This window comes from Narcine bancroftii, chromosome 3 (assembly GCF_036971445.1).
Source record: "Narcine bancroftii isolate sNarBan1 chromosome 3, sNarBan1.hap1, whole genome shotgun sequence".
Taxonomy (NCBI): Eukaryota; Metazoa; Chordata; class Chondrichthyes; order Torpediniformes; family Narcinidae; genus Narcine; species Narcine bancroftii.
In genome coordinates, this window is record NC_091471.1 from 342,986,214 (window position 1) to 343,058,302 (window position 72,089).

Consider the following 72,089-nt stretch of genomic DNA (forward strand, 5'->3'; position numbering starts at 1 on the left):
TGGAACACCTCCTAGAGACACTGAACCCATTTCAATTTGTCTACAAATGGAACCTTTCCACCGACGATGCTATATATCCTTGTCCTTCAATTCTGTCTTGACCGTCTTGGAGAACACCTCCTATGCCAGCTTGGCATTTAATACAATCATTCCCCAGAAGCTAGTGGAGAAGCTATCTTCGTTGGGACTTAACACCCATCTCTGTAACTGGATTATGGACTTACTAACGGAAAGACTGCAGTCTGTCTGGGTTGGCAGCAGAATGTTAAGACCCATCACGCTGGGCAATGGCACACTTCAGTGCTGCGTGCTCAGCCCCCACCTGTGCACACTACAGATTCAGCTCCAACAGAGTCATCAAGTTTGCAGGTGACACAACCGCAGTTGGCCTCATCAGCAACAAGACTACAGAGAAGAGGTGGAAAAGCTTGTGAAATGGTGTGAGAATAACAATCTGAGTCTTAACATGTACAAGCTAAAGGAGATGATCATGGACCTCAGGAGGAGTGAAACCTTTTTGTAATAGAATTAAGGAACTTTTAGAAGTTTTATTTAAATTTAAAATTTCACTTGATCCTGTGGTATTTTTTATTAGGTCGTATTAAGAAATTGAGTTTGGAATAAATACATCAGTCTCAAATTTCCTTTTTGAGATTGGCATTACCTGTGGCTAGAAAATGTTTGGCAATTACTTTGAAAAATGAGACTGATTTGAGTATTCAATGGTGGCACTCGGAAATGAAATCTTGTATTCCATTGGAAAAAAATCATGTATAATTTACGAAATAACTACCCTTTCTTTGTTAAAGTTTGGAGCACGTATTTGAGATATATGGGTTTGAATTTGTAGTAGTTTTTTTCCCCCCCACAATTTTGGGGTTGAACTAAACCATGGCAATAGTTGACAATTGTTATTTAAGTTAATCTCCTCTTCTATCCTTTTTTCTTTCTCTTGGGTAGATTAGAGAGGGGGGCTGCGAGTTAGGGTTTGGGGGCCGGGGTATAATATGGTAAAAATATTATGTATTTTGATTAATAAATAAAATTTGAATAACAATTTAAAAAACAATGGAGAGAGTGGAGAGCATCAATTTTCTTGGAATTCACTTTAGAAGTGACCTATTTTGGACATATAACAGCTCCTCACTTGTCAGTAACTGCCCTTCCTTAGAAGGCTGAGGCGGGCAAGGTTACCAACCACCATTCTGTCAATTTGTACAGTTGCTGTAGAGCATCAGATTGGAAATCAATCCACACAACCATAAAAACAGCAGAGAGGATTGCTGGGGTCACCATCTTCCCACCTCCCCCCCCACCCCCTCCCCACCCCACCCCATGGATGAGATTTATCAGGATTGTTGTTTAAAGTGGGCTTGCAAAAAAAATCAGGGAGGACCCCACCATAGTATCTTCCAGCTACTCTCATCAGGAAAAAGATACAGAAGTATCAGAGCCAGAACTACCAGACTGAGGAACAGCTTCTTCCCACGAAGACTGAGATTGCTGAATGACTGCCAAAACAACTCCAAATCAGAATTTATTGTCATGAACAAGTCATGAAATTTGGTGCTTCCAGCAGTGTCTTAGAGCAAACATTCACATTGTAACCATCTGACAACATTACTATAAAAAATAAAATAATGTAGCGGGGTCACTTCGGTTATAGCACAAGGTTGAAAGAAGACTCTCACATCAAGTGAGTGTAATCGACACTGACTTTATTGGGCTGCAGCTGGCTGTGTCGCCACTGGAGCATGGATTGAGCGAGGCTGGCTGCTGATTGGCTGTCCTGGATGCGTAGGCCTGGATTGGACCCCCTGCGATCTGCTGGCGGTAATTGGTCAATTCAACCGCTATTCCTGTGGCCTATGGGTGCGGGCGTCTCATCCTGCATGCTGTTTGCCAGATTGTCATGTTTGCTGTGACGGCCCACGGAGCGGGCTGCAGACCACTACAATAAAATAATAATAACAATACTAGTGGACAAAAAGTAAGGCAGTGCCTTTGGTTCGTGATTATTCAGGAATCTGATGGCAGCGAGGAGAAGCTGTCCTTGTGCTCGTCTTTAGGCTCCTGTACCTTTTTACTGATGGTAGCAGAGTAAAGAGGGCATGGCCTGGGTGGTAGGGGTCTTTGAGGATAGAGGCTGCTTTTTTAAGACACCACCTCATGTAGGGGCCTTCGATAGAGTGAAGTCTGGTGCCTGTGATGTTGTATGCAGAGTTAAAAATCCTCTGAAATTTATTCTTGTCTTGAGAGTTAGAGATCCATACCAGGCAATGATGCAACCAGCCAGAATGCTCTCCACGGTACACTTGACGTTTTCGAGAGTATTCGGTGACATACTGAATTGCTCTTCACTACTGAGCCTTCGATGAGGACTGGCTCATGTTCCCCTGACTTCCTCCTGAAGTCCACAATCATCTCCTTGGTTATGCTGAAGTTGAGCGCAAGGTTGTTGTCGTTACACCATTCAATGAGCTGATCTATCTCCCTCCTGTACACTTCCTCATTGCCGTTTGTGATTCTGCCGACAACTGTGGTGCCATCAGCAAACTTGTAGATAGCATTGGAATTGTAGCCAGCCACAGTCATGGGTGCCTCATGAGTAGAGCATTTGAATTCTCTATGACTCTACTATTTATTAAAAATATTTATTTTAATACATGTTGTGTCATTTGACTGTATATATACATATATGTGTGTGTCTGTGTGTGATGTCTGTATGCATGTTTTGCACTGTTCTGTACTGTGGATCAGAGAATAATATTTAATCAGGTTGTAGTGGGACAATCGGATGACAAAAAAAACTTGAACTAGTCTAAGATTCCCATGGCAACAGGGAAGGGTTTTCATGTTTCTAAAGATCAAGATCTACATTGTTTATTACAAAGCAGCCAATTGTACTAGATTCATTTCAGTTAACCTCAGTATTTCTAATCATTTGCAATCTGGTTGCAGGACTGTGAAGATGGAGAGACTGATCGAGCTTGATACTTCGATTGGGTAGAACATTTGGTTCAACGTTTGAAGCAATAAAAACACAAAACATTGGAGAAACTCAACTGGTCAAACAGTTTCTTTTTATATAGCAAAGGTAAAAATACATAACCGATGTTTCAGGCTTGAGCCGACCGACATTCCTCCACACCTTGATGAAGGGCTCAAGCCTGAAACATCGGTTATGTATTTTTACCTTTGCTACATGAAAAGGAAACTGTTTGACCAGTTGAGTTTCTCCAGCATTATGTGATTTTTACTTCAGCCATGGTGTGTACAGATTTTCATGATTTACTTCCAGCATTTTAAGTGTGGTGTCTGGTGAGTATCAGAGGATTGACAAATGTTCCAAAAAAAGGTTTTCTTCATATGATGGAGGATTCAGGAATGGAGAAAATCAGAGTGAATGCTTGTAGGATTAATAAGCAGATTCTACTTGTCATCTTTAAATCTACACTCAAGTTTTCGAGATGTGCAGCATTTTTACATTGATGTGCAGCTCCCTCTTTTGGTAGTAGTGACCACCTTTTAAAATTATGTTGTATTTGCCTCAATTTAAATGTAAATATTCCTTCAGACATTGGAATAGTTTATCCACAAGTCTTGAATTTTTCAGAAATGTTGGGAAACAAAATATATTAGGTTAGGGTGGTACAGTTAGGCAAATGGTTAGCACAACTACCACTAGGCCAGCGGCTGGGGTTTGAATCCAGCACTGTTGGTAAGGATTTTTTTAAAATGTTCTCCCCATGGTTTGTATTGGTTTTCTCTGGGTCCTCTGGCTTCCCCTCACCCTCCAAAACATACAGGGTTGTTAAGTTAATTGGGTGTAATTGAGCAGCACGGGTTTCACAGGCTAGAAGGGCATTCTACCATGCTGTATCATTAAAAAATTAAGAATCAGTCCAGATGTAAATTGGTCTTGCTTTCAAACCCCATATGTTCTGGGATTTGGAAGTTGCCTTGTGGAAATAAAATTAAATGCACGCTCTTCCGTGCACGCTCTTCAAACACTAGATGAAAACGGAGGGTGGAGAAGCAGCCTTCTTTTTGCAATATTCCAGTTAAGATGAGGTAATGTTTATACAGGGTCTCATTTTGCCCATGAACAGTGGACTTCAGACTTGACATTACTCTGGGTGAAACTCCGATGTCAAATCTAAATGATGTGAAATGACCCTGTTTACCATTTCTCTATGACTTTTCAGAACCAGAGATAGAAATTGCAAATCTGGTGTCAGATTAAATGGTTTGCACTGAACATAAATGAGATATAACAGATTCTATCACCAATGTGTACAGATGGTAGTGTAGGATGACTGTGATTAGCTGAGAGTGTAACCACACCTACTGGCAGGTCTTAAAGGATTGCTCCTCGCCAGACCAGGTCATTCTGGACTGGTCGAACTACTTGCGATATGCTCCAGTTTTTTAGTTAATAGAAGCCTTGGTTTGGATCAACGTCTTTGGTTCTTTTGATGTGCTTTACATAACTACACTTTAATAAGGCATGTTAATATTCCCAATCTAAAACATTTCCATATGGAAATTCATTAATCCTCCTGATGCCAGGATGTTGCAAACAGCAATAGTGTCTCAGTAATATACACTACATGTGTAAATAATAATTTTTACAGTCATTAGGCTGACATTGCTTGGGTCATGTAAAGTGTTTGGGTTCTATTTTGCAGGGAGTTTTGTCTGCAAGAGTTACCTCATCCTCCGATAGTTGCTCTTGATGCACCGAATGCACGCATGCATGTCTGCAAACTGTTGCTGGAAACAAGGATCGTGACATATTTATGTCAAAAAGAGAAATGATTGTTTTTAAGAATGACAAAATGTTGAATCCATAGGAAAGAAATATGAAGAGATAATACCAGTATTTTAATGGTGTTGCCTTCTTCATACATGAGTGCTGTTTAGATATCACACAGCAACTATCTAATAATTAACTTATTGGACAGTGGATAGTGAGATCTTATTATAATTAACAAGCACAGTCTAATTACATTATATATTTGGCCTGCAGAGAAATGTAATAATCAGGTTTTTTTTTGCAGCTGTACTTCCTAAAGTATCCCATCTCTGAATTTGTGAATGGACATCGTACAAGTCAGGTCGAATGAGAATTGGAGACTTAATTATCTCCTGCTGAAGAATGGTGCGTGTACCTTCTCGGAAAGAAGGTTTCTCGGCTCTTCTGCATGGTTCACGTTGTTCAATAAAGAGGCTGGGTTGTTTGACAACTGCAACCAGATCACAAGCCGAGATTTGCCTCCCGGAGTTCGATGCACAAAGTACAGGATGCAACAACTTCATTCTTGGCTCTTGACAGTCAAGTGCTCAATAAACTGCCACAATTCATGTTTTATGTCTGTGTCTGGACTTTGTTTACTTGTTCAGCTGAATTAGGATCAAGGGAGCAAAAAATGTGCAAGGGCTATTAGGGCCATTGAACTTATTGTTTCAAACAGGCTGGAAATAAATTCCATTGTTATAAATCTTTTCTGACTTAATCCACTAGGAAATTGCTAAGTGTTCCCAGAAGGAAAAGAAAATGTGGAAACATTCAATAGCTCAGGCAGCATGTTTGGAAAGAGAGAGAGAGAGAGAGAGAGAGAGTTAATGTTTCTGGCTAAAGACCATCAGAAACATTTTCTATTTTTTTTTATTTTCAGGTTCCAACATGTGCAGTTTTTTTTTATATAAACACTTTTTGTCCCTTGTCTCAACTGACTAACTGAATCCTGGAATCACATTCACTGATCAACGAGATTCAGGGTGGATTTTGAAGGGTAGATTAATATTGGTCCTTTGCAGTTGCATTTTCTGATGAGGTCATTATTTATGGTGAATAGGGGAATAGCTATGAATTCCAATAAACACTTGATTCAAGTTTAGTGCAAGAATATTTTTCTCTGAAATGTGAGAACATGTAGTTTATCAGTCCTGTTGGTTGTAATTGCAGGAGACAGAATGAGGGTAAAGGGTTTATACTCTGACTGTCAAATAATGAAAAGGTACTATCTAGTACAGGTACACGATCATTTATCCGGAACCCTTGGGGGACAGTGCGTTCTGAATTTCGGATTTTTCCAGATTTTGATAAGCCAGATTTAAGCCCACCTGAATTATTCTCCCCCTCTCACCCACCCAACTCGCGCTGCCATTCTCTCCCCTTGCTTACTCCTCCCCCCAACTCGCACTGTCAGTCTTCCTCCCCCGCCCCCATAGGCAGCCCATCTCCCCCCCCCCCCCCCCCCATGGCAGCCCAATTCGTGCTGCCATCTCTCTCCCCACTTGCCGGATTTTGGAGCTTTCCAGATTTTAGATGACCTGTACTCTACACATGAAACTCTGCTTTCCAACCTTCAATGTGCACAAGTGTGGGTAACGCGAACGAATTAGGTTAGTTTCTTAATGGTGAGAAACCACAAGCTAGAAATAGCAAAAGGAATTTTTGTCCACCATCAAAAAAAGTCACTAAAAGCTACTGTGCTAACAAATAAATACAAGTTTAATGGAAGATTGTTTTTTAACAGAAGGAGGCTGGAATTCAAAAGTGTTGGGACCACTTCAGTTGCACAGAGCCTTAATTAAGTGATGGAAGAGAGCATTCCCTTCTGGGCAGCAAACTACAGGACTTGGGAGAATTAATGCAGATTAAAACCAAAAAAGGAATAGATGTGTCTTGTGTTTAAATTGTTCTTTCTTGAGATTAGGATGTGAGAGATGATAAAGCAAAGAGGTTTTTAATTGTCAAGTTCACCCTGGATCCATATTTTTCCCTTGAATCATCATCCTTGGTGTCTGCCTGGTCACTCAAGCTTATCAAATCCCAAAGAGAAACTGCCCCTCCAAATCTGTGGGCATCTGAGTAATGTAGGCTTCAGACAATGTTTGTCAGCTGTTAAAACCATTGAAACAAAAAAACATTAAAACTACCGCCCTGTCGCACTCTCGCCCATCGTCATGAAGAGCTTCGAGAGGCTTGGCATGGGGCACATCAAGCTTCGGCTGTCCCACTGGACCCCTGCAGTTTGCATGAAGACCCACCCGCTCTACAGATGATGCCATCGCCAATGCCCTCCATCTAGCCCTCACCCACCTGGAAAACAAGGACTTGTATGTTTGAATGCTGTTTATTTACTTCAGCTCAGCATTTCGCGCAAACAGAGGAACTACTGACATGGCCTTTGCCCTCAGACAGCTCCAAGAAAAGTGCAGAGAACAAAACAAAGGACTCTACATCACCTTTGTTGACCTCACCAAAGCCTTCGACACCGTGAGCAGGAAAGGGCTTTGGCAAATACTAGAGCGCATCGGATGCACCCTAAAGTTCCTCAACATGATTATCCAACTGCACGAAAACCAACAAGGTTGGGTCAGATACAGCAATGAGCTCTCTGAACCCTTCTCCATTAACAATGGCGTGAAGCAAGGCTGTGTTCTCGCACCAACCCTCTTTTCAATCTTCTTCAGCATGATGCTGAACCAAGCCATGAAAGACCTCAACAATGAAGACGCTGTTTACATCCGGTACCGCACGGATGGCAGTCTCTTCAATCTGAGGCGCCTGCAAGCTCACACCAAGACACAAGAGAAACTTGTCCGTGAACTACTCTTTGCAGACAATGCCGCTTTAGTTGCCCATTCAGAGCCAGCTCTTCAGCGCTTGACGTCCTGTTATGCGGAAACTGCCAAAATGTTTGGCCTGGAAGTCAGCCTGAAGAAAACGGAGGTCCTCCATCAGCCAGCTCCCCACCATGACTACCAGCCCCCCCACATCTCCATCGGGCACACAAAACTCAAAACGGTCAACCAGTTTACCTATCTCGGCTGCACCATTTCATCAGATGCAAGGATCGACAACGAGATAGACAACAGACTCGCCAAGGCAAATAGCGCCTTTGGAAGACTACACAAAAGAGTCTGGAAAAACAACCAACTGAAAAACCTCACAAAGATCAGCGTGTACAGAGCCGTTGCCATACCCACACTCCTGTTCGGCTCCGAATCATGGGTCCTCTACCGGCATCACCTACGACTCCTAGAACGCTTCCACCAGCGTTGTCTCCACTCCATCCTCAACATTCATTGGAGCGCCTTCATCCCTAACATCAAAGTACTCGAGATGGCAGAGGCCGACTGCATCGAGTCCACGCTGCTGAAGACCCAACTGCGCTGGGTGGGTCACGTCTCCAGAATGGAGATCGTGTTATATGGTGAGCTCTCCACTGGCCACCGTGACAGAGGTGCACCAAAGAAGAGGTAGAAGGACTGCCTAAAGAAATCTCTTGGTGCCTGCCACATTGACCACCGCCAGTGGGCTGATATCGCCTCAAACCGTACATCTTGGCGCCTCACAGTTCGGCGGGCAGCAACCTCCTTTGAAGAAGACCGCAGAGCCCACCTCACTGACTAAAGACAAAGGAGGAAAAACCCAACACCCAACCCCAACCAACCAATTTTCCCCTGCAACCACTGCAACCGTGTCTGCCTGTCCCGCATCGGACTTGTCAGCCACAAACGAGCCTGCAGCTGACATGGACATTTACCCCCTCCATAAATCTTCGTCAGCGAAGCCAAGCCAAAGAAAAGAAATTTACTTCAGCTCAGCATTCAACACAATCATACCACAGTACCCAATAAGGAAGTTGAGCCTGCTGGGTCTACACACTTCTCTCTGCAATTGGATTCTCGATTTCTTGTCGGGGAGACCTCAGGCAATCTGGATCGGTAAAAGCATCTCCAAAATCATCACACTGAACACAGGGGTCCCCCAGGGCTGTGTGCTGAGTCCACTGCTATTCACTCTGCTGACCTACAATGGTTCAGCTAAACACAGCTCAAAACATATCAAGTTCACTGACAACACAACCATGGTTGGCCTGATCAGTAAAAATGATGAGTCAGCGTGCAGAGATGAGGTGCAGTCGCTAATGAACTGGTGCAGAGCCAACAACCTGTTTCTGAACATTAAAAAAAAAACAAAAAGAGATGGTTGTCAACTTCAATAGAGCCTGGGGGGACCACAGTCCACTGACCATTGCTGGCACCACCGTTGAGGTTGTCAAGAGTATCAAGTTCCTTGGAGTGCCCTTGGCAGAGAACCTCACCTGGTCCCTTAGAACCAGTTCCATAACTCAGAAAGCCTAGAAGCACCTCTGCTTCCTGCAAAGGCTGAGGAAAGTTCATCCCCCACCCTCCATCCTCACAACATTCTACATAGGATGTATCAAGAGTATCCTGTGCAACTGCAACACCACTTGGTTTGGAAGCTGTACCACCTTGGACCCCAAAACCCTGCAGATAGTGAAATCAGTAGAAAAGATCATTGGGGGCTCTCATCCTACCACGAAAGACATTTACAACACCCGATGCAGGCAAAAGGCAATAAACATCGTGAGGGTCTCCACACACCCCTCATGTAAACGGTTCTCCCTTCTGCCATCTGATAGAAGGTACTGCAGCCCTCAGGCCCTTACATCCAGATTGGGCAACAGCTTTTCCCCCCAAGCAATCAGACTTATGAACTCCTAGAATATTTGGGGATGGGGTACCATGGACTGTTAATGTACTAGCCTTAATATTTTTAATGTGTTGAATTTCTATTCTAACCTATATGCAAATATGCTCCTGGAGAAACACTATCTCATCTTTACCATGTAAGCATGGTTTGAATGATAAATAAAGGACTTGTCTTTAAGTGTTTTCAAAGGTCTCTACAATTGAGGACATTGAATAACTACTAAAATAAATTGAAAATTAAAACAAATGTAACCATTTTACAATGCAATTAGAAACCACAATAAACAAATACATCAAAAATAAGCTGAGGTTTAAAAAAGACATCTTCTAAGTATTTGGGACAACATTCAGAAGCATGAGGTGAATCATACACTGGTCCTCCCCAGTGTAAAGCTAAGAAGCTCGCTTCAAGTGTACATCAGTACTCCACTGTTGAGCTCAATCGTGTCGAGCAGAGTGGTAGCTGACTTTCTGTCTGTCGAAAGCTATGCATCAATCCAAGTCTGCAGGGTAGTCTGAAGCCCAAATGGCGATAGGCCCATGGTCCCCCATGGAAGTGGTTAGTGGTTGAATAGGAACAAGAGGTTCAATCGTGTCTTGGGTAACCTTATACCTCTCATTTTGATCGTTTTAGATTGGTCACAGTGTTTGAGCTACCGAAAGAAAATAGACACACACACACACCGAGAGCAGTTCAGTTTATACGTCTTTATTACTAAATAGCTAGCTGAATTCACACTATTATATGCAAGCCCTTCCCAATTATACTTATCAACGCCTGGACTGGTCCCAACTGCTGAAGCGAGGCAACGACTGCACACTTGTAGTAGGTTGTCGGGGTACCAGCTTCTCAACCTCCCTCGATCGAGACGTTAGCTGGACTCTTGAAGTTCTTCTTCTTGCTGAGAGATGTTTCCACCTCTTGGGAGAGTCTCAAACTCTGTGGGACCATGGCTTATATTACCCAAAAGTTGCTTACTTCAGATCTTATCTCTTTGAACAAATGATTTAATTATCTTCAAGGTCTCTTGACAGTCTGCGACCAACAAAAGACAACTGCATCTCTGGGCCTCATGGTGGAAGTTGGATAATGTCTACTGATTCATATGCATCTCTGGGCCTCATGGTGGAAGTTGGATAATGTCTACTGATTCATATGCATCTCTGGGCCTCATGGTGGAAGTTGGATAATGTCTACTGATTCATATGCATCCCTGGGCCCCATAGTGTAAATTTAGATAATACCTAAATTCATATGCAACAAGCAGGTTCTCAGCCTTGCAGAAGGAAAGGCTGCAAAAGTAAGAAACACGGTTTAAATCTTCCATTACAAATGGTCAACTCCTACTTCCGTTTCCTGTGTTCTTAATAACTGCCAGTAGCCATTCTGCTTGATTTGTCCAGTGAAGTGATACAGTGAAGGTACAGACCACCAGGAACTGGCCTTCTGTTGCCTGCATCCACCACATGTCAAGATTCAGGACTACACATTGTATCCTGGCTAAGAAATTATGTTCCTTTGAAGTTACTTGCATTGTGGTAACTTGATTGATGTTACTCTAATCTAGTTACATTTTGCTCATTTTTCAGCATATGAAAAAGTGTAAAGGCACAGATTAATGGAACACAAATGTCTGCAGATGCTTTGAATTTTGCCAGCGACTATATTTCATTAGGAGTATGAGGGGATTTGGTATGTCACCAAAGATTCTTGTAGATTTCTACAGGTGTAGCAAGGAAGAGCATTCTGACTGGTTGTATCACAGTCTGGTATGGAGGTGTCAATGCACAGATCATGAAAAAGCTACAGAGGATTGTGAACCCACTATCATGTGCTATAATTTGTCTTCACTCAATTCAGGATATCTTTAAGAAGAAGTGTCTCAGGAAAGCAGCCTCTATCGGCAAGGACCCGCACCACCCAGGTCATGCCCTCTTCTCTTCAGGAAGGAAGTACAGGAGCCCGAAGACACCCTCCCAATGTTACAAAACTATCCGTTCCCCTCTGCCATTAGATTTCTAAACCTATAGATGAAACCTCCCCTTTTTTTTTTGCACTAATTATTTATTTTTAAATATTGTATTTTTGGAACTGTCATTTATTGAAATTTTGCACCTGCAATGTACTATAATGTTGCCACAAAGGTAACAAAATTTGTGATGCATGTTCATGACAATTAACCAGATTCTGATACTTATTCTGAATGTAGCAAAAACACAAAAATGCTGGAGGAACTTGTGACAGTATTACACCTTGAAGAAGGACTCAGATCATAAACATTGGTTACACACCTTTTCCTCCTATGGACGCTGTGTGACCTGCTGAGTTCCTACAGTATTTTTGTGCTTTTATTAAAGACACAAGTTTTTCAAGTTTCAAAGAATGTTTTTTACATGTTCTCACAGAGCGATAATGAGGCAGAGCATATTGTGGAAGAGAGATTCTATCATATACCTGATTACTTTCATGTGATAGTTTAGGAGTTAAGGGCGGACAATTGAAAGTGATTCAGGAACTACACTGTGCACATCTTTACTGCACCATCCAATCACACTCACACATTTCAGGAATTATATGTTGGGTTATTTTTGACCTTCATGAAAAGAGGACATAACTGGAGAGAGAAAAGAAAGTTTAAAGGAGAATTTAAATGGTTATCCTTACCTGTGTTTTTATTTTTGGTGGATCCATTACTGAGGCCAACAATGGAATCCTCCCAAATGATCCTGAGGTCTTACATGTCAGAGGTGAGAACTTCCTTGAGACAGCAACATGGTGTTTGTGCAACCAGCTGGAGGTGTCCATCTTGGATGGATTCAAAATGGAGGCCTCCACACGCGGAGGTTCTGTCTTGGGGCCGTTTGCGGAGTTAATAAATCTACTTGCTTAAAAAGAACCCAAGTTTCTTTATTGTAATAAAAGAAACATCACATGGTAACAGTGGTGGGGTATCCATCTTGAATGTTCTGCAGTGCTCACCTTGAAATGCATGATCAACCAAAATGTCAAGTGCAGCCCTCCATTTATAATTTGTCATGATGACAAATCTGCTCTAATCATCACTAGTACTTGAAATGATTATGATTGCTCCTTCCATGGTAGAAGATGGGAATCGAAAGATCATGCCTATTTTTTTTCTGATTTTGCTACTAAACCATAATTACTGTTTGTAATCATGAATAATGTCTAGAATTGAAAATACTTGTGTGTCAGGACATTACATATCATACACACGAGATAATCACTGAATTCACGTTCCCACATAAATCAGGTGTGAGCTCCCCATGTGGAGCAAAATAAGCTATGAGCTTTTAAGAAACAAGTAGCCATGTAGTTCTTGTTGTTTATGAGCACTTTGCTCATTCCTGCCACAATCAAGGTATTCATCTACCTGTATGACATTAAAAAATACAGGCAGAGATAATCATTTTTATAGGGTATGTAAACAAGCAGAAAATTAGAGGATGCATTTGATCGTTGCGCACAATCGGAGAAGAACCTCAATAAATTATATTCTTTATGAATCATTTTGGTGCTCTCTATTTTTGTGTTTCCATCTTTTTTCTCTGTACTTTATTTCACTTAGACCAGAATCCATCATGAGCCTTTATATTACAATTATCATACCTTAGTAACAAAAAAAGTAGGACGTTTTTCCATCAATCATTAGTTTCACTTCTAATGTCAAAATAGATCCCAAACCTGACAGTAGCCAACAGCTCAGTGATTGAATATTATGGCTATACGAGTCTGGACTGTGATCAATGACATGCTCTGAAAAATAGTTTAATTGTATTTAAAGTGCTGTAAACATTTCAATTCGATTGCTTTAAAACTGATTATCCCTTCACCTTGTTAACTTGGTTTGTATGGTATCAGGAGTAATGACTTCGGTAACACAAATGAAAATAAATCTAATTCTTCCCACACACTGGAATATATAACTGCAGTGTCAGATTAATCGAAATCTAATGTGAAGTCTCCCATCATTAGTTTGTGGTCGACTAAGAGTTAGTTATAAAGTAATCTGAGGAATTGCAGGTGATAAAATTGAAAACCTCAGCAGGGAGCATGTAGAGAAAAAAGTATCATTTAAAATCGATTGTTCAATCAGATGATTATGCATCACATCGTCACATCTCATATGGAACATTTACGCATTTGCTTGAAATTCTGTTATTAATTCAAACAAATCAGAACAAAAATTGTTCTGCCCAATGCAATTTTTGGCAAGAGCTTCAACAAAACCCTGCTCTTTCTCCACTTGTGTTTGCCGTTGGCGGTCAATTATAATTAATCAAAACAAACTGTTTTCTTACAAAGCAAAGAAAGAACTTGACATCGATCCATCTTGAGTCTTCAGCGATTAAATGATTTGGTTTGAAAAGTCATGGTTAGTGTTGTTGGGCTTTCATTGTCAGTTTTGGAATAACGAATTCTGTTGATACAATACATGATCTTGCCCCTGCCAGCATTTAGCCCCTCCACAGTGATCTCTGCAGTCAGCTGTTAAAGGGATATGCCACTGATGCAAACATCAATTTTCCAGATAGAGGAAACAATTTCTACTTACTGGGTGAATGCTGCTGTTCTGGGAGTGTGTGGGGAAGAGTTGATGAAGAAATTTGCTTACAGGAGACCCACACTTTGTGCATTTGGACTATGGAGAACCTATCAAGTTGGAGTCCGGTGCCTCTGCTGGAGATTGCCAGAGTAGTTTCTGCAGAAGTAAAATGCCACCTACTCCAGGAGTCTGCAGAACATACTGTTTATTTTTTTCGCTACTGCACACTGAGGGGGGAGAAAAAGAGATGCTAAGTTCTTTTGAGATTGTGTGGTTTCACCAGTTAACACCAAAATGACGTTAGGAAGCAGAAAATAATTCTGCCCCTCATCTCATCTTTCTGAGCAACTGACTTTGTCATGTTGAGGTTATACTAAAGGATGTGGAAGAGGAGGAGAGATCTCATTTCAGTGAGTTCAAAGATTGCAGTTTGATTGTCAACCTAATGGAACAATTTCAGGGAAAGTGGGGTGAAATACATGATTAGTCTATGAATAAAAATGATCCATCGTTTTTCAGATCAACGAGCTTGAAAAATGTACTGGGAGATGAATTTTGGGTGTTGCATTACAGCTTACTGTTGCTGTCGACAGGAAATGGTTTAGTTCAGAAACAGACATGCCAGGGCAAATGAAAATCCTACTGAAAAGTCAGCCATCTATCCAATAAAGGGCAGGAAGATGCTTAAAAAAAAGTGTAAAAATTAAATGGTTAACAAATTTGCAACAGTTTTACTTTTTTGTAAACTTTAAGAAGGAATTTTGATACTATTGATAATATCCACAAATTTCATTCTATGGATGTTGTTGGACTCTGGCTTTACCCTACCCTCAATTTGGTCTATGTATCTTCTGAGTCCAGCATGCTCGTTAAATGAAGTGATAGGAGAAGGTATTCGGTTTCACAATCAGTTTATTACATAGTACAAGAATAAAGCTTAACAGAGCTCTGGTTCAGTCATTAGTTCATAGATCACCTGCTCAGTGAGCTATTCCCCAAGACTGACTCCTACTGTCCAGTCTCTTCTGTTTATATAGATCAACATTGTTACATTAACCATGAGTTGGCTTTCTTTGATAAACTCCTTGCATAAAATTTATCTCAAGCAATTTCCTGCTCTCCACTTATCGATGATGTAGACCTCCTATCTTAATCCCCAAGGCCAGAACATCCTGTTGTTTTGATCAGAAGTCAATTCATACCCCAGATATTTCTAATTATTTCTTTGTTCTCATCTGGCCATAGTCTTCTGTTCAAATCAACACCTCCCGTGTATCCTTATGACTTAATTATTTCTTACTAAATTGATTTATCCATTTTGTTTGTCTCTGACATGCTCAGTCATGGTACTCTTATCACTTATCCTTGCAATACACTTATCTTCCTGTCATTGGCCTGTTTCAGACTAAATCACTATCTCGATGGTTCCTCCAACCTCATCCTGTCAAACTTCTCCTATCTGCTATCCTTTTTCTCCCATGTGTGCTTTACAATTAGCAGTGTAACCTTGGGGATGAAAGTATTGTATTTGGAGCCAGCAAATTCTACACATACTATAATCAGCCAACTTTTCTACATAGTGTGGCTGTTACTTAATTGCATTAATATTTCCTTTAAACAGTATAATTGAAGTAAATAGTAAATTGTTACATAGTAATGGATTAATGAATACATAATGAATAGTACATAGGCATATTTTCCATGATTACAGCCCCTTGGTTCCAACAATGTCAACTCCATTCACATCTCTGGCATCTGTTGAAACCTGAATAAGACTACATGGAATCTTGGTGTCCCATATGATTCCAAGGTGATCTTCATCCAACTTCTCCACTTCATTATTTTGTCTGCCTATTTCCACCTCTGTAAGATTACCCAGGCTGCCTGAAAGAACTGCAACTTAAACTCTAATCCATTGGTTCTCAACCTTTTTCTTTCCACTCACATACCACTTTAAGCATTCCCTATGCCAGTGGTGCTCTGTGATTGCCAAGTTGGTTTATTATTTTTACTCCTTTAAAATGGTGAAAAAATACATATTTTTCATAAATTTCATTGCATCCAGAAAATGATATCAACATGATACATAAATGTTCTCCTTTCATCCAGGAGAAAGATCAACCTCATGCCATCATTAAACCTTCCTTAATCTCTTAAGGGGAAACTGAATGATGGACTCCACTTTTACGACTGAACCCTTCCTTGAATTGCCAATACAATTCGTCTAAATCAGGGGTGTCAAACTCAAATTCACGGAGGGCCAAAATTAAAAACTTCGACTAAGTCGAGGGCCGAACTAAATATTTATTGAAAATTTTCAACAACATCTGCATGTTTTCTCTTCTTTCAACATATGTAATGTTAAACTTTAGGATATAACTTTAGGAGGATAATGTTACAGGTCAGGAGTAGGTAGCTCAAGTTCACCCTTTGCTTGACCTGAGGGAAACATATTTGGTCCCTGTGGAGATGTAGTCAGCATTCACAGGCTGTGTCCATTTTGGCCTGCATCAGGACTCAGCATTTCCTGCTCACTCCTCAGGCTCTAGGCCTCTATTCACCCTCGACCCACCTTCCCTCTACCTGACCAGTCCTTTACCCAACCTCTACTCACTCCTCACTCCACTCGCTCTGCCTCTACCCACCCCATCCTATACACGCCCCTCTACTGCCTCTCCCCTCAACCTGTTCCTCCCTCTACCCGTCTCTCACCCTCTAATCACCCCTCCCCTACTCACCCTGCCCCTCCCCTTTTACCTCTTCCCTATCCATCCCTCCTTCTACTCATCCCTCCCTCTAACTGCCCCTCGCACCACCATACACTGCCCATTACTCCTCACCTACACCCTCTGCCCACCCCTGCTTACCCACCCACTCAGGCCCAGTGCGCTGCCGATCAGCCTTTGCGGACAGCCACCATCTCTCTCTTCACGTGCAGGGCCGAACCAGCCATCCCTAGGGTCCGCGTGGGTGCAAGCGCTTGTGCGGGGAGCCTTCCAACTGGTTTGCCAGCTGACGACATCGACAGACTTCTCGTGTTACAATGGGGAAGGATGTGCAATGAAGGGGGAGGATGGTGGGGGTGACATTACCAAAAAACAGCATCGGCTCTCGCTGCAGGGCGGGCCACCTCTCATACATTTTTGAAATGATCTTGTGGGCCAAATATAATTATATCGCGGGCCAAATTTGGCCCGCGGGCCAGTGTTTGACATGTGTGGTCTAAATGTTCACAATAATATGTGTTGGAGTGGATACAATTATGACTGGGTTGCGAATTAAACACAAAGGCTCCAATTCTAATTCGGGTGTCTAACCTTTTATCCATCATTTCAAACACCAGTAACCTCCAAAAACCGGCATTTATTTTTCACTAGAATGAAATGACACATAAGTTACGTTATTGTCCCGTAAACTCTCTCTCTTTTCAGAAGTTCCCCTCCCCCATTCCCTCTCTCTCTTGCTTTCCGTGGAAAGGTGAGTCCCGGCCCCCAGCACCCGAAGGGAGGGAAGCAGGCGGTGGCTGACTCAACATGGGAGCCATGGTCGCCTTCCTTACCCATCATCCCCCACGCAGCTGGAACCGCCCTGATGTTGGCAGAATGGTTCCAGCTGCGTGGGGGTTGATGGGTAAGGAAGGCGACCATGGCTCCTGCTGTGGCGTCGGGAGTGAGGCGGGACGCTGCGCTGCGCTCCTCCTGCACCTCTTATCCGGCCGTCGGCCCTGCTTGGTCGGCGGCTCCGAGCAGCCGACGCTGGCGGGCCACCCCGTCGCCTCCGACCTCGCCCTGACCGGCGAGCTGATCCAGAGCCGACTGGACGGCACTGCTCAGCCCGGTCAGCAACCCACCCCTCCCCTCCCGTGTTCAGCCTGGCCGGCCGAGGACACACGGGGAAAGGGGATGGCGGCGGGGACGAGGAGCGCTTGAAATTATTCCGAAATCCGGAAGATTCCAAATAACGGCAGGTGTCTGGTTCCGACGATCCTGGATAAAAGGTTAGGCGCCTGAATATTTTTCTAAAAATATAATTTCAAGAAAACTTTGGGCTTTAATATTTGAAAACTATTTGGGAAAGAAAACAATTACAATGTTATAATGCAACAGCAGTCATCAGAATCTGAAGCTTGATTTGGACTTTCCAAACATTAAAGAAAATGGGTTCTTGTATGAAACAGGTTGGTACCCATCTGTGTTTCTTGCCTTTCCCAAAGGTAATGTCACTCATGTTTGCTTTTATTTGCAAAAGTTTTCATGTTTGCCTTTTAATGCAATATTGTGTCCTGTTGATTGGCAAAGCATTCTGAGAGTGGCACTGTTGGAAATTAAATCTGCAAAGTCTTCTTGGATGGTTTTTTGAGGGGGTTACATGGATTTTGGATGGAGTTCAGTAAGGCTTTTGACAAAGTCCCACACTGGTGGTTAGTTCAGAAGGTTCAGTCACTAGAGGTTGTAAACTGGATTGGAAATGTGGCTGAATGGGAGAAGACTGAGAGTGGTGGTGAATGATGGCTTCTCAGACTGGAGGTCTAGGATTAGTGATGTGCCTCAGGGATTGGTGCTGGGACCATTGTTGTTTGTTGCCTATATCAATGATCTGGATGATAACAATTGGATGAGAAGATTTACTGATGACAGAAAGATTGAAGGTGGTGTGGACAGCGAAGAAGGTTTTCAAAGCTTGCAGAGGAATCTGGACCAACAGGAAAAATGGGCCAGAAAGCAGAAGATGAAATTTAATGCAGAAAAGTACGAGGTGTTGCATTTTGGAAGGACAGACTATTACGAGCTCCCGTTTGAGTAAAATGGGAATGTCACTAGCAAGGGATAGTATAGACAGGAGGGACTGAATGGATGCAGTTAACATTTCACACAAACACTACACAAGTCACAGCACAATGATAATTCGGTACATTGGAAGTGAGGGAAGGTTGTCACAGTCTGTTTCAGAATTTGATACATTTGGAAATACATTGTGATTTTGCAAAGGGAGAACCATAGTGACTGCTGGAGAGAAAGCAGCTTTTTGAAGCAGCCATTTTTATGGAATTCCGAGCAAAACAGACTCAATGAGCCTTGTGGCCTTGCTTCTGATCCTTTATCTTGTGATCTTCTAAAACCTGCTCTGTGAATGATTGGGCCTTTTCAGTCGATTGACCTGTGCCAGGAGGGTCTTTTTGGGATTGTGAAGTTAATTGGAGAGACCGGTGCCAGGGTCTTGGAAGCTTCATGGAGGCTGCCCTGTTCGAGTCTTGCCTACAAAAGAGCCAGGAGTGTTATGACTACAGCTCGTGTGGATGGACATTACTTTAAAGGCAAAGCAAGAAGAATTCATGAGCAGCAACAACTCCAGTCGTCCCATCAGTTCAACTTTAAATCTGGTCATCAAATTTCAAATGCCTTCGCCTGAACTTTGAAGCAACTTTCTAGATTTTGGCTGGACTGTAATGGTTTGGGTGTCACAGACACAGACACACACACACAGCTGCACATAGCTAGGGATAGATTTAGTGTTAAGGATAGTTTTAAAGTTAAAACTATCTAAAACTAACTTAAAAGTTAGAAATAAAAGTAGTGGTTTAAAAATAAGCACTGTCTGGTTCATTGTCTATTGCTCCTCATTTTGCATGGTTCATAACAAAATACAGTAAATGGTCGGGCTCTGAGGAGTGTGGAGGAACAAAGTGATATGGTAGTATAGATACATAATTTCCTGAAAATGGCCTTACAGATGGACAGGGTTGTAAAGAAAGCTTTTAGCATCTTGGCCTTCATAAATCAATGTATTGAGTGCAATAGTTGTGATGTTATGGTTACATGTAGACGCCCAGGACTTGTGGCATAACAGGTGGTGTGACACGAAGGCACATTACTCTTCTGTTGGAATTTGCATGGGACCCTGTCTTTCAGGGAATTGCCTCCCCAATCCTAAGCAAGTCAGCTGGTGGAGGATCAGAGACCCCCTATTGATAAAGGTTGCATAAGACATTAGTGAAGCTAAATCTGGAGTGTTCTGTGCAGTTCTGGTCACCCAACTCCAAGAAGGAGATCCGTAAGATTAAAAGAATGCAGGGAAGATTTACTAGATGTTGCTGGGTCTTCAGAAGTTGAGATACAGGGAAAGATTAAACAGTTTAGAATTTTATTCCTTGGAGTGTAGAAGAATGAGGGGAGATTTGATAAAGGTTTACAAAATTATGAGGGGAATAGATAGAGTAAATGCAAGTAGGCTCTTTTCACTTAGATTAGGAGATTAAAAATACTGGAAGACGGCTTAAGGGTGAAAGGTTTAGGAGGAACATCAGGAAGATCTTCTTCACTCAGAGTGGTGAGAATGTTGAATGAGCTGCCACCTGACATGGTAAATGTGGGCTTACTCTTAAGTTTTAAGAATAAATTGGATAGATACATGGATGGGAGAGGTCTGGAGGGTTGTGGAATGGATGCAGGTCAGTAGAACGAGAGGATTGATGTTTTGGCACAGACTAGAAGGGCAAATAGCCTGTTTACTGCACTGTAATTTTCTATGGAGTACATTGAGTTCAATTTTAGCTGGTTCAGAAGGAATTATTGGAATCTCATTCACCTGCGCTTGTGCTGTCACATGTAGATGCCCAGGGCTTATGGCACAAGGCACATTGCTCTCCTGTTGGAGTTTGCATGGGACGCTGTCTTTCAGGGAATTGCCTCCCCAATCCTAAGCAAGTCAGCCTGGTGGAGGATCAGAGTCGCCCTATTGACTTCTTTGGAGAGATAGCAGGGTTATATTTTTTTAAATTTTACTTTAATTTGAATTATTTTAAAAATATCAGTCTTTTATTTTTTATTACAAAATATATTTTTTCAGTGAGTATTTTCAATTGCAATTTTTTTAAAAAATCATGGGATGCCTGAAAGAGTTTAAAACTGCTAAACTCAATGAAAATATAGTCAGAAAGCAAAGTTTCCCCCCCACCCCCACCTCCACACCCTAGGAGATGTGGATGGAGTCCATGAAGGGAAAGGAAGTATTTGTTATATTCTATAGCTTTCAATCTCAAGCAGAGAAGCTCCCATACCATAGTGTGATGCATCAGCTTGCATGCTCTCGATGGTGCGCATTGAAGGATGGGGAAATGCAAAGTCCATTCGAATGCATTGGATATGCATTGACCATGCCTTATCAGAAATGTAGATATACAAGTTCAATAGGCATGAGCAAGAATGAATGTGTGCAAACGGTGGGAGTATGGTTATCCATGGTCCAGAGCGAGATAGGGAATTTTCTGTAGGTGGTGTGGACCATTGGTGTGCAGCAAAAGCAAAAGTAGTAACTCTGTGTAACATGTCGGATCAAATGAGACCCAGTTCATTGCTAATGAGCCTCACTGGACCTAGCAGGCTACAGAAAGTTGCTGTTTGTAGTATTGACAACACATTAAAGATCGAAAGTAAGGAGCAAAAGGAAGCAATATCAGGAAAATGGTGGATTCAGCACAGTGGAATTATAAGAATCATTATGATGTCAAAGTTTAGGAATAACCCTCAATCTGTTGAAGTCATAACAGGATGGTGTACTCAGCCTCAGAGTTCAATCAATGAATTTCCATTGACGAAGTAACAGGATCTCATGATGTACTGATTGCGTTGTATGCCTTATGGGTAAATTCCTGCTTTTCGTGTTTCAATTTAAATCAAACATGTAAATTTTATTTCAGTACCTCATCCATCTTTAATGGCAATAAAAATGTCATTTTGCAATTCTTTAAGCAGTGTTTAATACATTATAATTGACTGTTTCTTTATTTTAAAAGCTGATAGAAGTAAAATTGTATGTTGAGGGAAGACTTCAACCTTGAGGTTCCTCTTTACAAAGAGGAATACTTCTGTTGATGTGTTCATACATAGTTCCCCTTTATTATAAATAAGAACATTTCAAAAATGGATCATAAACTGGGCAGTTCTTAAAGGGGGCATAGGCTCACTCAAAGAATCAGAGTTGGACAACACAGAAATAGGCTCCTATACCCAACTTGTCCATGCTACCCACTTGCCTGCAATCACCCCATACCCCTCTTGTCTATTCCTGTTTAAGTGTCTTTTAAATTTTACAATCATTACCTGCCTCTATCAAGTTCCACTTAACAACCACCCTCTGCGTGGAAGGGGTGACCCTCAGGTCTTGTTTAAATCTTTCTTCTGTTACTATTGATCTATACCCTTGAGTTTGAGTTCCCCTATTCTAGAAAAAAAAGCTGATGACGATTTAACTTATTTATTCCCTTCATAATTTTAGAAACCTCTAAGTTCCCCTCAGCCTCCAAGAGCCTATCTAGACATAATCCAAGTCTACCAGTCTTGATAACATTCTTGTGAATCTTTTTTCCTCTTCAGATTTAAAACATTTTTCATAGAGCAGGTGACCAGAACTACAAAAACCTCTGGCAATCTGCTGGAAATCAAAAAGGAAGGGCTCTAAATGGCGATGAAATGTTTCCAGGATGTTTAGGATCCAAATCTCTCAACTGAACATTAACAAGCAGTAACACGAGACATCTGTGCTATCACTGGGACTTTTCCACTCAAGTCTGCCTCTGCTGTAGCCACAGATGCAATCTTAGAGTTGGCAAGGATTGTACTGCCTGTGCTTTTCAATGTGAATGTAACCACAACGCTTAATTGTTTGGGAATTTTCCAAAGCTTTCATTAGAAATAGTTACAGTATCTTTCAGTTTCTTTTTGTTTGTCATGTAAGGGAGGACTAATAAAAGTTAAACGCAGAGGATGTAGTTTTTTTGGAAGGGCTGCAAACTGTCTTATGGTGCAGCATGGCGATGGCCACCGAAAAATTGTTCTCTGGGCACTGAATGTTTACTCTGTTTCGCACCAGAAGATCAGGAATTTTCGCATTCAACAGTGCGTGACCAGACCTAGAGACTTGTGTTGATTGGAGCCCATAATCCTGGCTGTAATCATGGAACTCAGTCTGAAAGTGCCATCTGCATCAGAACAAGATGAATACCGATTAATGGTTTCCAAACCATATACAGTATGCAATAAAAAGGATGTCACCACTGAATATCTCACTGACCATTTGTCCACAACATGAAAAATAAAATACAAAAGAAATAAATAAATCCAAGTCTGTTAGCGATGATCTCAGTGCCTCTAACAGGAATAATGGAGGTGTGGACTGGCCTCTAATTAATACAAGGAAACAATCTCATTGAGCCTGCTGCTGATGACTTGCTAAAGTGCAGCATGGTTAATTATTACTTCAAGTAGAAATATTTATAATGAGCCAAGAGAACAGAATGGAATTGCCCCCTTCACAGGCGTTAAAGGTAGGTTAATCTTGCATTCAAATAGACACGGCAAATTTTAAGAGAATCTGCACAGAATTATTTCTTTATTTGTTTCATCTGCAAGTTGTATCGTTATCATTGAGAATGGAACCATCTCTGCATGCTGCCAATCTGACTGCCATCAGATATCAGCACACATCTGTCTCAGCAAGCAGACTAATCATACTCATTGCAAACAGCAGGAATACTTTGAATAATGTTCCAATTATGCTGTAGAGTAAGTTTCAGTACAGACAATGCACTCCAACCTCTGAAAGTAAGAGATCTGTGCTGATTTGTTCTTCATTTAGACTTCTTAAAAGCAGCACTGTTAATTTTCAGACTCTTGACGTATGTAAAAATAAAAGTTGTATTAAAAATAATACAGTAGTAACAATACTTTTTTTCAGAAGAGTTTTATGACTCTCTTGCAGAGTCTGGATATTTTAAGGTAGAGAAAGATTCTTGATGACCAAAGGATGCAATTTTAATGGGGTAAACTGAAAGGCAGGGAAGAGGTCATCAAATGATGGGGAATGCAATGCAGCAAGAGGTGGGGGAGTAGTCTGTTCATCTCCTCGTTCATTGCTTGCAGGTGTAGCTGTGGCGTTCACTAATTAGAGTAATAAAACACAAGGCCTCAAGTTATTAAAAACAGCGCAAAACACTGAAAATCAGGTGGAATCAACCTTCAGTTTCGTCTTTCTGAACTCGAGACACAAAACCCTGCATCCTTCTGCATTTACTTTTATTAGACCTCCCTTACATGACAAACAATAATGAACTGAAAGTACTGTAGCTATTTCTAATGGAGGTTGATGGAAGGTGAGAGATAATCCAAGATCCTTGAATTCAGTTTGAGTGATGTGTATAATTTACCAGTACTTCAGTGGAAGTCACAAAACTGTTCACAGTCATTTAGCTGTTGACTACATCAAGACTTCCTTTTGAGTATTGGCATCCTGCTTAATGGCTTGTATTATCAAATCTGTCAGAAACATTTCAAACCTTCAAGTACAATGAACTGTTTCAAAGGGCAACAAGGTTCAATTATCAAGAAAACCAAAACGAAATAGTTTGTATAGTAGCAGCAGCATTTTGCACATTGCTTTCAAAATTCAAGTCTCATGAACAGAAAACAATCCTTTGCCACTAATACATCGTGCTGTTAGTGATACCAGCTAGTAATAAGTCAAATATTTTGATCAGAGCAACATCCTACTTGTATAAATGATTGAGAACAAATCGGATAAGGTGGCCATGAAATCTGGGGAGAGATTTTAGTCTTATCAAATGGCAGAAAAGCTTTGACAGCATATGTAGAGAGAGTGGGCACAGATGTCGGGAAGTTTATTCTTTGGACAAATCCACAACCTTCCTTTAAAGTTGGCAGATCTTTTAGTTCCCACAAAGGCTCATTATTTTAATCCAGTGGATCTCAACCTTTTTCTTTCCACTCACATATCACTTTAAGTAATCCCTACGCCATCGGTGCTCTGTGATTAATAAGGGATTGCTTAAGGTGGTATGTGACTGGGAAGGGAAGGTTGAGAATCACTGCTCGAGACCCAATTGTTACTGAAATATTTTGCTTGAGAAAAATTATCATTGGCCCATTTCCTTTGGAGTTATGAAACCGTGCACATAACGAGTCAATTAGGTACGATTAAAACAGTGGTTTTCAAACTTTTTCTTTCCACTCGCACACTACCTAAAGCAATCCCCTACTAATCACAGAGCACCTATGCCATAGGGATTACTTAAAGTGGTAAGTGGAAAGAAAAAGGTTGAGAACCATTGGTTTAATCTTTAATTGAAAGCCAGGGTATATTAAAGCAGAGCTCGGTGCGTACAACTCGAAGCCTTCACCTTAGCTTCATGTGTTTAAAACTGAACTTCAAATAAGATTATTTTTTAAATTCTAGCTTGCACCACTTGGACAGACATGCATGCTCTTCCCTAAACATCCTAATCATGGTTGCTAGAGCAAAGATATCAGACACTATGCCAAAGCATAGTGTAAGTGAGCTTCTCAATGAAATTAACTGATTTGGAGATCGAGTATTGTTGCACAGACTTTATTTCACATAATATTTCCACTGCTTACCAACCCTGAAATCTACTTCAACAAGTATGTACACTTATTCCGAGGGACTAACAAGCTGTTGCAGGAAATAGGATTACGTCATGGAATAAACCTGTCGAAAACTATAAAAAACCTTTTACTACAATTTTTGTATTAAAATCTTAGTTTTGCCTAATATGAAGGAGAGAGTATCCATTATCACTGTTGACATCAACAGCTGCTAGCACCCTGGACAAACTGTTAGGGCTTAACTTCTAAATAATATTTTGCTGAATATGTGCTGTATGAAAGTGGGCTGTTGGCCAACTATGTTAATGTTAAAGCTGCAACACAAACTTTCTTTCACAGAGTGACAGTGTCAATCTTCAGAAAACTTCTTCCACAGGGCTGGAGGAGCCAGCTCACTGGAGAGTGGCGCTGCGCACAAGTTTTACTTAGGACGATGCCTTTGGGACCGTTGTTGGGCAAGACTGCTGAGAAAGGCTGATGTATTTACTGTCAACACGTTTGGTGCATTTGGGAGCCTGCCAGGAGGACAATGTTCAATATCAAGGAATGTGTGGGATCCAGGTATTACTTGCCACAAAGCTTTCCATAGACCTTTGAACGTTCATTACCAGCACGGAAGTAGGAAAAAATGTCATCAACACACAAATATAGAATTATTTAAATTAACTCAGAGAAGCAAGACAGTTGGTCCAATCAGTTGTGTTCCACTTTATCTGTCTCCCATCTTTTTATGTCTAATTCTGCTTGCTTAAACTTTTTTTCATTTCTCAATGTTTATCTCTCCTCTCATCAATATTTTATCCACGCTGTTGAACTATTCAGAGCAGTGCAAAGTTTAAGATGAAAGGAGAAAGATTTAAGAGACCTAAGCAGCGAGTATTTCCACGCAGAGGGTAGTGAGCATATGGAATAAATTGCCAGAAGATATGGTAGAGCTAGGAACGATCACTATGTTTAAAATACAGTTAGACTACTACATTATAGATTTTAAAAAAAACATTAGGATGTGTGCAAATGCAGGCAAATGGGATTAGCTCAGGTTGGCACCTTAGTCAGAATGCACAAGAGGGGCAGAAGAGTCTCTTGTTGTGCTGAATAACCCTGTGATTTTATGACCAGATGACGTAAAAGTATATGAAAAAGGAGCAGGAGTCGACCATCCGGCCTGTGGAGCCTGCTCCACCATGGCTGATCTAATGATAGGCTCATCGCCACCTACCTAGAATTTCCCCATAATCCCCCTACTATGGAGGAATCCATCCAACCTTGTCTTACATATATTTACTGAGGTCACTTCCACTGCTTCAATGGGCAGTAATTTTCAGATTCACCACCCTCTGAGAAAAACAGTTCCTCCACATCTCTGTCTGAAATTTATTACCCTGGACCTTGAGGCTATGTCCCCTAATTCTGGTCTCCCCTACCAATGGAAACAATTTACCTACCTCAATCTTATCATAATTTTGTGTTTTTACAAGATCCCCTCTCATTCTTCTTAATTCCAGCGAATACATTTCTTTGATGACCTTTTAGCCCATGTTGTCATTATTGCTGCAATTCAAGTAGTAGTACTCCTACCTGAAGTGGGGAGATTCTCAGTCTCTTTGCCTCCAACAGAGAGACCTGCTACTTCCTTCTTATCCTTCTCATCTTTCAACAGCATTTCCTATTCTGTATAGCCTAGGTCACGTTTGATTCTGAATAGCCAAACAGTATATGCATACTTGAGGGCCACTCATTTAATTCTTGAGATCAATATAAATAACTTGTACATCTTTGATACTCATTCATGCAGACTTTTCCAATTTGATAGAATTGTAGAAGGGAGTAAAATATAAGAAGTTATTCTCCTCAGTCAGAGTGATACATTGCCCATCACACTGTTTAATACTGTGCTCAGTACGGAGGTTGACAGAAGTTATTGGCTGGAGATAGAAGCTCCACAGTGGATGTAATGGCATCAAATCAGCATGAGTGCTAATGGATATTGTGAACTGCCAGCTCTGCGTGCTTCTGGCAAGCCTTTGGTGCATGGATTCTAAGCCATTAAGGCATTCAAAATAAAATGAGCAGCACATAGGTGATTGACAATGAGTTCAGATTTTTTTTTTGGTTACTTCAATGTATTGTATACCAGAGTCCAACTGCATGCAGAGGCAGGTTAATCGTGGTTCATGCACTGTAAATGTGATCATGCCTCTTCCTTCAAATCCATTTTAGTTTTGCAGGTAGCTCCAGTGACATAGTTTTTGTTCATGACTTCTAGTGCTGCCTGCGTAGAGTTTATCCATGAACACGTGGATTTCCCCTAGGTCTCTGGCTTTTTCACACATCCCAATGGTGTGTCGGCTGATTGGCAAATGTTTTTAAAAAAAAACCATTGCTTGTTGAGGGGTAGTAGAATCGGGCATAAGCTGGAAAGTGTGGGGAGAGTAAAGTGGGATTCATTTTGGATTTGTGCACATCGAATACGTTGGTGATTGGTTTGGACTCATTAGGCCAAAGGGCCAGTCTTCTTAGTTGTATGACTCCATGCCTGCATTGACAATTTCATTCTCATTTGGGATTCATGTAAATTTCATTGGTTTAGACTCGCTTGGACTTTGTTACATTGCTTTCTTCTTTGGCTTGGCTTCGCGGACGAAGATTTATGGAGGGGGTAAAAAGTCCACATCAGCTGCAGGCTCGTTTGTGGCTGACAAGTCCGATGCGGGACAGGCAGACACGGTTGCAGCGGTTGCAGGGGAAAATTGGTTGGTTGGGGTTGGGTGTTGGGTTTTTCCTCCTTTGCCTTTTGTCAGTGAGGTGGGCTCTGCGGTCTTCTTCAAAGGAGGTTGCTGCCCGCCAAACTGTGAGGCGCCAAGATGCACGGTTTGAGGCGTTATCAGCCCACTGGCGGTGGTCATTGTGGCAGGCACCAAGAGATTTCTTTAGGCAGTCCTTGTACCTTTTCTTTGGTGCACCTCTGTCACGGTGGCCAGTGGAGAGCTCGCCATATAACACGATCTTGGGAAGGCGATGGTCCTCCATTCTGGAGACGTGACCCATCCAGCGCAGCTGGATCTTCAGCAGCGTGGACTCAATGCTGTCGACCTCTGCCATCTTGAGTACTTCGACGTTAGGGATGAAAGCGCTCCAATGGATGTTGAGGATGGAGCGGTCCAGGACATTGCTTTAGAGAATTAGTTAATATCAGTCTTTTTTCCTAATGAGCCACAGTCTATTTTCCTTACTTTTTAGCCTTGCTATGAGGATAACATGCCCAGAGTGTGTTGGAGATGGTCAATCTGATGCAGCTGAAGCCCTTTTCTTGGTCCTTTTGTATTAACGTGTGGCCATATTTGATCTGAAATATATTTTCCCGACAGAAAATCATGTTTTGTTTTAATTTTTAGTTTTCTATTCCTAACCATAAATTTTTTAAAAATTCATAGAAATAATTTAGAAAAGTATTTGTGGTTGTATCAATGTATTTATGAAAGATGTACTTGATTCAATAACAAGGATATAATTATATAAAATATGAGGCTGTTCGAACACCTGTACAATGCTAGAACCAATCATTCAAACAGTGCCAAGGTGTGCACAATATTAAGTGGAATTAGTTTGTCAAAATGCAGTGCTAATTGAGACATTGCTCTGTAGAATTACACTCAAACTATATCCAGACTCCCTCATCATTACGAATTAGAAAACTAAAGAATCAGAGACCATCATGATTTAAGGACAGGGCAAAACAATAATAGAAGTCTCCAAGATTATGAGTGGCATAGATAGGGTGGACAGCCAGCACCTTTTTACGGGGGTGAGATTAACATCGGTACTTAGGAAAGTTTAGGAAAGACATTAGGGTACTTTCTTTAAACAGAAATTAATGTATGCCTGGAATGCATTGCCAGAGGTGTTGGTGGAGTCTGGTACAATAGGACATTTAAAAGATCTTTAGATGGGTATGGATGTAATAAAAATAGAGATATGGGTGTGAGGTAGGGAATATTTAGTTTCTAGAGTAGGTTTGTATTGGTTAGCACAGCAAGGATCAAATGGCCTGCACTTTGCAGTGTTGTTCTATGGCCTCTGTTTAACCTCTCTTTCAACGATGTACCCCTGGTGCTGTAAAGTTCCAAATGTCCACCAAGCAGTCATTGCAGATGCACTCTACCTGAGACGTAACACTTTCAATTCCAGTAATTGATTTTACCTTGGTCAATATCAGATTATTAACATGATGAAAATGTAAATGATTGCTATATCCAGAGACCAGCCTGGCATTTTACTTTCACCTCCATTAACTTCATTAAATGTTAATGGCTACTTAAATCAAGTAGCAATTGGACAAAGTCAGATCCTGTACTTACCTGAAGTCAGCACACACCTTCCAATAAAAATGAGTGGTTAGCTATCAAAGAGAACGCCAGGTTATTTTGCCATTGATCTGTAGCCGACTGCTACAAAGAAACACACACACTCACAGTGTGGGAGGTTAAGCTCTGAGATTTATTGAGCCTGGAAGGGCTCCTTTTATAGAGTTGGAGTTCCCGCCGTTTGTTTGATCGGCTGACATCAGCCGCATGAAAAACAATAGTGGGTGCATGTAAATACCCTTCTTCCCCAGCCTGTTATTGATCTGTTAGCTGGGCAGTTTGTCCAGCATCATTTTAGGGCTGCTGGTCTTGTACTGCTCCAGCTTTCAACTGTGCCGGTTCACTGTGTTAAGGGACATGTTACACTGTGTTATGCTGTTGTTTACTACATGCGCCGTGTGATGTGCCGGCTCAATCTCTGCAGTGGCAGGCCGCCACAAATCATTATTTACATGATCAGTTTTTCATGGGCCAGTTCAGGGAAGGTTATTTGAGGCCACACACAATTGACATTCAGAATCTATCCAGTATTTATAGAGACCTTGCAAAGCAAGAAGTTCCAAGGTACTTCTCAGGAGTCTAGGTAACTGATAACAAACACCAAACCATATAGGGAAATTTGACCCGGAAGAAGGTTTAATGTACGACTTAAAGAAGAAAGAGAAATAGAGAGGTGGAAAGTTTTAGGAAGGGAATTCCAGAGCTTGAAATCCTGGCACCACAAATATGTGGTCAGAAGTCTGTGGACTACAGATATCTGAGAGAATCACTGGCCATGGTACACTTTAAATCAAAACTAGGAATTTTCCGGCATTCCTAACTGCATTCAATTAAAGACAGTAAGCATAGCAGTGATGTGTACATGGGAGTTGGTGCGAATTTTTTTTTTCAAAACAAGACTGAAAGCCAATGGCTATGAACTGTTACTTCACAAGAGGAAAATAGTGTCTATACAAATTTTTGCTTGAACTTTGTTGAAGAGAAATAATTTGATGTACATTGACCGATCATGTGAGTGTTATAGCAAAGGAAACATTGTTGACTGGCTTGACCCTAGGAAGGGAGATGAATGTTTATAGTTTACTTGACTATTTCTGCCAGACTTGAATATGTGAGTCAAACATGAAGGGCTGCAGACACTGTGACTGAGATAAAAACACACAAGTCAAACCGTGTACTTTATTGAGCAAAGGTAAAGATGCAAGCCGACTGTTTCAGGCTTGAGCCCTTCATCAGGGTATGAAAATCGTGGGTAGAGAGGGAAGGGAAGAGGAGGAGCACAGTCCCACAGGCAGGAGGTAATAGGTGGGTAAAGGACGGAGGGCATAACCCTCTGTTTTTCTCCGATCCATGAGCCTGTTTAAGAGTCTCTTAATTGATTAGAGAAACAAATTATTTGAGATTAATGCGAAAAAGTAATGCCACGCTTAGAAATGGAAGAGCAGAATGAATGGAAGAGCAGAAACGAGGGACCCAATTGCCTAATCTTACTTCTACTGCTTGTGTGCTTTCAGTCACCCTTCATGTAGCTCAAGAAAAATGAATGGTTGTTAAAGCCTGACCTGCAATCACACCCCACATTAACTCCCAAAGAAATAAGGTTTACAAACAACTGCACCAAGTTTAAAAAGTTTCTGGCAACAAACATTGGTTTAATTAGTTTACTCAGAGAAGAACAAGAATGAATTTTTTTTAAAAAGCTGACCCTGCAATAATCGTATGCTAATTCACTGCTCAATGAGATTAATTCAAGAAACATTAGAGGCCAGTCATTTCCTATTCTTTTCTTTCTTCTTTTTCTTCTTTTCTTTGGCTTGGCTTCGCGGACGAAGATTTATGGAGGGGTAAATGTCCACGTCAGCTGCAGGCTCGTTTGTAGCTGACAAGTCCAATGCGGGACAGGCAGACACGGTTGCAGGGGAAAATTGGTTGGTTGGGGTTGGGTGTTGGGTTTTTCCTCCTTTGTCTTTAGTCAGTGAGGTGGGCTCTGCGGTCTTCTTCAAAGGAGGTTGCTGGCCGCCGAACTGTGAGGCGCCAAGATGCACGGTTTGAGGCGATATCAGCCTACTGGCGGTGGTCAATGTGGCAGGCACCAAGAGATTTCTTTAGGCAGTCCTCGTACCTCTTCTTTGGTGCACCTCTGTCTCGGTGGCCAGTGGAGAGCTCGCCATATAACACGATCTTGGGAAGGCGATGGTCCTCCATTCTGGAGACGTGACCTACCCAGCGCAGTTGGATCTTCAGCAGCGTGGATTCGATGCTGTCGGCCTCTGCCATCTTGAGTACTTTGATGTTAGGGATGAAGTCGCTCCAATGAATGTTGAGGATGGAGCGGAGACAACGCTGGTGGAAGCGTTCTAGGAGCTGTAGGTGATAACCTCACACTAACAGACACTCACTTTGTAAAATAAAACCCACTGGCTGGTCATTGAATGGGCCAGCATCAAAATAGCCAATCTATGGCCAGTTTTTCATGAGCTGGAGTCAATTGGCATTCAAAATGTAGCCAGTAGTAAAATATTTGAGAATCCATTAAAATTTAAAAAAAAACACTCAATAATTCATGTGGTTTCTATGGAAAAAGAAACAATTAATGTTCCATCAGAACTGGAAAAGAAATTGGACATGAAGTGCTTTAAACTGTCATGAAAATGGAGAAAAGAGAGGGTGAAGGGAAAGAATACAATAAAATGAAATACAGGAGATATTAACTGACAAAAAGGATAATGGTGCAAGCCAAAGCGAATGATAATGCAACACATAAGAAAGTTAAAGATCAGTCTGGATGCACCATAAATGAGATTAAAGAATCATTATCTAAAATTGTTAAACACAACATGAAGTACTGAAGCCTCGATTGTATGTAAATTAAAGGCTCTGATTTGAAGTGAGGCACGCAAGCATTTGTGAACAAGTACTTTTTGAATTGGATTCAGTCTTAAGTACTCATTTCTGCAACCAGGGTGAAACTGGTTTTAACTTGTATTCAATCCACATTGTTTTAAACCAGTACAGTGATTCTCAATTTTTTTCTTCCCACTCACATACCACTTTAATGCTCTGTGATTAGTAAGGGATTGCTTAAGGTGTGAATGGGAAGGGAAGGTTGAGAACCACTGCTCTAGACCCAATTATTACTGAAATATTTTGCTTGAGAAAAATTGTAATTGGTCCATTTCCTATGGAGTTATGAAACCGTGCACAGAATGAGTCAATTAGATATGTTTAAAAGGGTGGTTTTCAAATTTTTTCTTTGGGCATAGTATTCCCTATGCCATAAATGCTCTGTGATTAGGAAGGGATTACTTAAGGTGGTATGTGGGTGAAAAGAAAAGCACTGTTTTCATCATACCTAATTGACTCGTGATGTGCCCCAGCTATCTCTTCTCTCACTTCCCACAGCACCCTAGGGTATATCGCATCTGACCCCAATCTTGATGTTTTTAAGATCCAACCCTTAGCCTTCTTTAATTAAGTCAGGATTCTGGTGCAACACTTTTGGAGCATGACACCAGAAAGTTCATAACAGCTCATTTGATAGAAAAACCAATCACTCACTCCACCTCTAATGCACTGTAACGGGAGCATCACATGACCTGCCTAGCAGGCGAGAGATCGGAAGTGACCTCATCAAGGGTTGATCGACCCACCTGTGAGGTTGATGTGCCAATCAATGGTTAGATCAGTCCGCATGTGAGGCTGACGCGTGATGGGCCTTGCATTGAAAAAGCCCACACATGGATCCTGCTGGCTACTTTTTTTGCTGCTGCCTCAAGACCATTACTGAACCCCAAGCTGCAGGCCACGGGGTGGCACCAGAGGATCGACTGCAATGTGCCTATTCTGAATCCAGAGACTTGGGCGAAGCTGGAGACCAGGATCATTTGATATACTTGTTAGTTATAATTAATTTATTCTTTAGTAGTGTGTGGTGACTGCGAGAGATAGGGTTGGTAGGTACTGTATGTTTAACCCTATCATTCCCAGTTGGGAGTTGAGAATGCTTAGCAATGATTTATTTATACCCGATGTGTAATTATTTTTGTGAATTCCATATGATTAAGCACACACAATCAAAGTTAGACTGAACTCTGGTTGTGAGACCACAGCTGCACCTCTGCGTGGTCATCTCGTTGAGCTAGAAGATAAATATTGGAGGTGATATTACCAATTGTTGAGCAGGGACTGTGTTAGGCAATTGATCAAGATAAGCCTCGAAGCAGAGTGCATCATTTTCCAGGCCACTTTAATCCAGAAGAAGATCGATGATGATATTACCTCCACTAGACCCTCTTCCAGGATAGCCTATCTGTTGTCCAGACAAAAAAGATCATGAAAATATCCGAAGATTCTGGTGACGAGGCATTCAATCGTCTATCCATAGACCGGTCCAATAGGGCAACAAGGCCATTCTGTGCAGACTACTGCATGAATGACCTGTGGTTAAAGGTCACTGCACATACTTTCTAAGAGAGACAGGTGGTACAGCATGGCCAAACTGATCAGAGCAGTGACAAACACACTCTTCAAGTTGGGCTGGAGGGCCTATTTCCATGCTGTATGAATCTACGACTCCAATACTGGGGATAGATAGAACCACAGAACATGGTGAAACTTGATGTTTACATACCCAAGGTACATTGATGGTTTGATGCAGGTGCATCCAATGACAACCATCAGCAAGAGGGCCATATTGGCTACATTTTCTGCCTGCCATCTCCTGGTATATTATGTTTCTCTGGACTTGAGACTGCTCTCGAAAAACAGTAACTTCTAAGCAAAGGAATCGAGTATGGGTGCATTTCACACAGCCCTCCATTATTGCTGCAACTGTTCTTTAAGCTGAAAATTTCCCTGCAATTGGACAAATGCCACTTGCAATATCATATGCCCCTTTAAGGTCTGGCTGCCGAGACACTGGAAGCTGCAAGATCAATAAAGACGCCTGCAGTTAAAATGGCTAAATATACAGATACACGAGAACACCCAACAATGCTAATCTGGGATCATCACAATTAAAACCCACAATGTTTTTGACCTAAAGTAGAGTGTGAGACCACACAAGACCAAGGAACAGAACCAGGCCACTCGGCCCATCGAGTTTGTTCCGTAAAACTACACTAACCAATTTCCGGTCTTTTCCCCATATCCCTTGATGCCCTCACTAATGAGATACTTATCCATTTCTTGTTTAAATACTCCCAGTGATCTCGCTTCCAATGCTGCATGTGGCAGCAAGTTCCACAGGTCCACGATCCTCTGGCTAAAGAAGTTCTTTCTAATCTCTGTTTTATACAGATAACCTCTAATTTTCAGACTATGACCCCTTGTCCTCAATTCACCCACCAAGGGAAACCTCTTAACCGCATCCACCCTATCTAATCTTTTCAAAATATGAAAAGCCTCTATGAGATCTCCTCTCCTATACTCCAATGAATACAACCCAAGAGCTGCCAAACACTCCTCGTACGTTACCCCCCCCCCCCCCCCCGCACCCTCTCCAACAACATCACATCCTTTCTAAGCTAGGGGGCCCAAAACTGCACACAATACTCCAAATGAGGCCTCACCAATGCCCCCATAGAGCCTCATCAACACCTCTTAACTCTTGTTCACTATTTCTCTTGAAATGAAGGCCAACATAGCATTCGCTTTCTTCACTACCAACGTCACCTGGTCATTAACTTTTAGGTTTCCCTGCACGAGGTCATCCACGTCCCTTTGCACATCCGAGGACTGAATTTTCACCCCATCCAAACAGTATTCTGCCTGTTTGTTACCACTGCCAAAGTGTACCACTGTACATTTCTCTTATGTTGAAACTCATCTGCCATAATTTGAGATATGACACTTCTTCAAAGTGAATTGAAGTCACTCTGAAACACAAGTGGTTTGGAAATTCATTCCCACAGAAAGATGTAGTCGCTTACCATTCGAATCTGTCGTTTACTCCCGCAAAAAAAAGTCTCTCCATTTGGGGGAATTCACTGGTAACTGATTTTTATTTTATTTTTTTTACATTAGGTCACTCGTCTGAGTGCTACTGGTACCATGTAACCCAGTACTACCCGTCAGGTGGTCGGCGACTAAACCGGCTCTCCCACCAGGCTTGCCTGGTGCGAAGAGTGGCTAGACACCCTGCAGGATGGAAAACAAGACCCGTTAAAGGGTGGACGAACCCTCTCATGGGGTCAGCGGCCATCTAGCAAACGAATGTGGAAAGAGCATCCCTTGCATTGAAGCTTGGTGTGCTCATTCACTACAACAGAACTTCTTCCCCGCCTGCCAGCTGTCTTGGACCTTATCGCGCCACTGGATACAGGAGGGGATGTCAAGAGGGTGGGTCTGGACTTGTGCAACCCTCTGCTCACCTAAAATCCATTCAAGGACATGCTGTTCCTTTCTGAGGAGTGGGGTATCCTCATATCAAACCCCACAAACTGACTGAAAGGAACCATCATCATCTTCTGGGATAGATGGCAGATTGTTTATTTCATATTAGAGTCTATGCTGTTTCTACATTAAGTCTCTGTGTTGCACCAGAATCCTGACTTAATTATTTAAGAAGGCTAAGGGTTGGATCTTCTTAAAAACATCAAGATTGGGGTCAGATGCGATATACCCTAGGATGCTGTGGGAAGTGAGAGAAGAGATAGCTGGGGCACATCACGAGTCAATTAGGTACGATGAAAACAGTGCTTTTCTTTTCACCCACATACCACCTTAAGTAATCCTTTACTAATCACAGATTTTGTAAGCTTTTAAATGTTCTTGGTCATTTCAACAGATGAACACTGAAATCAAGCAATCGTATTTTTTATATTTAACGTAATTTATTATAGTCTTGTTCTTTTATCAATGTCTTATAAACCATTAAACTAATCAATATTTCTTCCCTGTTCCTTGAGGTCGACATTATTAGTTGTTTGTCAATTGTTTGTCAAGCTTGTCACTACAAGCTTAACACACAGCACACGTTCCAGAAATGCATCAAAGTTGCCGATTTTTTTTTTTTTTCAAAGCAACTGAAAAGTTGCTCATACTCTCTCCTGACCTCTGATTGCGGGTTCCTAGAATTGCTGACCGTGTTAGGTGGAAGCGATTTTGGAATTTCTCCCTGACCTTGTTACATCCTTCAGACTTTGATCATCCTTCTGAGGTAAATTTGCTAACATCGTGTAAATTCAAACAGAATTTCTACGAACAGAATTGTCCTTTCATTTACAAGCTATCTCACCCTGTTTCATTAATGTTCATCTGTAAAGAAATATTTCCATCCTTTCAATGTATCAATTGGACGGAGAGCTCGCCTTATTGTAATAAATGCATCAATGGCCTGGCATCTTGTCCTGTCAACCACTGACAAATACTTGGTTTGTCTTTTATCTGCAGTGTTGCCATTTCTTCTTTCCATCTGCTTGAGTCTTCATGCTCACGAGTCTTCATGCTCACAAGCTGCACACATCATGCCACCAATAAAGTCGAATGATCAGTAGACATCCCTGATGACTTCATCAATTTAAGTAGCCGTAAATTTTCACCTTCTTCATCACTAATGTAAAGCATGAGTGCTCAGTGAGTTTTCAATTTGAATACTCCTGATTATAATTTATGCACAGACGGTGCAGCATTTTTCACAAAGTGAAATTGTAAAAAGCATCACAAATTGTATTACCATCAATATATTTAAAATATCAGTGAGAGTACATATGTTAAATTACCTGGGAAATTTGACCCATCCTTGTTTATTACTCTTTTTAATATTCATCTGTTGCTTCACTGGCAGGCCCGAAACAGTGGCAATATGTCTTTGAGTCCTGTGGGTGTGCTGTGCATGGGATCTGCTGAGTTTCTTTTGCGAATTAGCGACAATCACCGCATTTGCAGATTCCTTATTTCAAGCCAATCCACATTAATTTTCAGTCATTTTGACTTCAAGATTTATTAGTTGTAGCAAAAAAATGTATTGCATCAACCTGGAAATCAGAAGATAGCCTGAGAATACAGCAATGGTACATAGAAATGAATAAATGTATTCTATTGGAAAAAGTAACATATAATTTAAGAAATAACATCATAGTATTTGAACAAATTTGGGAACCGTACATGGAAAACAACAGAGAAGTCCTACCGCGGACTTCTACCCCCTAAAATGACAGAAGGAGAAGAAGACGAAATGAACTGACCCAGTGCGTAAAAGTAGATGACACAAATTTCTTGTTTATTTTCATTGTGTGATGACATTGTTTAATGGGTTTAATGTATCATATAGGTTGAACATTGAGTGGGTGGGGGGGGGGGGAAAGGGAGAAAATGACACTGTGTATATTCAAGAGGGAAATGTTTATGTGTATTTTGGTCAGTATAGTTCATAGTGTGAAAAATTGAAAAAAAAAAATTTAAAAGGTAACAAGGCACAAGAATAAGCAATAAAGCAAACCAGTGTATCCGGAGAATCTGTGCACATACAGAGGTTCTGAATCTAAAGCAACCAATAAATGAATGTCCATTGCCAATATTAATTTAACTAGCCAGTCTAGAATATTTTGTTTTAAAGCTACATAAGGGTCACTTCAAAGCTGTTTCTGAAAGTTGCACTAAAATGCAAGAATTGAATTCACCAACAGTTTACCCTATTGATGCCTTGCAACTTCTATCAGTTGTGAGCACATAGCCCTGCAACTTTGAAATTCCTTAAATAGACATTCCAATTTACAAATAAAACAATTCCAGGTAAAGTTGTGTGTTGCCAATAACACTCTTCGACAATTGCAGCTCAGCTTTCAACACCCTCCCATTCCTCAGTACTGGTCAACAAGCTCCAAAACCTGGGCCTCTGCACCACCCACCCGCAACTGGATCCTTGACTTCCACACTGGAAAATCGAGGTCAGTACGAATCATAAACGAAGTCTCCTCCTCACTGACGATCAACACAGGCTACATCAAGGAAGTGTGCTTCGCCCACTGCTCTACTTGCTGCACACCCATGATTGTGCGGCTAAGCACAATTCAAATGCTATCTACAAATTTTCTGATGACACCACAGTCGTCAACAGAATCACAGGCAGCAAGGAAGAAGCGTATCACGAGGATATAGATCATCTATTTGAGTAATGCCACAACAACAACTTTGCACTCAATGTTAGCAAATCCAAGGAGCTGATTGTGAACTTCAGGAAGGGGAAATCAGGAAAACATAAACCAGTCCTCATTGAGGGGTCACCATTAGAAATGGTTAAGATTATTAAGATCCTGGGTGTCAACATCTCTGAGGATCTCTCCTGGGGCCTCTATATCGATGCAATCACAAAGGCTCACCAACGGTAATACTTATTGAGGAATTTGAGGTTTGGTATGTCACCAAAGATGCAAATTTCCACAAGTGGAGAGCATTCTGAATGGTTGCATCACTGTCTTGGCCAATACCCAAGATGAGAGAAAGAAAAAAACTACAGAGCATTGCGAACTTGGTCAACGCCACCATCACAGGCATCAGTGTCCACTCCATCAAGGACGTCTACAAGAGGCGGTGTCTTTAAGAAAGCAGCCTCTATCCTCTGGGACCCCCACCACCCCAGGCCATGCCCTCTTCTCTCTGCTACCATTGGGAAGGAGGCACAGAAACCAGAAAACAAGCACACAGCAGCAGAAGGACAGTTTCTTCCCCTCTGCCATGAGACTTCTGAATGGATAATGAACCACAGGCACTACCTCACTTTCTCTTAATTTTTGCACTCATTTAATGATTTTAAATGTATTATTTGTACTGTGGAAGCTGCTGCAAAACAATATATTTCATTGCATACTCATGACAATAAATTCTCCTTCTAAAATGAATGGATGCTCTATTAATGGGAAGGACTATGGGAGTCAGGGAATCCAAGACAGGGTTGTGGTATGTTCTCTTGTGCAGGAGACTACAGCCAGGCCAGGATTATAGCCAAATGTTCTGGCTGTCGACGTACTGTACATCTGTGCCAGGGTTTTTCCTTTCCTAGACTGCTGGTCCTGTAGGCTTAAATAATAGGACATGAAACCTCTTCTTTTCTGTGGAGTTTGGGTGACCTTTAAATCAGCAAGAAGCACAACAGTTTAGGTTGAGGCACAGATCTGTATCTGAGGATGACCATGGTCCTGACTTCTGCAGCAAAAGGAAAACAGTTTGCAGGCTGGTCTTTTGAACCAAACAGTTAGTAAAACCTGGTCTATTATACAAGAACTGGTGTGTTTCAGATCACTGAGTATAAGAATCTCACTGCAGCTAAAATCTCACTGCTGACATCACCTGGAGCTGTTTAACATGAGAAAATGTAGTTTAGGGAGAATTAAAGAAAGTCTTGCTGCAAAAGAGGAGAGAAATTTCCCAATGGGTTTTAAACAATCCAGAGAAGCATCCAAGATTAGTTTATGCTGAAATATTCAACTGGATGGCAGCATTTTGCTTTTATTGTGTGAACAAATTTCCAGTCAGTTACTTTGAAAGAATAATGCTGGCCGTTGTCAGAACAAAGTCTGCATTTCTTTGAATGGTGCCAGGAGTAAAAAGATAGACCACAGTGCTGTAAGTTCAATATCTGAGTCAATGCATAACAGACAATTTGAGCTCGACTGGATTGGAAAATTAATTTATATCATGCACATTTATCAGGTATCTGATCTAAATTCAAGAAAGACCTCCAACTTAAGAGCTCAGATTCTTCCAACTAAATCCATTTGATACTCCAAATGTAATTCACTTCTAAAGTAATGTTCTCTCCTGTCCCAAACTCCTAAGTATCAATGTTAACACTTCATCAAATAGAGTGAACATACAAAATTAATTCTTAGAATCTTCTGAAATTAATAGGAAAAGGAAACACTGCAGCTTTGACCTTGAAATGCGCATTCATATATTTACAGTTTCCCCACAGACTTTTCTTGCAAGTTGTATGGAGGAAGATTAAGGCACATTGGTAGATTCAAATTTGTCTTCGTCATAGAACAGAGGATAGCAGTGAAGAAGTATGCTGAATTGAGATCTGTGACCAGAGTAGGGAAGTGATCTGAATGAAAATATAGTCGGACTGCTGAGTATGTTTGCAGACAACTTGATAATTGACAGAATTGTGGATAGTGAGGAAATGTGTCAAAGGATATGGACCAGGTTGAAATAAGGTGGGAGGAATGGCTAATGAGGAATTCAAGGATCCATTTGCAGAGGGATGAACAGAACCCAGATCCATCAGTTTGTTTGTGTTTTGCTGGTATAGATGATATTGAAGGCTGAGCTGAACTCTAGCCTGGCATAGGTGTTACTGTGATCCAGGGGATTTAATGCAGAGTGGAGGGCCAGCGAGATGGCATCTGCTGTTTTGACGATAAGCAAATTGAAATGGCTTCAAATCGTCCCTGAGATAGGAGTTAATTCGCTCAATAACATGGCACAGTTCGCATAGCAGTTAGCCCAACACTATTACAGCGTCAATGACCCGGATGCTAATCCAGCACTGTCTGTAAGTAGCTTGTACTTTCTCCCCATATCCGTGTGGGTTTCCCGTGGGTGCGTCAGTTGCTTCCCACTCTTCAAAACTTGTAGGTGGTGTAGGTTAATCAGGGTATTTGATTAGCGTGGGCTCGTGGACCAGCAGGGCCTGTTAATGTGTTGCATGTCTAAATTTAAAAATAACCAATTTCTTAAAAGCATTTAATCGTGGTAGAATAAGTACCACTGGCAATGGTCATCTTTTGCTTCTTGGGTGCTAGATTAATGGATGTCCTTTGGAAGCAGGACCTCTGAATAGGAATGGATTTATTGATTTGTGCTTTATGGGACTCTTTTTAATGAGTCTGAGACCTAAATGGACTAGGCAAATAATTATAGGACCCCACAATGTCAGAATGAGAATTAATTCCGAAAAAACCCAGATAAAATCTGGAAAGTGGAAAAATAGATTCAATGGCAAATTTTATGTTAAGGGCAAAATTTTAAAAAAGAAGCAACAAAAAAAAAATTAAGGGGGATAAAAGTCAAAATGGTGAATAAAATACTTTATTTCAATTTTTACAAATAAAATCAGAAGAAATGAGACTCCGCACTATTGAAAGTACATTTTCAATGTGGGGGCCATTGCTTTGCAGCAGTGAAATCTTAATGCATTGTTAAAAATTATTTAGATTTGAATCGGAGGGAATATGTCCTTACCTTTACGGCCATTTATATTGAGGTTAAGTCTCTTAACCCCACGGCTGAATACTAACTCACTTAGTGCAGTACTAGTGTGCTGGAGAAGGGGGGCAAATGAGACAGTAACTTGCTCATTTTATTTATTTTTAATTTAGACGTACAGCACGGTCACAGCCACTTTCCAGCCCACAGGCCCTGTGCTGCCCACAAATGCCCAAATTATCCTACAACACAAATACGTTTTGAAGAAACTGGAGCACCCGGAGGAAACCCCCGCACACCCAGGGAGAACATACAAACTCCTTACAGACAGCGCAAGATTCGAACCTGGGTCGCTGGTGCTGTAATACCGTTGCGCTAACTGCTGTAAGTTGCTTTCTGACATACTCCTTAATACCATAAATACTGGTGGCCTCTTCGTTTGCCCTGCTGCAAAATCCAGCTCAATGCCATTTTTGTCATTGACTTGTCCATCCTCGTGAACACAAATTATTGTGAATTAACAATGTTTGTAGAGCAACCTGCTTCAACAACTTCCCCAGGAAACCATCTCCAGCATATCCTTCACCTCGGACAAAGCTTTGTTCTCTGAGCACTTTCAGAAGGAGCTGCTACCCCTCTACCATCGGATTCCTCAAAACAAACTCAGTCAGAGACCCATTTAAGGACTCTTTTGCACTTTTAATTATTGATTTTTTTTTCTCTCTGCATTGCACAGTAAATTTGTTTACATTTCTTTATTTGATTACATGTTTACATTGAGTACAGTTTTTACCTCGCCCACAGGAAAAATAACCTCAAGGATATATGTGATTTTATGGATGTACACTGACAAGAAATCTGAAATCATCAGGTCCAAAATGCCCATGAATAAATGATATTGTGGTGGTTGCAGGATGGAAAATAGAATCAGAATTTATTGTCTTGAAATTCGATGTTTTGTGGCAGCATCATATAAACCACTTCTACAACAATAAATAAAATATAACAAAATAGTGCCCGAAAAGTAAGGACGTATCTTTGGTTCATTGATTTTTCATGAATATGGTGGCAGCGGGGAAGAGCAGAGTGAAGAGGGCATGGCCTGGGTGGTTGGGGTCCTTTATGCATAGGGGCTGCTTTATTAAGACACCGCCTCTTGTAGATGTGCTCGATGGAGTTAAGTCTGGTGCTTCCGATGCCACAGGCTGAGTTCACAACCCTCTGGAGTTTTTTCTTGTCCTGAGAGTTGGTGCCTCCATTCCAGACAGCAATGCAACCCACAATGCTCTCCACAGTACACCTGCAGACGGTTTCGCGAGCCTTCAGTGACATACAGAATCTCCTCAAACACCTCACAAAGTATAGCAGCTGGTGAGCCGCCTTCGTGATTGCATCAACACGGAGGCTCTAGGACAGATCCTCGGAGATGTTAACACCCAGGTATGTGAAGTTCTTGACCCTCTCCACTACTGAGCCCTCAATTAGCACTGGGTCGTGATCCCCTGACTTCCTCCTGAAATCTATATCATCTCCTTGTTTTGCTTTCATTGAGCTCAAGCTTCAACAAGCTGATCTATCTTCCCCACCTCCCCCCCCCCCCCCCGTACGCTTTCTCATTGTCATTTGTGAATCTGTCGACAAGTGTGGTGTCAGCGAAAATATTATAGATAGCATTGAAATTCTGCCTGGCCACACAGTCATAGGTGTATAATGAGAAGAGCAGTGGGCTAAACATGCATCCTTGAGGTGCACTGTATTGATCCTCATTGAGGAGGAGATGTTGTTTCCAATTCGTACTAACTATGGTCTTCCGATGAGGAAGTTAAGGATCCATTCGCAGAGTGGGGTGCAGAGGCCTAGAGTTTGAAGCTTCTCAACCAACACTGAGGGAATAATGGAGTTGAAGGTTGTGATGTCATCGATGAAGAACAGCCATATATATGCTTTGCGGTTTTCGAGGTGATCCAGAGCTGAGTGGAGAGCCAGCGATGTTGCATCTGCTGTGGAGCAATTGTGACAATAGGTGAAATGAGGTGGGTCCAGCCCTTTGCTTAGGTACGTGTTAATTCTGTCCATGACTAGCCTCTCAAAGCATTTCATCATAGTTGAAGTTGGTGCTACTGGGCAATAGTTGTTGAGGTAGTTCACTCTACTCTTCTTGAGGACCAGGATGATGGATGCCATTTTGAAGCTGGTGGGAACCATTGACTGCTGTAGCGAGAGGTTGAAAATGTTGTGAACACTCCAGCTAGTTAGTTGGTGCAAAATTTCAGTACCCTGCCAGGTACGCTGTCAGGACCTGATGCCTTGCAAGGGTCCACCCTCTTGAATGATGTTCTAGTCATCCTCAAAGACAGATATTACAGGGTCCTCATCCTTTGCAGATTCTAGTAGGCACTGTTTCGTTCTCTTTCTCAAAGATGTTCAGCTCATTGGGTAATGAAGCATCACGGCCATTTATGGTGTTCGCCTCTTTCTTTTAGACTTTAATGGCCTGCACTCTCTGCCATAGCTGGCTTGAATCTGTCTCTGACATGAGCTTCCTCCAGAATTGCCACTTTGCTTCAGAGATGGCCTTCCGCAAGTCATACCTGGTCTACTTGTAGAGATCTAGATCCCCGGCCTTAAACTCCCTTGATCTCACCTCCAGCAGGTTGCGAATCTCTGATTCATCCAGGGCTTGTGATTGGGAAACACCTGGTATGTGCACACGGGCACACACTCATCCATGCATGTCTCGATGAAGTCAGTGACACCCATTGCATATTCAATCAAGTCCATGGATGAGTTCTTGTATATGGTCCAGTCCACTAATTCTAAGCAATCCTGCCTCCCTCGACCATACTTTTGTCATCTTCACCACTGGTGCTGTGGTCCTCAGTCTCTGCTTGTACGCCAGGAGTAGAAGTACAGCCTGGTGATCAGACTTGCCAAAGTGCAGTCATGTTCTCTGTTTAAATGAATCACTGCTTTTAATTTTGGATGGCATCTTCGTTCTTTTTTATCCACTGTAATGTCACCTTTTATATTTTTTGCTAAAATGTTTTGTTCTCTTTGATCAGCTTTTCTAAACCAATGGCAATGTTCAGACACTTTTAGAGAAGCCCTCTTTTTATCAACTGTTGATTATCTATTCTTATGAGTTGAATATGGAGTAAAATATTCAATTCATTCTGTTTGGATGTGGATCTAAAAGGTACATTCCTTGCTTGCAAAATAACCTTTGCTCACTTTTTCTTATTTGGAGCCGCAATGAAAATCCTTTAATAGCATAGCAGTTGGCACCGTGCCGTTATAGCACCAGCGATTGGGATCCGTGTTCTAATCTCGCACAGTCTGTAAGGAGTTTGAACCTTCTCTTCATGGGTTTTCCCCGGGGCTCTGGTTTCCTCCCACTGTTCAAAACATAATGCGGTTGTAGGTTAATTAGGCATCACTGGCTCGTGGGCCAAAATGGCCTGTTACCATGTTGTATGTCTCATTTTTTAAAAAAATACTTAATTAGAGAAGTTGTTCTTAGACAACAAAAATGTGTGTCATTTTGAGGCTCAGTTGTTTTGACAATTCTGAGCTTTCTCTAGGAATTAAGCAATGGTAGATTGGCTTTGGAAATGTCGCTTACTTTCAAGTTATTTTTCTCTCTTTTTGTTCTGGTTTCTTATTGATTCTCGGTGCCTTGCTGACAGGTTTGTGTATTTGAATCGGAAAGCATTGCTGCTTTTTTTTCCTCCTGAATGTTTCATTTTTGAAACGCAGTTCATTATTTCACAAAATACCTCTGTGCCACTAGCTTTAGGAAACTGCTATTTGTATATTCATTTGAACTTGTAAGCATTGGTGAATACATTGTGACCCAATGAAAATCACCAAGGAAAGGTCACAGTTACATATTGATTTGAATTCAATTCTATAAATCCCAGCTTTCTTTCACATTTTGCTCAGAATGTTGCCTGGTTTCACTAGCTCATCCTGTACGTTTATCATTCTGTGAGGCCAGCGCATGATTATCACTTGCTGACCTTTTGGGGTTTTCAATTGTTTGCTGGCGCTTTGACACACCTGAACCAATTTAACTTCACAGATCAGCAGGCACTAGAATCATGCAGTTTTTGATGATGTCATTCTTCAATAGTTCGTTCAGCTCAGAAAACACCAGATTATACAGAATGCCAACAAATCCTTGAGAGCAAAGGAGCGATAACTTATCTTTTTCTGCTTCTGTTACTTTCTCACTTATGACATTGGAAGATGGGATCACACAAACACATTTGATTGATTGCCTCTGTCATCCATGCCATCAGCTTCAGCTGAGTGGTTTTGAACAAATAAACTGATAACACGCAGATCTCTCCCCTTCTTATCGTTCAGATGTCTGCCATAATTCAGTAGCAAGGTGGGAGACACATGACAGACTGCAGATGCTAGAACTGGGAGCAAAAAAAATCTGCTGGAGGAAACCAGAGGGTTGAGCAACATCAGTGGGTGAAAAAAATTGTTCTATGATGGAAAAAGTCGAACCTTCTTTTTCTCCCAATAACGTCGTTCAACTGCTAAGTTCCTCCAAGAGATTCGGTTCTTGTTTCATATTTGGAATTTTTGATCTTTTTTCATTTTAACAACTCTCGTCGTCACTTTCAGTTTAAGAAATTTACAAATTCATTTTTTTATTCATTTTCAGCCATTGTGTTTCATGACGACTTTTCCTTCACTGCCCATGAGAAATTGCCTCAGTCCTAGTAAAAAAAAAACACAAAATGTTGGATAAACTCCGCAGGTCAAATAGTGTCCTTTATATAGCAAAGGTAAAGATACATCACCAACGTTTCAGGCTTGAACCCTTCATCAAAGTATGAGAAAATGCTGGCAGGTATCTTAACAAAAGAGTAGGGGGGAAGGGGTTGGCAAAGGCAGGAGATGATAGGTGGAGAAAGGAGGGAAGGGACGGCACAATGAGGGGGTGGAGGGATGGCTGGATGGGTAGAACTGGAAAGACAGGAAAAGGATGGGGTGGGGGGAAAGCAAGCAGATTTAGTGGAAAGCAGTAAGGTCAATGTTAATGCCATCTGGCTGGAGAGTGCCCAGATGGAAAATAAGGAGTGATTCCTCCAATCTGCAGGTGGTCAGGATAGTACACAAGGCCATGAACAGACATAAGTACAGGAGTGTGACTCCTACAGTGGTGTCGGGCAGCAAGTTCCAATGATGCTAAAAATTGGCAATAGATTTCCAAATCAGGATGGCTTTTGATGTGGAGAGTTGGAAGTGGCTCCGTCAGCCTGATGCCCATTTTTTGCTGATAGTGATCACTGGTTTGATGAGTGCTTCCACATTAACCTGGTAAGTAATTGCAGTGCATTTTGTAGAGCATGTATACTGTAGCCACACTGACCTATGGTGGAGGGTCTATTTAAGGTGGTTTATGGAGTGCCAAACAAATGACCCGCTTGGTTCTGGATGGTCATAGAGTCATGCAGTGTGGAAGCAGGCTGTTTGGCCCAACTTGCCCATGCCAACTAAAATGTCACATGCAGACTAATCCCATCTGCCTGCATTTGACCATGTTTCTCTAAACCCATCCTATTCAGGTATTCATCCCAAATGTTTCTTAAGCATTGCAAAAGTGCCTGCCTTGACCATCTCCTTCAGCAGCTGTTTTATACACTCACCACCTTCTGTGTATTAAAAAAAAACAAAACAAAACCACCTTATTCTTTACCCTTCCCCCCCCTCACCTAAAACCTCTTTCCTCTGGCTACTGAATGCCCTTTACTCTGGGCAAAAAACTCTGCATTCACCCAATCTATTCCTCTCATGATTTTGTATATCTTTATTCCTTTCGTGATTTTTGGATACCTCATCCTCCTGCACTCTCAGGAATAAAGCCCTAGCTTGCTCAACTTCTCCCAATAGCTCAGGATCCAGTCCTGGCAATGTCCTTGTAAATCTTCTTCTCTGCACCCTCTCCATCTTTCCTGTAGAACAGTGACCAGAACTGAACATAATACTCCAAATGGAGTCTCACCAACTTCTGAGACAGCTGCAATCTGACCTCCAACATTTTAGCTCAATTGTCAGAGTACATACATCACATACAACCCTGAGATTCCTTTTTCCTGCGGGGGAGACATAATTACCACTCATTGGTAGAGCAAAAAAATAAACTGTACACAGCGTATACCTGTAAACAAATAAGAATGTAAACAAACTGCTATACAGAGAGAACAAAGAAAATCAATAAAATGCACAAGTGAAGAGTCCTTAAATGAATCCCTGATTGAGTTTGTTGTTGAGGAGTCTGGTGGTGGAGAGGTAGCAGCTCTTCCTGATCCTGGTGGTGCGAGTCTTGTGGCACCTCTACCTCTTTCCTGATGGCAGCAGTAAGAACAGAGTGTGTACTGGGTGGTGTGGATCCTTGATGATTATGTACATTAAAATCTCTTGAGATTATCCTTCATGTTATCTGCTAGAGCCATCTATTGTCCCCTTTTTGCCCTCCTGATTGACTCTTTAGCTTGCTCCTCAGTACTTGAAACTCCTTCAGGTATCGATTTGATCCCAGCAACTTATACCTGTCCCATGTCTCTGTTTCGCTCTTGACCAGACCTTGAATTTCTCTAATCATTCCAAGCTTCCCTATGCTTGCATATAAATCGCCTGGACTCTTCTCAACATACTTCCTTCAAACAACCTCTTCCAATCAACATGAGCCTCTTGATAGTTATCAGTGCTACCATTCAGGCCAAGTGAACAGTATTCCACAATGCTCCTTATTTGTACAAGATATTGTTGTGTCAGGGGCCTAGTCATTCACTGCGAGATACCTAGCCTATGGCTCACTTTTGAAAGTTGGGCATCATTGAGCAGGGTTACATGAGGGTAATTGCCACTTGATAGTCATGGCAAGAAGGACTTGTGTCACTTGGCTGATGATTGATTGAACACAAATGAAAGGGATTGGATTTGTCCTGTTCTTTTGTTCATGAGATGTAGCTAGGCAATTTTCCACTTTGTTAGTTGGATACCTGTGTTGTGACTACTCGACTGGGGCCACAGCTCCACACCACTGGATACACACAGGGCAAAACCTATAGTGTACCCCATCTTAGAAGACCTTCTGTTGTCTCATCAAAAGCAGTAAAGTTGCTGAGTAAGTAACTCTGAACTGATGATGAGCTATCACTCCAAACTGCATTCTTGCTTTCATCAGGAACCTATAATTTAAATAGGCCAATACAGTATGGAACTATTGGATTTTCAAATTTCTAGATTACTAATGGAATGATCAGGAGTTAAATAAACAAAATTCTAAAATAGTCCACGAAACTAACCAGGAGAAAATTAAAATCATAACGAGGATGTTTTCTATCCGCTTTGGGAACCTGGTTTATTAGAATTAACCAAATCTTGCTTCTGGGAAAGTGGGTTGTATGAACATTGACTGGAGGAAGCAAGTGATGAAATAAACATATCCGACCAGACTTAACACCCTTGAATTTATTCAGGCAATGAAAGGTATATTGTTCCCTGAATGATTATGATTAGAAAAGAGCCTTCGTTGAAGAACTTACCAACATATTTCAAACTCAAAGAAACTTGCAATTGCAGAATATATTACTCCAGGTGCCACAAAAGAAATGTTATAATGTTTATGTTTCAGGATCAAGGCCTTTCATCCCAAATGGGAAACTGATAAAATGTGTTTAAGTTGCTGAGAGGATGAGGAGAGGTGGACAGGACAAAAGGAATATGACGAATTGGATGAGTCCCTATTGATGCCTCTGCAATTTCAATGTGATGCTAAATTCAATTTTAATCAATAGATTAATGAGCGAGGTTACAAAGAGAGAAAAAAGAGAATGTTAAAGATGGTTAAAGACTTTCAAAACTTAAAATTACCTAATACAGAACCGAAATAGTAAAATATTACTACCCTTTCACATAAATCTTTAAAACTTATTATCACTCAATTCTCCTTCACAAACCAAATACTCTCTGTAAATAAGACAAATGTAGTTATAAAGCAAGAAAAAAAAAGTCAAGAACAATGGGATTAAGGTAAGATTCTTCATCCCATGAGATTTATCAATGAACTCGCTTTGTTTAATATTTAAATGCATTTATACTGTCTTTATGGGTAGATTATTTGAAACAATAATCATTCTGTTTCAAATTTGTTTTCACTGGCTGATTTTTTTTCTAAGATGTATCTTTGCTATAATATTTTATATTTCAAGATTTTTTTTAGAGATACAACACATTACAGGCCTTTCATTCCTCAACCGTGTGCCGCCCAAATACACAAATTAACCTACATACAAACCCCATGCATTTTTGGAGTGGGAGAGGAAACCTGAGCACCTAGAAGAACCCCCTCGACAGATACACAAGGAGAACATACAAACTCCTTGCAGACAGTTCCAGATCCAAACCGGGCTTGCTGGCACTATAACAGCATTGCCCTGACCGCTACACTAACCTTGTCTATGGCAAGTTGAATTAATGTCCACCTTTATCTTTAATTTGGAATAATTTCATGGCTTTTCTCTGCAACCTTCTAATATCCCTGTACTCTTTTTAAAAATGATAATCAGACATGTGTACATACTCCATGAAGTCTCAAACCAGTGCACTGTAAAATAAATGGATCCCACACAGCCCATATATTCTCAATTTTATTTGCTTTATTTACAATTAATATTTCAGTCCCGATGATCCCCAAGCCGTTTCAAAATGTTCTCCTCCTAATTTCACTGCCTCTATTTTATACTCTAGCAGTTCATTTTACTTTTTACTTAGTAGTGAGTAGAATGTAATTTACATCTGCCAGCATTCAAATTAACTTTCTATTCGTTTTTCAAATTGTATAAATAACCAATATTCTTCTACAGATGATTAACATTACTTTTTGACTCTGCTATGCTCTCCATTATAATACTGACTATAAATTTGAGAAATTTAAATTGATTTTGACTCATATTTTTGAAGGGGTAGAGAAACAAGAATAAAACATGAAAATCTTCAGACACTGTGGTGGAGGCATTCAGCCAGTCAAACAGTGTCCTTTATGGTAAAATGACATGTGACGTTTCAGGCTTGAGCCTTTTAGCAAGGTATGGAAAAATGTTGGCAGGCACCCGAATAAAATGCTCTCCTCTCCCCCCCTTCCCTCTCTATTCACCCAGCCATCCCTCCTCCCCTTGTTCTCTGCTGTCTCCTCCCTTCCATCTCCACCTCTATTACCTCCTGCCTTTGTGACCATGCCTCCCCCATTCTTTTATTCAGAAGCCTCCCGATATTTTCCATACCTTGATAAAGGGCTCAAGCCTGAAACGTCAGTTATGTATTTTTATACACCTTTGGTGTATAAAGGATACTCTTTGACTTTGAGTTTCTCCAGCATTGTGTTTATACGAGAAACAAGTACTGACTTAGCCCACTGCTCTATTCACAATACACCCATGACTGAGTGGCTAGACACGAGTCAAATGCCATCTACAAATTTGCCAAGAGCGCTATGGTCATTAGCAGAATTGTAGAAGCAATGAGGAAGCATACGGGGGGGAGATAGATCAGCTAGTTGAGTGGTGCCACAGCAACAACAACATTGCACTTAATGTTAGCAAAATTGTGGACTTCAGGAAAGAGAAATCAAGATGGCATGAACCAGTCCTCATCAAGGGGTTAGCAGTGGAAAGATTTAGGAGCTTCATGGGTGTCTTCATGTTGATGCAATCACGAAGAAGGCTTTCCAGCAGCTATATTTTGTATGGAGTTTGAGGAAATTTGGTATATCACCAAATATTCTTGAAAAGTTCTCCGTTTTTATATTACAGGGGCACCGTGGAGAGCATTCTGTCTGATTGCATCATTGCCAGGTATGGAGGTGCCGATGAACAGGACAAGAAAAGACCACAGCGCTGTGAATGCAGCCTGCACCACTCCACTCCACTCCCTTGAAGACATCTACAAGAGACAGTGTCTTAAGAGAGCACCCTCTATCCTCAAGGACCCTCACCACCCAGGCCATGCCCACTTCACACTGCTACCATCAGGAAGGAGATATAGGAGCCTGAAGATGAACGTCCAGCAGTAGCTTTTTAACCGCCTGCCATCAGATTTCTGAACAGACCCACAGGCTCTAAATGTAATCTTATAGCAATATTTACATTGTAAAGCTGCCACAAAACCACAAATGTTGTGACATGTTCATGACAATAATTTCTGATTCTGATAATTAGCATATACAGTAAAATCCCCAGAATTCAAACAACCGGCAACCCAACCAACCGGCAATAAAACAAAGTTGAGGAAATAAATAGACATGGGAATGCAGTGATTAGGTCTCCTGTGACTGGGAAGGGTTGCAATTACTGGTACTGCACGACTGAGTTCTTGATGGATAGCTTCTGTGTTCCTTCTCCATTGTGTGTATATACAGCATATATGAATGGTTTCCTTTAGACAAAGGCGTAATGATGTGGCAGCATTTGTGAAATGACAACTTATGTTTTAGAAAACCTTTTCAAATCTCCATTAACTAATCAATAAAAGTATTTTTATTGATGACATTTCAACTTTGTGCAGCTATATTATAAATTGCAGTGCTTTGGAGATTTAATATGAAATAATGTCTTCTGATTCCACAGTTTGGATATTGGTATATTTCATGTTTCCCACACTTTACACACCTCATGTGTGGTCCATCAGAGTTAATCGCAACAACTGAAAATCAGTAGCAGTGAGACAAGGGAACAAATGGTTCGATTTACTGGGTAAAACAATTTCACAAAAATAGCACGCCATAAATATAGAAAAGGCTCTTTTTCATTGCACTGATTGACATTTTCTATAATCAAAATCCTTTATTTTCTTTGGATTCTTATATTATTCCTCAGGTTTCCTCAGGGAATGGAGTGATTTTTTTTCATATGTGGTTCAGTTTCATCAAAAATAACACATAATTGAACAGTGCAGGAATTGATCCTCTGCCTCTATCCTTTCTTTACAGTCCTTACTCCTGTTTGATGGAATAACTAAATGCATTTTTTTGGAATCTTACAATTAATATATTTCATTAGGCAAACCCTTAAAAATTTGAAAAATCTTTTCATCCATCCAGAATATAAATGGCTGGATAACAATTTTTGAAAAGGTTTGTTTCCTGAAAAAAAAAGTTGGTGATTGTGATAGACATCTTCAAGCTGAACACAGAGATAATTTTCGATTTGCTGCATCATGTAGGAAGTTGGAGAAACATTAAATTAACTTTATTGAATTTTGCATGTTTAATGATGCTGACATATTGTGTTAGTTTAATTGACCTAAAATGCTAATTTTTAATTGTACTCAGCATCTGATGCCTTTTGTGTCAGTGACCAATAATAGTTGGCCAGCCTTAATGGATTCCAGTTGCTCTGCTACTGCTTTTCCATGATCGTAATGTCCTGGTGAAACCTTCCACCAGGTTCATTACTGACTGCACCAAGATCAGCAGGGAAGACGTCCAAGTATGAATGCGGAAAATTAATTTTCAGTGACATGTTGTACTTCATGGTCTTCTATGCTTTAAGTAGACTTAAAATATGACAGGAAGTCTCAAAAATAGGTTATATCTAAAATACGGTATGTGATAGGAACATTTTAAAGTGATTCTTGTGATCAGCCGTCCAACATCCACAAAATACACTGAAAAGTGTTCAGCAACCAAAATCTTTGTTGTCCAATGTTATCCATATTATTCTCTGCATTGACATCTTTACATGCTGTTCATGCAAGTGGAGCTCTACTCTACTTATGTTTCCTGTTTAGAGAATGTATGCTGGAAATGTTAGAATTCTCCCACCATTGAAGCCCAAGCTCAGCGAAATCCTGAACATCTTAAAAATGCATATTTAGAAAAAGACAAGAAAATAAGAACAGGAGTAGGCCCTGAAATCTGCCCCACCCTTCAATATTATCTCTCCTGGCCTCAACTCTTTTCTGTGCCAGATCCCTTAATTCCTTGATCTTTCAAATATTTACGGGGCCCTCCATAATGTTTGGGGCAAAGACTTTTTTTTCCTGCATTTTCCCCTGTGCTCCACAGTTTCAAATATGTAATCAAACAATTCACATGTGATTGAAGTGCACACTCCAGAATTTATTCAAGGTTATTTGTATATATTTTGGTTTGACCATGAATTAATCACAGCATTTTTAAATGTATTCCTGCCTCTCTCGCTTCTTGAATGGTGGGGTGACATTTACAATTTTCTTGTCCTCCGGGACCATGCCAGAATCTATTGATTCTTGAATGATTATTACCAATAGCTCCACAATCTCTACTGCTGTCCCTTCCAGGACCAGAGGGTACAATCCATCTCGACCGTGAGATATATCTTTCCTTAGACCATTCAACTTCCTGAGCATCTTCGCATTCACTTTCCTTCCCTGATACTCTTCGACATCTGGCATACTGCTAGTGACTTCCACAGTGAAGTTTCACAAGACTATGAGCAACCTATATAATCCATAGTATTTCTCCCCATGACACAAGTCCCTCTGACCTCATTTGTGCATGTCTCACTTTATAGCTGATTCCCTGGGGTGTGGGTGCAATGGGTTCTGTGCTCAACATTCCTTTTGTGTGTTCTCTTGCCATATTATGGAGAAACTGGGGAATTCTCCCCATATCCTGCAAAGACAAAACAGAAAAGAATTCAGCAATACACAAACATGAAGATATTAACTGTCAATCAATTTGCAGAGGATATAGTAATCAGAAAGAAAGAGAGAGAAGCAATTTTAACGGTGAGTAGCTCCTCTTTCAATATGCTCTTTCTAGGTGGAAACCCCACCAACACAGTTGCACACTTGTTTTTCCTTGCACTCATAAGATTTAGAGGAAGTCTTGAATTGGCACAACACAATGGTTTTTTCACACATCCAAAGCAGTTCCTATGTATTGAAACAGAATATTGATGCCATTGCCAGATTTTTATGCATTCTCTTCTCCATCAAGTTCGGTGATTGGGTGAATGTTTTCTCCAAATATACTGTTTACCGGGATATGAACATCTTCATTAATTGGGTTGACCATTGTAGTCACAAGGACACGGGAAAATGTACAAGCCATGTGATGTTTTCTCATTGGCTATGTTAAGTGATTTGTGAGAGGGTGTTGCAATTCTGAATGCAGAAGCCAGGTAATTAAACCATAAATAACCTCCTGTATTATATTTTTAACATTTAATATAATGGTTGATTGATGTGTTGAACCAAAAATAGCTGGAAATATTAGGTTTTGGGGTATTGCAGTTACTAAAATTCCATGAAATAAGATTATATTTATCAAGTATGCATTGATGAAAATAAACAATTTAGCATGGCAATCATACATCCAAAGGCTGATGATGTGGAGTTTTGATTTCTATTTGTCGAGGTGCAATGTGAAAATTTTCATTTTTTTTTAACGTCTATTTTGTGCATAGGTTAATGAATGTCAAGTTGCCAAGGATCAAACAGCATAGGTTGATAGATGCTATGCACATTTCACGTTGTGCTGTCTCAACAATGTTTCACCACATGATCTAATTAGTACCAAAAATGCTTCTCAGTTTTTTCATTACCTTTGAAGCAATGGGGGTAACTCAACTTTGCTCACAGGAAAATTAATTCATAATAAATTAATGATATTTATTAAAACTGCTTTAGGTTGTGTTAGTTAATGCAGGAATATTGGTTTGGAGAACAAAAGAATTTCACTACTTTGAGTGGTGTTGTGGGATATTTTGTAGCTGCTCAAAGTAAGTGAATCCTTGGTTTAATGTGTCTTACCGAAAAGAAACACCTATGGCAGGGTAGCACTCGATTGCATGTCAGTTTATATTTTTTGCAATGATAATATGGACATTTTTTATTTACAGCTGATAATGACATGTAGTCATAGATTCAAATTAACAATATATAGAAGCAATTGGATTCGATGCACATTAGTCCTTCCAGGCAGTGAGTTCTTGAGGAATAAAAAATAGGCTAGTGTCACGTTAGCAGACACCTGCAGCAAGTAGTTAAGAGGGCAACTCAAGTTTTTCCCTTTATGAAGTGTAGTGGAAGTTTTGTGATAACTGTACGGGATATTGGTGAGAAAGTACTACAAATAGTTATAGCACCCTTAGCTAAGAAAACATTACCATTAAAGTCAGTCCAAGCGAGATTCATCAGACTAGTACAAGGGATGAGGAAATTGTCCTGTCAGGACTTCCTTGGAGTTTAGAAGAACAAGGGGTGATATTGAAACATAAAAGATCTGAAGGGGGCATGACAAGGTAGAGGTTGAGGTGGTTTCACTCGATTGAGAATCTCCAATGAAAGAACCTAGATTCAAGGTAAGGGACAATTATATAAAACCAGAGCAAGTGGTAAATCCCTGCAATTCTCTGTCAAAATCAGGGGACATCTGGCACAGAGGAGGAGTTGAGTGGTGGGTTGGCTCGAAGAGCCAGGTGGCCTATTTCTACTCCCATTTTCTTGTGTTCTTGTTTACTCAGTACTTGTAATCACAAAATTTCAGGTTTGTCACCAAAACCGCTTCAGGGAATCCGATCTGGCATTTTCACCCAAGCTGGAGTGTTTGTATATTGATCTCCAAACTACTTTTTGCCATCGAATTTAATTTGTATAATTGTTCCTTTATTACAAAAGGAACAATTTCACATTTTCCAATATTTCAGACTCTCAATGTAGTTGGCTCCTAGATATCTCCTCAATTCTGGGTGGGGAATTAGGGGAAGAGAATAAATTCCATCGTTGTGAGAGCATATCCTATGAAGAAATGAAGAATACTGGTCTGAATATGTTGTCAGAATTGAAGAATGGGAAGGGCATAAATAATCAATTAGTTCCCTTCAAAGTACTTCATTCTGTGTGATGCAGCATTGAATACTTTTAAGAAATGTGATTGTTGCTTTATTATTCATAAATGGAGTGTCCATTGTGATATTGTCTTTAGTTGCCAATAAATTTATTGGTTGATTTCTAAGACTTTTCAATTATAGTTATTTCTCTATACAGGTTGTACCTCTTTAATTTGGTGACATTGAGATCTGGCCATTGCCGGACCACAGAAAATGCTGGAGAACAGAAATTAAATACACTGACCATATATTAAAGCAAGTTAAATTTACTGACCGTCAACTGGCAGCTTCTCTGCTCTTTGCATCACTCTGCTCCCTTGGGCCAATCCTCTGAGCTGGATGACAGGTCCGACATGTCCTATTAAAACTTGAGCCGTGCAATTTGCACAAAGTTCTCCCTGGTGTCACTCCGGGTGTCTGAGCTCTCTCAGTGATGTCACGTTCGCAGCTGGGTGAGTGGATGGGTCGGGCCGCAACTTTAAACTGTGCAACCAAGGGAGGAAAAAGAAAGGGCAATTCAAAAGCTGCAAAAGGGCTGTGTAGAACCGCCAGCAGCATTTTCAGATTTTGGCGAACAGTGCCGCCCTGGTGGCAGATCCACAAACTGATGGCAACAGATTCAAAACGTGGCGGATCACATAGTGTTGGATTAGAGAGTTAAAATCTGTATTTAAAAAATCCACCTTATTGCATTATTACCACTAAACATTATTTCTTGTTGTGCAAGACCATCAATGTTTAATTAAATATCCCTACATAGGCGACATCCATGCTTGCAATGAAAATCCTTATGTAAATATCATGTTCTAACTACACATCCCAGTCAAGTAAGAAGATATTTATATATAGAGAAGACCATAATTGTTCCTCAATTCCTCCACCCTAAAAGATCCAAACTAATAATTCCTTCTGGACATTCCTCGTTCCCCCATCATAGCATCCAGATGAGCTTTAAAAGGTACTTGGGTTTCTAACAACTTCTACCCCACCCCAAACTGTTCTTGCTCATTGTCCACTTCATGTATTGTTTCTGGACACAAAAATATTCCTCAGCATAATTTTACGTGGAATCCTTTGCCTTTCTCCTGCAGTTAAATTTATGGCCATGTCCAGAATCGAATCAACATTTTTGTTTAAACCTGAATCTTTTGATATCTCTATGATCAACGCTTCAGTTCTTTCAAAGTTTGGTAGATTATTTGACATCAGTCTTCACAATCTGGATTTCTAAAATCAGGGATCAAAACCTCAATTTTTCTCTCTCCTGATAACTTACTATTTAAAAAAACAATTATTAGACCAGATTGTAATTTCATTGGCGTACTCACCATCTTGGTTGATTTACATCCTATTTTTTGGGCTATTTAGTTTTGTTAATTGCTTGTTCTGGATTGTTTGGATATGTTCAAAAACAACAGCCTGTGTTCATTATTACATAATTAGTATCCCAAGGCATTTCATATCACAAAATTTGTACTGAGCCACTGATGGAGACATTTCGGTCAACCAGGTAGGTATATCAAAGTAGAAAAGTAATGCATTTCAGGGAGAGAGAGAGAATTCCAGAAATTAGGGCCTTGACTGTAGAATGCAGGAACAGTGATGTTGAAGCTATTTAAATCAAGTATGATGTGGAAGCCAAACGTGGAGGAACATAATTTTCTGATGAGTTACAGGAAGTGAGAATCAGAAGGGTTGTGACTTTTTCTTTGGCTTGGCTTCGCGGACGAAGATTTATGGAGGGGGTAAATGTCCACGTCAGCTGCAGGCTCGTTTGTGGCTGACAAGTCCGATGCGGGACAGGCAGACACGGTTGCAGCGGTTGCAGGGGAAAATTGGTTGGTTGGGGTTGGGTTTTGGGTTTTTCCTCCTTTGCCTTTTGTCAGTGAGGTGGGCTCTGCGGTCTTCTTCAAAGGAGGTTGCTGCCCGCCAAACTGTGAGGCGCCAAGATGTACGGTTTGAGGCGATATCAGCCCACTGGCGGTGGTCAATGTGGCAGGCACCAAGAGATTTCTTTAGGCAGTCCTTGTACCTTTTCTTTGGTGCACCTCTGTCACGGTGGCCAGTGGAGAGCTCGCCATATAACACGATCTTGGGAAGGCGATGGTCCTCCATTCTGGAGACGTGACCCACCCAGCGCAGCAAGGATGAGAATCCTTGTCTACACAGTTAGCGTACTGGTTAGCGCAATGCTGTAACAGCGCCAGCGACCGGGTTCGAATCGGGGTGCTGACTGTAAGGAGTTTTTGTACATTCTCCCCGTGTCTGCGAGGATTTCTTCCAGATGCTCCAGTTTCCTCCTGCCTTCCAAAAACATATGGGGGCCATAATTGGAGTATTTGGGTGACATGGGCTTGTGGGCTGGAAGGGTCTGTTACTGTGCTATGTGTCTAAATAAAAATTCACAGGGTGATGGGTGAAAGATAAGCTCTGTTTATTCTGAGGGGACTGAATGGTGGTGAATGCATTAGAACAGTCAAGCCTAATGTAACAGGGTTGTGGAAACTCATCTGCAGTGATCTGAGGCATGGATGAACTCGAATGATATAACGAAGGTGGGAATAAGTACAAGGCAGAAATGGTAAATGAAAACTGATTAGCAGCTGAACCATTCATTTGACTCTTACCTCAGTTTAAGCTTTCCAGAGAAAGAATCCCACTCAGCTTCAGAAACAGTCCTTCCTATCAAATACTTAAAATTCCTTTCAGCGTTTGCATTTCAGTAAGCAAATAGAACTGCAGATGTTGGAAGTGGGAATAAAAGCAGAAATACTGAAAACAGCCAATCAATGTCTGCGGAAAGAGAAGCATGCTAACATTTCAGATTGATGACCCTCGCAACTGATGGGGGAGAGGTGGGGGCAGCTTCCCAACTATTTTGGTGAACACTTGAAATGCCGTGGCACATGAAGCTATTAACTGACTGCTGTAAAAATGGCTGTCACAGCAATGAAGGACCAAAGGGCCAATTTCTAATTTTAATTAGCACAGCTTGCAATATTCTGCCAGACATCCATCCTGACGCCCACACAATTTCAACACTTTTGCTCAGCCCTTGCTGCCACACATTCCTTCCCCAGCAGAACAATTCAGCAAACCGCGGCCTTTATGCTTACATAGAGGAAACGTGGCAAGCTCGTGTTGTGATGAGCCTTGCACACAGATTGGAGCTGTAGATTTAAATATGTTTTATTCAATGCAGCAAGCAGACATCTGGAGAAAGCCTCTTCTTTTGGCGACGTGCTGCAGAAAAGCAGGAGAATTTCTCTCTCATCCAAAAAGTACAATGATTTATTCTCTTTGAGTGCAACCATTACTGCAAGTGAATAAACACAGCTTCAACAGCCACAAATGCAGCAAACTACATCCCGTTAACATATTGCAATGACTTTGCTTGGACAAAGAATTCTTATGCATAGTCTGACAGCTCCCGAAGGAGAGAGATGCCAGATGCTCTAAATTAGTGCTGAGGATGACGTTGGGTATTTATTTCTCCCAATCCCTTTGCCTCCATCTGTTCCCAGGTTGAGGCCATGTACCCCAGGCTATCTGAAAAGGTCTCTTTCTTTAATGAACATGGATTCCCCCTTGTTATCAATGAAACCCATACCCATAATCACCCTCATTTCTCACACTTCTACCCTCATCCCACCTCCTTCACTCCCCACCCCCAGCAGACAGAACAAGGACAAGTCGCCTGATTCCCCACTTTCTACCACACCTGCTTCGGGTCGATGCCACCCTCCCCTCCTCCATCCACTCTTCATAGGGATGTCATTCCAGCACTTCCTGGTCTGCTCTTCCCTCTCCAGCCATTCTTCCTGCTATAATTGGAGAAGGTGCAAAGTTTGTCAGTATACCTCCCCTCTCCCCCATCCAGTGACACAAACAGACCTTCCAACTGAGGCAGAGTTTTACACGCACATTATCCAATCTAATCTTCGACGTTCTACATACCTGGTGTAGCCGCCCCTTTAACAATGAGACTAAAAGTGGATTGGAAGACCACTTTACCTAACAAATTCACTCTGTTCATTTAAGCTTGAATTCATAGCAGCCAATAATTTCGATTCTTGTAATATTCTGTCCTAATCTTTATCCATTGCCAGGATGATCCAGTGTATCACATTCCTCCTGGACAGCCTTGGACACAATGGCATATGTTGATTTTTCTACTTTTAGGTAACCCTCCACCTCCATTTGATTCACTGTTTCCATCTCTTATTTATCCATTCCTGTTCTTACATTTCCCTCTAAACCTTGTCTCATCTCCCAGTGGTCTCCCCGTCGACTTGGCTCTCCACTTCCCACACCTTCCATCTGATACCCTATCACCTCCTAACTCTCCTCCCACCCCCACTTCTTTCCCCCTTGATATTACCACTTCCTACTTGACGAGAAAAGTTTTCTCACTATTTTTATCCATGGGTGCTTCCTGAATCGTTGAGTTCCTCTGTCATCTCATTGTCTGTTCGAAATTCCAATATCCACAGTTTTTGTTTCTTTTCTGCCATATAGTCATGACCCTTTACAAACCATGTTTCTTAAGCAGCCCCCTGTTGCAATCTAGTAGCCAGCTCTTCAGAAAGCAGCACATTCATGCAGCTATGCTTTTAATTTCAACATTGAGCTTGTAATTTGTTTGAAGATATCATTGATTCTTGTCTGTATTAATGTCTATTATATCCAAAACTATATTCAAGTTCAAATTTATTATCATCTTATTGTACATTTACAATCTGACAAAACAGCATCCCTCTGGACCATGGCACACACTGAAAAACACACAGTGTACGGTACAGGCAATCCCCGACTTACGGCCGTAATTGGGTCCAAAGGATAGGTCGTATCTCGAAATGGACGCAAGTCAGAATTTTATCCGCGCGTGTGGAGTACCAAAGTCTTAAAGCAAACTTTTTAATCAAATCATTCCAGGGGTCAAGGAGCTGGGTGCAGCCATCTTGATTCCTGTGTGCATGCACGAGTATTCGGTTGGCGCATGCGTGGTGGATTCACGTATTGGAGTTCAGTTGGCACGTGCGCGAGAGTTAAGCACCCTAATGATATTGAATTCACGCCCTTAACTCTTATGCACCAACCAAACTCCAATGCACGAACCCACCTTGGATACACTAACCAACGACTCGTGCATGCGCACAGGAATCAAGATGGCCACACCCAGCCTACGGAGCCCAGGACGCCAACTAACAAGCTAGGTATTCACATTTTGGCTATTACGTGCCCTGTTATAGTTTGTCAAAATCAACATAATCTGTGTAAATTTTATATTTTTTAAAAAACAATTTTGGTCGTATGTCCGGATGGACACAAGCCGCATAGGTCGCAAGTCCTCCAAATGCTCCAGTTTCCTCCAACCATTCAAAATGGGTTGTTTTGGCGGTAATTGGGTGGCACATGCTCCTTGGCCAAATGGATGGAACTGGACAGCACGGGCTCATGAGGCAAAAGGGCCCTATTGCTGTGCTGTATGTCTCAATTTAAAAAAAATTAAACATAATTTAAAATTTAAACATAATCTTTAACCTGTGAGCCCACTTAGAATTATGTGAATTGTTAAGCAGTGCTCTTTTACTTTTTATGACTGCCAACAATTATGTGCAGTTGACAGAACTTATTCGTACTTGCCAAATGTTTCTAAATAACTATTATCCTGTATGTATTTTATGTGGCATGATATGAACAATGTTCTCCATCTCCTCAAGGCAAAACAAGAAAACTATATTCTAATGTGCCAAATGCAGTTAGCTCAAGTTCCATTTGGTCATGCAGTTATCTGCAACTCTACAATAAGCAATCCAAACATATAAAAAATAGTGCTCATTGTAATTTCCCATATCTCAACTGTTTCGACTTGAAAGCATAGCACTAGTTAGAAAGCCATCTATTCATGTTTAAATATTTTGCAATTAATTTGGATTATATCAAACTGAATGCTTTTTAAAGTTTTTATTATTAGTTGAATTCCTTATAAATATAAATTGCTCTGGATAAAATCTCCTGAGCCTGCATTCTACAAACAAACAATGGTTGCCTACAAAAGATTTATTGCTCCATTTAATCTTCCTGGCAGACCACACCACCGTTGTTAAAATAAAGTGTGCAAATTACATAGAGGATCCATGTATTTTCTGTCTTCTTTCAGGATTTTTGACTGGAAAATAAATGAAAAAACACTGCTTCAAATGACCAAAACAAATAATTTTTCTTTTGTTAATTCTGCTTAGTTTATGGTCTGTCAACCATTAAAACTACTGCCCTTTAGAGATCGAGGTGTAAGGAGCCCGTTACAATGTGGGGAAGAAAGAGGGTAAAAGAAAAACTAGCCTCATAAACTCTATCACCTGGATAGCTCTCCTTCCACCATGCATTCATCTGTCCCAAATGGCCACAAAGGTACTCTGCCCCACGAGCTGCAGCCTGCACCTCAGGTGTGGCCGTATCACTGAAACAACAAGAGACGATCTTCTCAGCATCCCAGATTATCGTGGATGCAACAACTGTAGCTCCAATTCTCTGAAACAGTCCGTCGTGAGCTCTAACTTTCCACAGGCTAAGTCATCAGGAACTCTGGAAGTTTCCCTGACGTCCTGCATCCTGAAGGGGAAGCAGACATCTGTCCTGACTTCCAGTTCAACTACACTAAGTTTTAAGCATTAAAAGACATTGCATGTTTCTCTGCTCAGCCCTCTCACTGAAGCCTCAGTACTTGTTCCTCAATACGGGACTTGGACCGCAAACACACCCCTCTCAAAAAGGCCTCTCTGCAATATGTACACTTATTTATATTGGTTATTATGCTTGATAATGCACTGATTTTTTTAAAGCTCTTTTGAAATTTCCTGTCACCGCACACTTTGATGATTCTTCATGCCTCCATTTCAGTCTCTCCACCCTTGTTCCAAAATTAACCAAACTCTACTTAACACATCACCCTTCACTGCAGAGGCAGGAGTTGTTCACAAGAAGAGAAGGTAAACAAAATGTAATATAACGTGTACAATAAATGAAACTAGGCAACGAATAGAAGAAAAAAAATAGTTGTTGAGGCATAGAAATAGAGATGTTAAAATACGGCCTGATTTAACAGTCTTTGTGAGAAGCTCCATTTTAATCAATTATTTCTCAAGGCTGTAATAGATCAAATGTTGTGCTGTTGTCCATAAACACGAGAATGTACTGCTGAGAACCAAATAAATATCACATGGTGTATTTTTTTATATATTTTATTTAAGAATTTTAAAACCATATCTACATTTATTAAATGAATACATTGAAAAATATACATATGTGGTGTATATATATACATATATATATATATATATATATATATATATATATATATAAATAAATTTGTCCTTAATCCCTCCCTCCCTACCTCCTACCCACCAGCCCAACCTTATGTAAGAAAAAAAGGAAGTAAGGAGAATGCCAAAAAAAACCACATCTCATTACACGTAATACTGGATCTAAGGGTTACCTGTGTGTGCCTTTCCGTTTTTCTCTCAAAAGAAATCCTGCTGTGCATTGATTTTTATGAAAGCAAATAGCAGCAATGTGAATCAGGAATATCCCATTCTTTGCAAGGGTCTGCTTGACTATTTAATTTCTTTTTGTTTCAATGGTGTCTGTTTTTAAATGATTGATTAGCCTTGCAATACTGATTTCTAAGAGCTTGTTGCCATATGCATGTTACTTAGTATGAAACAAGCTTGTTTTCAATGCACTTTGACATCAATAAAAAGCTACCTTGTAATTTGACTTGTATTCGAGTATGACTATATAGTCTTGGATGCTTACTGTTCTTTGTTGGTTCACGCTTGAATATGCAGCTTCAACCTTCATGGCTCTCCTTTTTCAACATATATAATAAGAACCTGAACCATTTCAGATTCAAATGGAATGATACATTTATCTCTATTTGCTGAAGAAGATGGAATATAGAGTAATGAGAGGGGATCTCAAGGAAACATTTCGAATGCTAAAGGGATTGGACAGGGTAGATGTGAATAACTTAGAATTAGAGGGTATCCATTTAAAACCAAAATGAGGAGAAACTACTTTAGCCAGATCATTGGGGGTGTTTAAGGAGGAGATTGATAGGTATCTAATTAGTCAGGGTATCAAGGGAACAGGAGGAAATGGTTGGAAATTGGAACTAGATGGGAAAATTGTTTTTGCTCATGGTGGAGCAGATTCAATGGGCCAAATAGCCTACTTTTGTTCCTTTATCTTGTGAATTATTGTGAAGAAAGTGAACGAATTCCCTGATATGTGGCTGTCAATGTCTGCATAACATAAACTGACAAAAGTTACTTCCAACAGACATAATTTATTCATGTAGTAATGTAGCAGAGTGGATATACTTGATTAACGAGCCCACTGGGTCAATCATAATTAGCTGTTTGCTAACTACCAGAATTTAGCATAAGAGCATTCAGGTAAAAGAGAAGTCAGCAAAATTCTCAATTTTTTCTCAATAGATCCAGCAAAAGGCCTAATCAAATCTGATGCCTGAAAATTATTAACTTCATGAAAACCAAATTGAATCATGTAAGCACACTAAACTCAACACCATAATATTTATCATGCAATTATCATGTCAACGTCCTGATATAATATTAAAATAAATTAGAGTGAAACTGGGTTGAAGCATTTATACTAAATAGATTTATTGTTGCGATTTTAAAAAATTATAGCACTTATTTTAATTGAACTCATCCAGTAATTAGACAAGTGTACATGTTAAAGGCTGGAAAACCTCACTTTAATAGATTCACCATAACCAATAGGTATGGATAATAGAAAGAAAACACCGTTTATCTTCAAGTTGATGATCACATGTTAACCAGATAAATCCTGTTGTGAATATATATATTTGTGTTGCAATGAACGCATGGGATGATGTCTGTATAGGTTTCCTCCAGATGCTCTGGTTTGCTCCCGCCTTTCAAAAGCTTACAGGGTTTGTAGATTATTGGTGTAAGAGCTTGTGGGCTGGAAGGGCTTGTAACCGTGCAATATGTCCAAACGTAATTTAAGTAAACGTAATTAAACTAAAATTAAAGCAATTTTACTACAGAGTCCAAATATTGCAGAAACTTGATACCAGGGATTATTGGAGAAAAACTCAGTATGTATTCACAAAATACAGGCTCCATATCTGTTGAATGGTCTCAGTTTAATGTTAAAGCAAACAAGAGCAAGGTAATGCTATTGGCCTACATAGTGATAGGTTAGCCCTCACATAAAATCTATCTATTTACCATTTTCCTTGTAGCATGTGGATAAAGGTAAAATAGTTACTGCTGTAATGAAATTATGAAATAGATCATATCAAATATATATATCTGGCCTTTCCCCCAGATTTATCTCTGTATCTTTCTCTCTGTCTCCTTTCACAGAGCAAAAACAAAATCTCACCCTTCCACTCTCATATCCAATTAATACCTTTTGGCTGTGGGTATGGACTTCTTCCCCTCTCATTCTTTCCACTTTCTCTCTCCAGTCTATATTGTGATGCCTTCTTGTTCTTTTGTTTATACCTTGAAGAAGGGTTTGGGCTCTAGAGATCAGTAACACATCTTTACATTCTATGGATGGTGCAAGACTGGCTAAATTCTTGCAGCAATTCTGTGTATTTTTTAATAAAATATAGGTATATTGGTGAAAAATTAAAAAGACTATTTGGATTCATTAAATTGAAAATTAGGACCAATATGCAGTTCCTTGCAGACACACACACACACACACACACACACACACACACACACACACACACACACACACACACACACACACACACACACACACACTGTGTGTGTAAATACACAATTCGGATTGGTGTGCAATATAGTTATCCTTCTTCACCACTTCTGGCTCTCAATCCCATAAGATGATGATGGTTCCTTTCAGTCAGTTTGTGGGGTTGGACTATGAGGATACCGCACTCCTCAGAAAGGAACACTGTGTGCATGAATGGATTTTGGTGAGTCGGGGGTTGTGCAAGTCCAAACCCACCCTCTCGACAAACCCCTCCCAGATCCAGTGGCATGGTGAGATCCAAGACAGCTGGGGGAAATTCTACTGCAGTGAATAGCCAGACCTTGTTTTGATGCAAAGGATGCCCTTTCCACCCTTCATGGCAGGGCATAGATGGCTGTTGACCCGATGAGAGGGTTCATCCGCCCTTTGACAGATCTTGCTTTTTTATCCTGCAGGGTGTTAAGCCACCAGGCAAGCCTCTTGGCTATTTGGTGTAACCCTAGATACATTTTTAAAAATGAATGACTTTTTGAAGATCATGGTAGTCACAAAGGCAAAGCAGGACGTTTAATTACATAGACTTCCGATGACCTTAACTGCAGTTGCAAAACAGAAATACACAACTCTATTCCTCTGCCCAACCTCCATCTCCAGAGTCCAGCCTACCAAGATGAATCAGTTCAAGGAACCAAATTGGCTGATGACTTTTTAACATTTTTCCTTCGTCTTGCTCAAATATTAGATATCGTGTTTCTAAAACTCTATGTAGCACATTTAGACTAAATCTATCCATTGTTCAATCTCATTCCCAGACTGATCACACCCCATATCTTGAAGGAATAGAAGTCATGTCTGGTGCATGGAATTGTGAAAATAATCTAGTAATAAAGTCAATCAGGATGAAGACATTTGATAATTGCCACGTCAATTAACCCTGCTGATCATATTACCATAAGTGAATAAGGCTAATGTTATGTGAATTATTTATACATATCTATCATTCACTCACTTATGTTTTCTGGATAAATTATCCTGCTCTTAACTGAGAGTTGCTAGTTTCCTTTGCTCTTTAAATTGACTGCTTAATGAGTAAAGTGGCTCACCTCACTGTGGGATAGATTTTCTCCTGTAAGTCACATAGCAGAAACCACTTCCGACAAACTCTCTGACGTAATCAATACTCTGAAAAGGAATGAGAGAAAAAAAATACTTGATTACTTGAGTAACATCTTCTACAGGTCATACATAATCTGTCACAATACCCCTAAATTCACTGTGGCTACAAAATTTACATTTTGAGGATCAGCGCTGAGGACTGCATGTAACAAACTGGTTCCAAAATGTTGGGTGATACAAATCTCAAGAGTCGCCATATGGCAATAGTGCAAACAACAACATTACAATAACATTCCAGAAGTAAGCAGAGCGGGTGGATTTCTTTCTCAATATCCATAAAAATATTAGCATTCTCATACTGAAGCTCTTTACCTCACAGAAATGAACATTCATCCAGTAGCAGGAAACAGCATATACTCTTTAAGCAGATAATCCATTACAGAATGTCTAATACCGTATTAGGATAAAAGATTGTGTACCTGTACTGTTTTGAGTATAATTAAGGTTACTCTTCAATATTTGCTGTTAATATTGTGCAAAGTAAAAATAACAAATGAAACCGAGGCATAAAACATGATTGTAGTGATAACACACGGAAATGCTGAAGGGACTGAGGCTGGTCATTCAGCATCCATAGGAGGTAAAAAGATATTACCAATGCCTCTACATCGGAGAGATTGGGTGTCGACTGTGAGACCTCCCAATGGCCACGCATGTCAGTTCTCCATCCCATACCCATCCTGACATGGATTAATGTTCTCCAAAGTCATTAAATAATTCAATTACCTGAATCATAGCCACATACTAGCATCTGAGCTTCAGCAAAGGTGGTCTCATTGACACATGATGACAATCTCCAGTTGCAAAGGCAACCTCAGGCAAGGTGGGGGCTACTATACCAATGTTCCTAAGATTACTACAAAGAGGAGTTTGTAGGCATAAAGATTATTTCATGTTGGAACATATTTGGAAAATCTCTGTCCCACAAAATAGGATATAGTAGATCACTCAAGGTCCCTTTTCAAAACAAACTGATGACATTCAGTCTCTTCGTGCTAAAGACCAGCAGATAATATGTCGCTTTGCGGATTGCAAGTGGCACTAATTGTTGAAGAAGAAACTCCTGGATTACAAATCCCTATAAATCCTGACAGCCAGGAATCCAGGGTTGTCTGCAAGAAGTCTGACCTTCCTTTGCAGCACCCAGATCTTGGTTGACATCTATTTGTGATATACTGAAAAATGAGCCATTAGATGCTGTGTTATTATGTCAATAGACTTTCCCATCATTCCATTGCTGGAAAGATCAGGTTCCTTGGTTTTTGGAAAGTCATGTCCAAGCCTAGTGCTAGACTCTTCCATGCTACTTGAATTGAAGGCAGATTTTCGTACAAGTGTCCTAATGCATTAGACATTTCACTTTGCATTCCCCTCTGCTTTCTTCTATAAGTTGACAAACTGTTCTTATTTAAACCCCCTACAGCAGAACATATGTGCAAGCTTGCCCACTGGGGAATTGACACTTCCTCCATCTCCACACCCAATCTTTTTCACTACGCATTCTCGAGTTACGTTACAGAGATTGCTGGAACTCAGGCTTGGGAGTGAGAGGGTTAAGCGACTGACAGCATTATTTTTAACTTCTTTCTATTCACACCCATCTACCACCATCTGACCACTTGGTAGTTCTTGGCTACATAAATGGAGAAAGGCAGTAGCATTAGTTTACAGTATGGTGATATGTAAAGGGGAAAAAGTTCATGATCACATCATCTGAAGCTAATGGGTCAGAGAGTGCCTGGGATCTGAGCAGAAAGTCTAGGCATAAAAATATCTTCTACAGTTTTATTATTGGTCATAAATTCAATAAAGAATATTCCAATTGCAATTAAGAAAAATCCTTCCCGCTTTGGTTTGCTCTTGATAATTCTTATTGTGTATTACTCTATCCAGTGAGTGAATGCTGTGCATATTGTTGAGCAGTTGCTTGCAAACAGCAAGAAGTAGAAATAGACTGTAAAACATTTATTAAAGAAAAATAGCCAAATTTTCCATAAACAGATACACAAGAAAAAAAAACAGACAGAAAAACAAATAACACAAAATATTCCTTCCCACCCCCCTCCCGCCCCCACCCACAACCCAGGTATGGTAGAAATTTCTCCCTCATTCACTATTGAAAAACAGCAAAAATAAAATTTGATCAGGAAAGGTATGTATATTAATAATGTACATATTATTGCAGCAGAGAATGGGGCACAGGAGGACATGTATCCGTGCTAATTCGCTAGGTGAAATGAAGGTAATAAGGCCAAAAGACAGCCCCATATTTTTTCATATGCTCCTGGTTTCCTCCTCACTATACAAAATATTTTAAGGTGTCCTATAGAATATTAATTCATTTAACCATTGCCTCTGTGAAGGAGGAAATTCAGATTCCCAGATGTGGCCGCAAGAAATAGAAAGTATTTTTTTTAATTGTGGTTCACATAAAGGCCTTGTAGATCTCCCAACATCCAGACCCGAGGGTCAAGTCAAATATCATTTTTTTAAATAATATCTGAGGTTATTCTAACAATATATTTCCAGAAGTCTTCTTGATAAAATCAATTCCAAAGCTTATGAAGTAAATCTCTGTCACGGGTTTTATATCTCTGACAATTGGGAGAGGCGTTGTGAAGTATTCTATGTTCTGTTAAAGATATTAAATTGTATTTGTCTATGTTCAGTTGATATTAATGGAGTGTGACATTTCAAGGATATTACACCAATCAGCATCTTTGTAATTGCATTCAAGATCTGATTCCTATTCATTTTTTACATCACTCTGAGTATAGATTGGCAAGTTACTGTTTAACATAAAAAGTCAATATCAGACCCTTTGTAGTGTACAGGGCTTCACTGAGCAAGTGCTTTTCAAACGGGGATTCTGTTGGAATTTGTTGAATGTCTGTACAACTGTTATGGACCCAGTGCCTAATCTTAAAATATTTAAATAAATTATGATTTGGTAGTTTGAGTTTTCCAGTCAATTCTTGAAATTTGGCAAATTTATCTTGGTGTATAAATCTTCAACTGTTTTTTATGCCACTATTAACCCAATTTTTTTTTAATATTCCACCTGCAATCGGGTGAGGAATATTTGGTTTCCAAATGTAGCTGTTCATAAATCTAGGAAGTTCAGGATCCTTAAGCATATATATTTTAAATCTCCAACTACGAGATGTTGATTGTGTAATATCATTACACAATCATTTTTATTGGATTATGGTCAGAAAGTATGGCCAGTCAAAAGGACCATTCAGTAACCCTGGATACCATTGGGATATTGTAGAATAGGAACCATGGAGATTTGAAAAGAAGGAAATATCGCATAACCCCAAATCCCTCGTCCCCTAATCCAAGACCGACACTGCCCTTGAACAATTAAAAGATCTTAGATTGGTACATGGCTGGGTCTAGGACCAGATTGAAGTCACCCCCCACCAGACAGTAGTTGTAAGTTTTAATACCAATTCATTAAAGAAAGCAGGATTGTCAAGATTGGGGCCCCTCAAGGTAGGACCCCTGTTCATATTCAGTTCACAATTAACTCAAAGAAGTCTGCCGTTCCTGTCATTTTCTGTTAATATTAGTTTAAACCTTATCAGAAATTCTCGGCATTAAAAACTTTTCTACTCCTATCATCTCTTTGTGAAACTCCGCCACCGGCGGTGATGACTCATGGAGACTGAGACCTCTAATCGCGAAGCCACTCAACTTTAAGAACAAGGACAAGATTATGCACCTCGCTAGGTGAAAAGGAGAAATTTACTAAGAAAATAACAGGATTTATATATTTCCCGACTTCAGTCCAAGCTTGCAACACCTCAAGGATGCCTTCAAGGAGATTAAAAAACTCATGTTTTTATTAACAAGTATAGTTACTCCCCTTGCTTTTGTGGTAAACGAAGAATAGCAAACATGTCCAACCCAATCCCTTTTTAACTTTATATGTTCTGTATGAGAGAGGTGAGTCTCTTGAATGAATGCTATACAAGTTGAATGTCTCTTTAAATATGTAAGAATTTTTTCCACTTAGTTGGAGAATTAATCCCCCTTATATTCAAAGAGTTTATTTTAGGTTGACTAGTCATACCTTAAAGATAATGAAAAATAGATAGCTCAGAGCATAAAGATAGAGCAAGAACTATCAAAGTGAAAGTAATTAAGGAACAGAACCCTACCATATCCCTGTATGAGATCCACCCATTTAATACCCCCTAAATT

At 40.6% G+C, this 72,089-nt stretch overlaps 1 long non-coding RNA gene across 1 annotated transcript; it reads left to right on the forward strand.

Moving 5' to 3' along the window:
• Positions 1-17,749: 17,749 nt before the first annotated feature.
• Positions 17,750-52,554, forward strand: LOC138756598 (uncharacterized). The gene is made up of 3 exons (XR_011353182.1): positions 17,750-18,096; positions 42,201-42,411; positions 51,861-52,554. It is a non-coding gene; the product is annotated as an uncharacterized lncRNA (long non-coding RNA).
• The last annotated feature ends 19,535 nt before the right edge of the window (positions 52,555-72,089 follow it).